Source organism: Rhineura floridana, chromosome 2, assembly GCF_030035675.1.
Source record: "Rhineura floridana isolate rRhiFlo1 chromosome 2, rRhiFlo1.hap2, whole genome shotgun sequence".
NCBI classification, from domain to species: domain Eukaryota; kingdom Metazoa; phylum Chordata; class Lepidosauria; order Squamata; family Rhineuridae; genus Rhineura; species Rhineura floridana.
In genome coordinates, this window is record NC_084481.1 from 208,092,950 (window position 1) to 208,160,570 (window position 67,621).

Sequence of the window (67,621 nt, forward strand, 5' to 3'; positions counted from 1 at the left end):
TTATATTAATCCCAGATCTTCCTGCGGGGAGAAGCTTTGCTTGCTTTTCGTTGCCTGCTTAGGCAAGTTTATCCAGTTACATAGATGTTGATGTCTTTTAATCTCTTTTTAGTCAATTGCTGTTTTAATTGTTTTTAAAATGTTTTTAATTACTTGTTTTTAACTGTTTTTGTTGATAATTTTAATGTTTCCCATCAACCGCTTAATTTTTTTTTTTTTTTTTTTTTTTACAGTCGAAGAGTTTTGTTCAATAAACAAAATAACCAGAAAGGCATGCATGACATTCAGCTCCTCCTTTGTTTTAAAAGGTTTGTTCAGACAATCAGGTAGTTAAGAGTGTTTCACATATGATGCGGAGGTAATCCCAGGTAACCGCAGCAAGGAGCTGCAGCCAATCACAGCTCCCTGACAGGTGTGCTGGTATGATTCTTGCCTTTTGTCGCATTCACACATGACAATAGGGGTGTCCAGGTGCTGTTGCTTTTGTGAAAGGGGAAGGTCGCTCAGAAGCATTTGGGGCTCCTCCCTCCCCTGTCTGATACGAATAGATAAACTGGGGGCAGCACCAAGCTTGAGGGTCTTGGATGCTGCCTTGAAGTTACCAGGAGAAACACAGTGCTTTAGTGCCACCTAACGTTGGTTTGTGATACATATCAAAATACCATTTTGTGAAAGAATTTCCTTTGCTTATTCATCTCCATACATACCAGAGTCTGGTTTAAAAGGCAGGAAACAGAAGGTAAGACTAAATGGATTGGAACAATATTTACCTACCTTTTGTGCTAGTGCAATGGGATTTCCCCCTATCCTCCCCACACACATGCCCTACAGTGCCCCCTCAAATCTGTTCTGGAGGGTTTGGGGCAAACCCAAAACAGACTTAGGTGGTGTGAGGGGAGAAGAGGGGGAAATTGTTTCGTTGTGCAAGAAGAAATCCTTGTGGTGATGGACCCTTAGTCTTAGGGCTATATTCAGTACAACCCACTGAGTCTCTGGTATCTCTACCATCTCTGTAGTGTAGGATCAACACATGTAGGCTCTGCCCAGTGAAGTTCACAGGACACCCCTCACTGCAGATGCTGAGAGAACATGTGAGGGGGAACTCCAAGGATGTGATGGTGGGGATCTTGCCTTGCTCTCCCCCTCACACCAAATTATTCAGGATTATATCTATCTCTCCTTTAAGTCCTCACCGGAGTTGGCTGTGAATACCATGTCCAAGTGCCTAGAATCCGTAAGTGGATGGATGGGAGAGAATAGGCTGAAGCTGAACCCCGACAAGACTGAGGTATTACTTGTGGGAGATAAAAGGAAGTTAGGAATTACTGACCTGATGCTTGATGGGGTAAGTTTACCCCTGAAGGACCAGGTCCGCAGTCTTGGGGTCATACTTGACTCCCAGCTGTCCATGGAGGCTCAGATTAGTGAGCCAGGGAGCTTGGTATCAATTACATCTGATACGGAGACTGCGTCCCTATCTTCCTGTTCACCTGCTCCCTCAGGTGATACATGCCCTGGTCTCCTCTCGCTTAGACTACTGCAATGCGCTCTACGTGGGGTTACCCTTGGAAACGGTCCGGAAATTACAGCTGGTACAGAACGCGGCGGCATGCTTGATTACGCATAGCCGTCGCTGGGATCATATCACCCCAGTGTTATTAGATCTTCACTGGCTACCAGTTGTCTACCGGGCCCAATTCAAGGTGTTGGTGTTGACCTTTAAAACCCTATACAGTTTCGGCCCAGTATATCTGAAGGAACGGCTCCAGAATCACCAATTGCGCCGCCTGACGAGATCAGCCTCGCAAGACCTTCTCTCGGTCCCACCGGTAAGAACAGCTAGGCTGGTACGGACCAGAGAGAGGGCATTCTCTGTTGTGGCCCCCACCCTCTGGAACTCTCTCCCTTTCGATCTCAGACATGCTCCCTCCCTGTCCAGCTATCGCCGAGCCTTGAAGACCTGGCTGTTCAGGCAGGCCTACAAGATTGGGACAGATTAATTTATGTTCTGAATTAATGAATGGTTTTTTAGCTTAAAATTTGATTATGTTGATCTATATGTATTGTTTTTATTCTTGTTGTTCGTTGCCTAGAGCGTCCCTAACCAGGACAGATAGGCAGCTGAAAAATAAAATTGATTATTATTATTATAAGATCAGGGTCAGCCCGAAACCAAATGGGGCCCCTCCATTTGTTTTAACTTTTTAGTATCTAATTTTTATAGCACTTGCAGCTCAGATAACGTATAGATTTTCTATTTTTTAAAAAAGATAACGTATATACCACTTACTTGACACTAAACCTCTAAGCCAGAGGTTCCCAAACTGTGATCCATGGGCCATCAGCGACCCCTGAGCTTCATTCAGGTGGTCCATGGCATGGCTTTGGATTTGCAGCTGAAGGTGGCAGATGGCACATCCGTCACACTGAATATCCATAATGATTCTTAATTGTCTTCTTTCATTTCTTACATTTTATTGTATTACAGTTGGAATTCTGTGGATCTGCAATTGCTATTACAGGCAGAAAATTTATTATGTGGTTAATCAAGACCCTCAGCAATTTTTAAGGGGTCCATGGGAGGGGGAGTTTCGGAATCGCTGCTCTAAGTGGTTTACACACAATAATATAAAATATTTATTAAAATAGAGATAAAAGAACATATTAAAAACAAGTTGACAATTTTTAAAAATCAAGGTATAAATGAAAGCAACCAATTTAAAACCATTATTTCTAAAAAAAAAAATGCATGTTAAAATTACATGCCTGGGGAGGCTTGCTGAAACTTAAATGATTTTAGCATGTCCACTGCCCCCAAATACAGTGAGGGCGCCTGCCTAATATTAATGTGCAGGGTGTTCCAAACAGTAGGTGTTGCCACACTGTATTAGAAGATGATCAGTTTGTATGCACATAGAGCTGATCAGAATAACTCAGAATACTTTTTTAAAATGGGAAATGACATTGCAATTTTTTCTATGAACACCCTCCTCCCCCAAATGTTAACACAACACTGTGGCCGTACAGGTCAATGCTGCCAGCTTGACAAGCAGATGAATGTATTATTATTACTACTAATACTACAAAACCAACAATATTGCCAAGCATGGTAATATAAGGGAATGAGTCCTTGCCGCAAAGAGCTCACAATTTAAAATTTGACGTGGGAAACTATAGGGGAAAGGGTGGGAAGCGGAGGGAAGAATAAACAGGGAATCAGCATGAGATTGTTCTGTTACATTTGCTGTCCACACCATTGTTGGCTAGTTCCTTGTATATTGCATTGAGATACGGAAGTATGTGGAAGGTGATTAATAATGAATGAATAAATATCCTTGTGAATCATGAATTAATTCCATCACTATTTTAAGATTAGTACCCCACTGAATATGACTTCAAAGAGCCTCCAGGGCAGCCAACTAACACAAAATCCTCCTCCTCCTCCTCCTCTGAGAGAAGCATATCTTTCCACACAGACAACTAGCAGTTGTAATCTGACACATTTTGGTAAACTATTCCAACTTTGTGAGTGGCAGAGCATAGATGTAACCAAATGATCTTTAAAAGATTGTCAAAGTAGGATAGTCGTGCTTATTCTCCTACCCTCCTGTTTTCCAAGTCAGTAATTTTCCGATGTAAATGAGATATATACAGAACTTCTTCCAACCGATCTCGTGTGACGTTTTTAAGTTGTTGAAGGCAGTGAATTCTGAAAATGGAATTTGTTTTCAAACACATCGACAAAACCATGTGGTTGCTGCCTTTTCCCACTCTGATCGTTCTCTTCCCTCTATCTCCTTGTAGTCCTCTGTACCACTCCTTAAAAAACACACACACACCCATGCCAAAGGATCTGAGGACACTCCTGAACAGTGGGAAATGAGCTATATGAGCTGCCTCCTGCTCATGCAACCATTGGATAAAACCCTGTCTGTTGAAAATGTTTCTGTTATCTTATTGCCTGCTCTAATCTTGTTTTATGTGCTTTGGGTGCAACAAAAAATGCTTAAAAAGTTTCACAAATATTTTAATGAAGGCTTCAACTGGACAAGTTTAAGAAAAACAAATCAGGAAGCATTCTCTATTTTATATAGGGCACACTCTGATTTCCCCTGCCATGTTTTAGTTTGTTCTTTCTCCAATAAGCTCGACTGCTGCCGCAGTTTGAAGCATCAAATGCTAACATAAAATTTAAAGAGTTACAAATAATAAAAGGGCTCTCTTTAGAAATTTTAATGCAGTGGCCCACAATTTAAATGAGGAACAGCAGTTGGTAAAAAGATACACAGCTGTCTCTCTCTGTCACACACACACCTTTTATTTGCACCTGTATCTAAGGGCTCACTACCATCTCTGCAGTTGCTTCTATGCCAACCCCATCATATCCAAACATTTCCACTCACTTGGTTCTTTCTGATGATGTGTTTCAAATAAAACACAAAAGATGCAGGGACATCACTTGCAAGTAAGGTAAACTCAGCACCAGGAAGAACCAGATGTTTTTACATGTACTTGGACCAATTTGAGAGAAGCAACAGGAGAGGAAGCAGCAAGCATTCCAGTACAGGCGTGTGCATAAAAACTCCCAGTGACTAAGATGGGGAGAATTAAGGGTCCCTTATGTCGCATCCCAAATGTCCTGTCAGTTATTTAGCTTGTCTACATTTTGTCGTGGTTTCATCTTGATTTTCTTCACTTGTGCTTTTGACATGACGCCCAATGCAGACTGGGAACACTCCCCTGAAACATCAGACACCAGTAGTTTCCCAGACTGGGTTGGGTATTTGGTCTTCATAAGGTTTTTAAATACTGGCTGAGAGAGCAAGCGTTTCAGATGCTTCTTCATCTCCTTTAGCATCTTCTGTTTCTCACTCTCTTCTTGCTCGTTGGGCTGACCTCCTGTAGACACACACAGAAAAAAAACACACAGCAGAAATCATCAAAAGCAGTTCCCAAAGCTCTGTACTTCAAGCCAGGGGCAGGCAGAAGGTAGATAGAAATCTACTGGCAGATGGCTGGATGATTTGCAGTAGATCAGTAAGGATGTCAATAATTAAATGATAGCAGGTAAAACAAAATTATTTGCCATGGTCAGCCTTGTACCACTTGCTTCTGTCTCAGCCTCCATGTTCCTTACTTGTGGTATGCGTATAAATTGGGCATCTCTGACCCAATCTTTGTGCATCTCTGCTGCCCAGTTTTCGTTTGGAATCCCTGATCTGTTAAGTTACTCCAATATTGATTTGTACTTGTACACACAGGTGATCCCACTGAATGGCTTGTAGGGTATAATAGGTTATTGGCTCTGTTCCTTGGGCTACCAGTTTTGCACCCAACTCTGGTTGGTGGATCTTGGAGATTCTAGTGAAAAACAAAATAGAATCCACAAGCCTGCTCATCCTGACTGAGGCAATATTTTGAATTACTAAATATAACCAAGATTGCCAATGTAAGTACCTAGGGTGCTCTTAAGGCAGAGATGGGGAATCTGTGGCCCTCCAGATGCTGTTGGACTACAACTCCCATTATTCCTGATGATTAGCCATGCTGGCTGGGGCTGATGGAAGTTGGAGTCCACTTACATTTGTTGGCCATTGGTCCTCTACCCCTGACTAAATAAATATATATGGGAAAGGGTGAGTATCTCACCAAGTATGCTATCCTAGGTTCAAATCCTTATATCTCTAGGATGGATCAGATGTTATGTCTGAGCACTTCCTTCACTCAAGCAAGCCCACAGCTCAGGAGTAAAGCACATGTTTTGCAAGCTCTATCTGCAGGATCTCTAGTTAAAAGATGTGCCTGGAAAGCCCATTGCCTAAGACCTTCAGGAGCTGCTGCCAGCCAGAGTAGAAAGTACTAGGCTAGATGGGCAGATATATGGTCTCAGTATAAGGCAAAAGAATGTGAAATTGTGACACAAAGTCACACACAAGCCATGAGCCCACGAATGCCCATTTCAACTCCTTCTATGATCTGTACAGCACATTGTGAAGCTCAAAAGTTCACGAACAGTTGCTACAGCTGAAATCCACATGCACCATACTTTGGGAAGTATTAAAAGATGAGATTGCTTGTCTGCGCTGGTGAGGTTTGTAATGTCTGAACTGGTCCTAGTTGTAACCACTCTTGCTGAGTTTGAATGAAGTTTGTGCCTTACCCCCAAACATACACACTACCTTTAAAAAATTCCAGCAGGCATTTTAAGATAGTGTTTTAACTAACTGAATTGGTTGCAAAGTTTCTCTATGTAGCTCAGACTTTATGGAAAAGGCCAATCTGTACTACCGTGGTCTCTTGCTAAATTATTATCGTTAATAATGTATTTGGTTTTAATCTTGTTTGTTTAATTGACTGCTTAATCACTTGTATTGTGGGTCTATGACCGCATAATAAAATTTGATTTGATTTGATTTGATAGTGTTTGTCTTTGTGATGATTTTATTGCTTCATTTTATGTACGGTTTGTTTTTATATACACTGTTGAGAAATGCAAATGTTTAAGAGGTATATAAATGTCTGGAACATATAGATATTCCAAAGCAGGTGAATGTTCAATAAAGATAACAGTCCATGACCAGATGCTGTCCAGTCCATGCTCTCTTGCACGAGAGCACTCTATATTCACTGCTCCACCCAGTAGATATGTCCCTCATTAACATCTTCCTGGGTGTCTCCTCCTTCCCAAGTCCAAACACACACACTCCTACTTGCCTATTAGCTCATTATCATCCAAATCAAGCTCAAGTGCTTCTGCAGCTTGCTGGAGCCAAGAGTTGTGGTGCTTTGCACGGCTGTTGAAATATTCCATCTTCTCAATCTGTCTTGCCAAGTTCACCCGCTCCTGCAATGAAGCACAATGGGATTTTTCGGCCATCAGCTTTGTGTGTTACACAGAGACAGAATGTGGGCACTCAAAGCAGCAGATACAGAAAGGCAATTATTAGGACCAAACGATGTGACAGTTGTTCACGTGGTTTGACCTTCCACAGTAACTTTTTCTTTAACAAATAGATTGCACAGGTCTGTGCGTGTGTGTCTCTCTCTGAGCCACATTAGCGCTAATTGGAAATTTTCTTCCATTGTAAACAGAAGGCACAGAGCAGGGAGTTTAAAGCCCCCCATGGTCCCAATCCAGCTCTGCCTGCCCACCAACCTATATTGTAGATGGACAGATAGCTGGATGGAGGCTGGTGCAATTTGGGGGTATATTCAGAATGCCTGCACCAGATCTTTGGTAAGCTTATGCAAAAGTAGCCTATACACACTTTAGATAAATACATACATAAGAAGGTTGGGGTTCTATACTTTTAAAAAAGGTGATTAAAGGAGACAGAGGGGGTTAAAGATGATGTGGTATGCAGAGGGGGGAGGTTTTTCTCCCACAATATCCCCATATAAGCTCAAAATGTGCTTATTATTGCTGTAATCGCTTCCATAGTCTGCTTATTTTACAGTATGTATATTGCTAGACTGCAAAAAGTTCTTTGCAAGGATTTATTTGCCCACCCTTCGTGTGTAAAGCAGTGAGTCTTTACGAGAGTTTTGTAGTGGAGTACTGAGAGATATTATGTCTGGGAAGATAGGCAAATGCTCAGAGCAAATCGTCAACACTGATAACATTTTAAGCAGCTGCCAACACCATTGATGGCATTCTGTCTGTTGGTCGGTCTGAGAGAGACAGTGCAGCCAGAACCACCAGGGAGCATATCTGGTTAAGTTGACTGGTTAAGATAACTAGCTGTTGTCAAAAGGTTTAACTGGTCACACTTGCAGTTTCTAGCAGGCGGCACAGAGAGACAGCAGCTGATACGGCCATAGGAAAACGCCCCTTCTCTGATAAGAAAGTGTATAAAAAGCCAAGCCATTTTAGGCACAGCTCTCATCTCTGTCTTTGGTGGGTTGAAGAAGGCCTGCAGGAATAACGATTCCATCTATGTCATCAGATGGGTGGGATGCATTTTGACATGTATTTCCATGTACTTTGTAACTTTGGCTCTGTAACACGACTTTGAGTGTTTAACTCTGTCCTTACATCTATTGTAACCTAATTCTCTTATTTTCTGTTTCTGCTATGATGGCTAATGCATTTTAATAGTTGTAGTGTGCAAGGTATGAATGTTGTTGGTTATGTGCCTTCAAGTCGACTACGACTTATGGCGACCCTATGAATCAGCGACCTCCAAGAGCATCTGTCGTGAACCACCCTGTTCAGATCTTGTAAGTTCAAGTCTGTGGCTTCCTTTATGGAATCAATCCGTCTCTTGTTTGGCCTTCCTCTTTTTCTACTCCCCTCTGTTTTTCCCAGCATTATTGTCTTTTCTAGTGAATCAGTCTTCTCATGATGTGTCCAAAGTATGATAACCACAGTTTCATCATTTTAGCTTCTAGTGAGTTTGGTTCAATTTGTTCTAACACCCAATTATTTGTCTTTTTCTCAGTCCATGGTATGCGCAAAGCTCTCCTCCAACACCACATTTCAAATGAGTTGATTTTTCTCTTATCTGCTTTTTTCACTGTCCAGCTTTCACATCCATACATAGAGATCGGGAATTCCATGTTCTGAATGATCCTATTTTAGTGTTCAGTAATATATGAGGTATGAATAAATAGCATATTTTAGAAGAATATTCTGCTGTCTGGCTCCCAATTTGAAAGCCTCTGGTACCTCCCAAGACCCACAAATCTTTGGGTGGGGTCTCTATTGATCCACCCACTTTTTGACAACTGCTGTTGGACTACTGTGAGCTTAGGTGAACTAGCGTTCAACATACGACTCTGAGTAGATACGGATAAAGTGGGAAATCAAGAACCCTTGATCCTGTGCATTCACAGGAAAAAGGCCTAGCCTTGCCAGTATCATTCTGTACAGAATTCAAGGTGATGGTTCACAAAGCCACTCTTGAACCTCAGTCTACAAACATTACTGTCCCACAAAAGGGTTGTGGGCTTGGGATCAGGGGGGACTTGGGTTTAAATTGCCACTCAGTTGCAAAGCTCACTGGGTGACCTTGAAGAAGTCATGGTCTAATCTCTCAGACTAATCTACCTTGCAGGACTGTTGTTAAGCCAAAACGGAGAGGCTCCAAGTACACTGAACTTAGCTCCTGCATGCTACATTGGTAGACCTAAAAAGCAGGAGGGGGGGAACAAACACTTCCGAATTAGAAAAGCTTTCCCACTGACAACAGTTAGTTATCTGCCACGTGAGACACAGTGATAAACAAGTTTGCCTTAAAGAGTTTGGGGCAGCATAACTCAGCCAAACAGAATCCTGTGGGTTTACACATTTCTACCAATATGCTTCCGGGCCAGATTCAAAGTGTTGGTATTAACCTATAAAGCCCTATACGGCGCGGGACCATGATACCTGTTGGAACGCCTCTCCCGATACGAACCGGCCCGTACACTACGTTCTACTACGAAGGCCCTCCTCTGGGTTCCGACTCACAGAGAGGCCTGGAGGGTGATGACAAGATCTAGGGCCTTCTCAGTGGTGGCCCCCGAACTGTGGAATAGTCTCCCCGAGGAGGTGCACTTGGCGCCGACATTGTTATCCTTTCGGCGCCAAGTTAAAACCTTCCTCTTTTCCGAGGCATTCTCATTTTAATTTTAATCTTAATTTAATTTTAATTTAAGCTAACTTAATTTTAAATTTGTTGTAATTGATTTTAGATTGTTTATTTTTATATGTCCTTGTTGTATCATACTGTGTATTTTATTGTATTTCTTGTGTTCAGCGCCCAGAGAGCTATTGCTAGTCGGGCGGTATAATAATAATAATAATAATAATAATATGTTTTGGTGGTTTAATTGGACTTTTGTTTAACTGCAACAAACAAACATTGGTAAACAGCTGTTTACTCTTATTTAGTCATCCTGAACATTTGGGATGGAACAAGCTATCACCCCAAAACAGATAGAAACAAACAAAATAGAGCCTACTTCAAGTTACTTAGCATTTAAAACAGGAAAAATGTGAGAGAAACAGAAGATATTTTCATTTATTAAATTAAATTCATATCCTGCCCTTCCTCCCAAAGGAGACTTGTTCCTTTGCAAAGCAATGCAAGGAAGAGGATTATGGTCCATTAAATAAAAGTTATATCAGAACCACCAGACCAATTCATAAAGTCTTTTGCCTTTCAAGATGTGTATTAAACAGTCCTGTTATATGAACATTTGAGATGAAAACAAAGATCTGACAATGTACTGAAAATAACAGCTTAAAGTGTATACAAGGAAGAAAGGCCCATGTAAGTCTGGATATGGGACATGCAGATTTAGCTATAACAACATAAGAAGAGCCTGCTGGATCAGGCCAGTGGCCCATCTAGTCCAGCATCCTGTTCTCACAGTGGCCAACCAGGTGCCTGGGGGAAGCCCGCAAGCAGGACCAGAGTGCAAGAACACTCTCCCCTCCTGAGGCTTCCGGCAACTGGTTTTCAGAAGCATGCTGCCTCTGACTAGGGTGGCAGAGCACAGCCATCATGGCTAGTAGCCATTGATAGCCCTGTCCTCCATGAATTTGTCTAATCTTCTTTTAAAGCCATCCAAGCTGGTGGCCATTACTGCATCTTGTGGGAGCAAATTCCATAGTTTAACTATGCGCTGAGTAAAGAAGTACTCCTTTTGTCTGTCCTGAATCTTCCAACATTCAGCTTCTTTGAATGTCCACGAGTTCTAGTATTATGAGAGAGGGAGAAGAACTTTTCTCTATCCACTTTCTCAATGCCATGCATAATTTTATACACTTCTACCATGTCTCCTCTGACCCGCCTTTTCCCTAAACTAAAAAGCCCCAAATGCTGCAACCTTTCCTCGTAAGGGAGTTGCTCCATCCCCTTGATCATTCTGGTTGCCCTCCTCTGAACCTTTTCCAACTCTATAATATCCTTTTTGAGATGAGGCGACCAGAACTGTACACAGTATTCCAAATGCGGCCGCACCATAGATTTATACAACGGCATTATGATATCGGCTGTTTTATTTTCAATACCTTTCCTAATTATCGCTAGCATGGAATTTGCCTTTTTCGCAGCTGCCGCACACTGGGTCGACATTTTCATCGTGCTGTCCACTACAGCCCCGAGGTCTCTCTCCTGGTCAGTCACCGCCAGTTCAGACCCCATGAGCGTATATGTGAAATTCAGATTTTTTGCTCCAATATGCAAAATTTTACACTTGTTTATATTGAATTGCATTTGCCATTTTTCCGCCCATTCACTCAGTTTGGAGAGGTCTTTTTGAAGCTCTTCACAATCCCTTTTTGTTTTAACAACCCTGAACAATTTAGTGTCGTCAGCAAACTTGGCCACTTCACTGCTCACTCCTAATTCTAGGTCATTAATGAACAAGTTGAAAAGTACAGGTCCCAATACCGATCCTTGAGGGACTCCACTTTCTACAGCCCTCCATTGGGAGAATTGTCCGTTTATTCCTACTCTCTGCTTTCTGCTTCTTAACCAATCCCTTATCCACAAGAGGACCTCTCCTCTTATTCCATGACTGCTAAGCTTCCTCAGAAGTCTTTGGTGAGGTACCTTGTCAAAAGCTTTTTGAAAGTCTAAGTACACTATGTCCACTGGATCACCTCTATCTATATGCTTGTTGACACTCTCAAAGAATTCTAATAGGTTACTGAGACAGGACTTTCCCTTGCAGAAGCCATGCTGGCTCTGCTTCAGCAAGGCTTGTTCTTCTATGTGCTTAGTTAATCTGGCTTTAATAATACTTTCTACCAGTTTCCCAGGGACAGAGGTTAAGCTAACTGGCCTGTAATTTCCGGGATCCCCTCTGGATCCCTTTTTGAAGATTGGCGTTACATTTGCCACTTTCCAGTCCTCAGGCACGGAGGAGGACCCGAGGGACAAGTTACATATTTTAGTTAGCAGATCAGCAATTTCACATTTGAGTTCTTTGAGAACTCTTAGGTGGATGCCATCCGGGCCCGGTGATTTGTCAGTTTTTATATTGTCCATTAAGTCTAGAACTTCCTCTCTCGTTACCACTATTTGTCTCAGTTCCTCAGAATCCCTTCCTGCAAATAGAGTTCAGGTTCAGGGATCTGCCCTATATCTTCCACTGTGAAGACAGATGCAAAGAATTTATTTAGCTTCTCTACAATCTCCTTATCGTTCTTTAGTACGCCTTTGACTCCCTTATCATCCAAGGGTCCAATCGCCTCCCTAGATGGTCTCCTGCTCTGAACATATTTATAGAATTTTTTGTTGTTGGTTTTTATGTTCTTAGCAATGTGCTCCTCAAATTCTTTTTTAGCATCCCTTATTGTCTTCTTCCATTTCTTTTGCCAGAGTTTGTGTTCTTTTTTATTTTCTTCATTTGGACAAGACTTCCATTTTCTGAAGGAAGACTTTTTGCCTCTAAGAGCTTTCTTTTTCTTTCTTTTTTTATCATTAATTTTTATTCAAATTTTCAAAGACAAAAAACAAAACAAAACAAAAACAATTAAACAATAAAATAAAATGTTGACTTCCGATTTGTCGCAGATCAGTTATAGGTCTACAATATATAACAATCCTGTCTCTAAAATTATATTATAAAATCACTTTCCTCCAGTAGTTATCTTAATTAATCATCAAATCTCATAAACATTACTTTATTCTTTCCACAAAAAGTCAAAGAGAGGTTTCAATTCCTTGAGAGATATATCTTTCAATTTTTCTCCAAATAAACATGTCGCTTAATCCATCTGATTCAAATCTGTTAGGTCCAATAATTTCAATAGCCATTCTTCCATTATCTATATTAATTCCATCTTCCATCTTCAATAATCCTGTTAAATCCAATAATGTCAGTAGCCATTCTTCCATTATCAGCATCCCATAATAATCTTGTTGTCATAGCCATAGTCCAAATAAACATATCAATTAATCCATCTCGTCAAATCTGTTAGGTCCAATAATTTCCATAACCATTCTTCCATTATCAATATTAATTCCATCTTCCATCTTCAACAGTCCTGTTAAATCCAGTGGTTTCAGTATCCGTTCATCCATTATCAGTATCCCATGATGATCTTGCTGTCATAGCCATAGTCATATAACAAGAGTCTGATGGGAATTTCCCCCATCACAAATATGTCCTTGCCATCAATTCTGAATATGTTGCTGAAATATTGTTGTAAAGTCACATCTCTGCTCTTCTTTTTTTACAAAATGCACTGGCTCATCTCTTAAGAGTTTTTCCATTGTCACATATTTTCTTGACTTTGCTCGTTAACCATGCTGGCATCTTCTTGGCCCTGGCGGTACCTTTTCTGATCTGCGGTATGCACTCCAGTTGAGCTTCTAATATAGTGTTTTTAAACAACTTCCAAGCATTTTCGAGTGATGTGACCCTCTGGACTTTGTTTTTCAGCTTTCTTTTTACCAATCCCCTCATTTTTGTGAAGTTTCCTCTTTTGAAGTCAAATGTGACCGTGTTGGATTTTCTTGGCAATTGGCCAGTTACATGTATGTTTAATTTAATAGCACTATGGTCACTGCTCCCAATCGGTTCAACAACACTTACATCTCGCACCAGGTCCTGGTCCCCATTGAAGATTAAGTCCAGGGTTGCCGTCCCTCTGGTCGGTTCCATGACCAACTGGTCTAGGGAATAGTCATTTAGAATATCTAGAAACTTTGCTTCTTTGTCATGACTGGAACACATATGCGGCCAGTCTATGTCGGGGTAGTTGAAGTCACCCATTGCTACCACATTTCCTAGTTTGGATGCTTCCTCAATTTCATATCTCATCTCAAGGTCTCCCTGAGCATTTTGATCAGGGGGATGATAGATTGTTCCCAGTATTAAATTCCTCCTGGGGCATGGTATCACTACCCACAACGATTCTGTGGAGGAGTCTGCCTCTTTTGGGGTTTCCAGCTTGCTGGATTCAATGCCTTCTTTCACGTATAGAGCGACTCCGCCTCCAATACATCCTTCCCTATATAGTTTATATCCAGGGATAACTGTATTCCACTGGTTTCCTCCATTCCACCAGGTCTCCATTATGCTCACTATATCACTGCTCTCCTCTAAGACCAAGCACTCCAGTTCTCCCATCATGGTTCGGAGGCTCCTAGGATTGGCGTACAGGCACTTGTAAGCAGTGTCTCTCTTCAAGTGTCTTTGGCACTTGTGGTTTGGCCTGTGGTAATTTTGCCCTTCTGAATTTATATCCTGTGCCCCTGGTCTCACAATGCCTACTTCTAGGCCTACCCCTTTTACAATTTCATCATTTCTTTGGTCTTTATCCCAGGGGGGAGGTTTATTCCGAACAGGACCTTCCTCAGCTCCTGTCGGGTTTCCCCCCTCAGTCAGTTTAAAAGCTGCTGTGCCACCTTTTTAATTTTAAGTGCCAGCAGTCTGGTTCCATTCTGGTTCAAGTGGAGCCCCTCCCTTTTGTACAGGCCTGGCTTGTCCCAAAACGTTCCCCAGTGCCTAACAAATCCAAACCCTTCCACCCGACACCATCGTCTCATCCACGCAAGCTATGCCTATATTCTATATTTAATAAGAGATTACATTATTAAAGCAGCAGAAATGATGGGTGATGATCAATTGGAAGTTCTTAAAGCAGAAAAAAAAGGAAAAATTAATCCTGAAAATCATTCGTTATCTGCAATTTGCTATTTAAAACTAAGCTCATTAAAAACAGGCTTAATTTTAATATCTCCACGTAACTCCTGCTCTCTTCTTCCCTCTTTTCCCTACTGCTAACTACATAATGTCTTCTTTTCTGGTCTTGTGGCCCTGGTTGCCGAGGTTTAAAGGAGAGATGAGCACTGAAAAAGCTGGATGTTGGCTCTGCTAGAGTGCAGTAGCAGTTATCCAAGTTTATACAACCTAGCTGTCAGCAACTCACCATAGGCGACTAGGACTTTAATGCAGGATAGCGAGCAGGATGTTTGAGGAAGGATGGATTGCTCTGTTCATTCCTCTGCAAGTCTGCTTGGTTTCTGTGCTAGCTGCATAGGAGGGAAAACCCCTTCTTGCATGACCAGTATAGAAGCCAAGTGGGATGGTGGAACAGGGATAGATCACTCAGGTCTCTCCTCTGTTAGTCCACTTGCTAGAAGTTTTTTTTAAAACAACAACAACACTAGACGCCAGTCATCCATGTTCTTATGCTAGTCACAGAGAAGGCAGTTTCCCATCCTCTGGAGACAGCATGGAAATGCAAACTAATAGTCTCTTAGCAGGCAAGTAAATTTTTTTGCAGAGTACTAATGTTTATGGCCATATTTATAAGGTTGACTTGATGGAGCTCACGTTTGATAAAAGGAAAGGCCAGACCAAAAAGCATTTGTTAGATGCCACATTGCACTGACCACGTGTGATTTTTCCATACTTTCATTAGTCATAGAAATGGGAAACTAGAAGGACAAAAGACGTCACTTCAGGACGTTCAGATTGAGATCAAATTTACTACATTTATCTGCAGTTCATCTAATGTCACCAGTTCTGGCTGAATGAGAATCATCCCTTCCTATCAAAACCATGAAATTAACTGAAAAACTGCAAAGTAGAAAACTGTATAAAATGATGACAAAATTGTTTCTTTGGTTTTCCCAAGTTCTTTGGAGGAATGGCATGCTTAAAAAAGTGAAATGGCATGCTTAAAAAAGTGAAAAAAACAATTCTTTGTTTCATTTTATACTCTGACTGAACTTTTAAACAAAAAATCCTAGCAAGCTTGGCTCAGGTATAGCCATCACAGAACCACTACAGCAGACAGATCTCTCTCTCCCCCTCACAGACACACATGACCAAATTCCAAAATTGGGAGTTAAAAGCATTGGCTCTAAAGTCTTGAACAACTATGAAAAACATAGAAGTTTAAAAATAAGATGAACACCTCAAACATTTTGTTTTCAAAAGTAAAAGCTATTTCACCTTGATTGCCGTCATACATTTTGTTTCAACAGGAAAAAAAGGAAGCTCTTCATTCTTCTCCAGTGTCTTATAAATCCTTTTGAAATTCATCATGTCGTTTGGGCCAATCAGAAGCAAGCTCAGGCCCTCATTCGAAGCTCTGGCGGTCCTGCCACTTCTGTGCACATAGATCTCAGAAGTGCGGGGAACCTGCAACAGTGCAAGAGATTAAACCCTTCTATGGGATCAGGTCAGAATTACAGAAAGACAGAATAGCAATGTATAACCCTGCCCGGTAAGCCATTTCACACCAATTATTACACTGGGTTGTATTCAACTAAGACTACTCAGAGTAGACCCAGACATGAATAGACCTACGTCAGTCATGTCTATTAACATCAACAGGTCTACTCTGAGTAGGACTAGCACTGAATACCACCCATTGTTTCAGTGTGCCAGGGTGCATTTCCTCATGGAGATCCTGAATTCAGGAGAAATCCCTTTAATCAGGGCTAAGTGTGCATTCTCCAATCCTGTGTAAGCACAGAAAAGTCACAGAATTTGAAACAGAGGGCTGGGGTTTGCACCTAACGGTAAGCCATAGTTAGAACAATGTTACAAAGAAAGGCTTTGTTTCTGTAAGGGCGAGGCTGGACTAAGGGAGAGTAAAGCAGAAAGGTATAACACTGGAAAGGAGGTCCAATGTGCATGTTCCTATATTCTCTTAATTCAGAATGTCTGTCATAGCTATGCCTACTAGTCATAAGAACCTATGTGGGTGTATTTTAAAAACATTCCATCTATGGGTAACAAAAATGAAACGTTCAAGATGTATACAGTGCAACAAATAGATGCACGGCTTGGTCTTAAGAATGAAAAAAAAATTCTTAAAAGAAGAGTTTTAAGAATGAAAAACAGCAGTGTAAATAATGCCCCATTTAGCTTAAAAAAACCCCCCAAGGATTAGGGCTGGGATGGAAAACCTTTGGGCAGTCATGGTCCTTCAGAGGGTCCCATACGGTCCCTGAAGCCATGTTCCCCAAACTGTTCCACTGAAACAGTTATCAACTGACATCAGCTGATAGTTGAGACCTTCTTGGAAATTCCACCTTGTACTGATCCCTTTAACCTCTGAAAAGGATCAGTGCGGAGTGGTCTTTCAAACACCAAAATGAAACACCCAACCCAGGTATGGTTGCTTTTGCTGGACGTGCAATGACAGCAGAGAGTTCTGGTTTTTTCCTTTATCGCTGTGTGACACAGCTGCCCCTGCCAGCTCTCACAGGGGCTACTTTGTCACACAACAATGAAAAAACATGTGCTTGCTTTGCAGCGTTTTTTGAAGCTGTCCCCACCCTCCAAAAATCCCTGGAGCTTGAAAGAATCAGCACAAGGCAGGCTTTGCAAGTGCAAGGGATTTTGACAGGTGGGTGGGGCAGCCCAGCTATCAATCATACAATGTAATGTGATTGACAGGTGGATTGGCCAGCCCACCTGTCAAAGCTGGTCTGCAGGGTGAGGGCAAATAAAGATCTGGCCCTCGGAGCCAAAAAGGTTCCCCACCCCTGGGTTGGTGAGTGATCTGTACCTTGTTTAGGAAACTTATGAAGAAGTCAATGGGAAATTTGATTTAATTCAACCTTAAATCAATGATTGAAATCATCTTGATTTAAATCAATCCACCTCGCCCCCCTTTCTCTTTCTGCATTACGGCTCATGATAGCTTTTGGCCTTCAGTTTAACAGAAAATCGACACTGCTTTTCCAACCATTAGTGAGTAACATAATTTGCAAGCAGAGAACAGAAGAACATTTTATTTTGGTACCTGGTAATGTATGACGTGCTGCACATGAGGAATGTCGAGACCACGAGCGGCAACATCAGTTGTCAAGAGGGCGCAGCTGTAACGGCACAAGTGGGGATAACGGCTGCTTTATCAAGCAAAGCAGAGAAAGCTCCCTGAAACGCCTTAACACTGGGTTCAATGTTACCAGAAGGACAGACAGCAAAATAGGGCTTGTGAATGTGTCAAGTCTAATGAAGATGAAGAAAAAGGGGAAAAGGAAGATAACCACCTATGACACTGATGGACTTTGCCTCTAAACAAAGGATGGGGAAACTTGCAATCCTCCGGGTGCTTCAGGTCTGTTTCCAAACAGAATTTGTAATGCCGGTTCTAGCCTACTGCTCCTACAAAATTTGGGACCAGGTTATGTGTATTTTTGCACATGAGCATGCCTGTGTTTTAAGTCTATGGGAGGGGCCCTTCTTTCTATGCCATCAACATCTGAAGGGCATTTGATGGTTCAAGAAAAAAGGCCTTCTTGGTGGCTGCTTCCAAGGCTCTGAAACTCCTTGCCAAAGGGAAGTCTCTGATGATCTTCTGCAGCTGGGCAAACATGTTTTTATTAAGACATTTGGCCCACAAGCTGACTTGTTACAGCCACTGTAAATATGTTTGCAATTGGTGTCAGGTGTCTTTTACCTACCTTGTTTTCACTTTGTATTTTTTGATGCTTTATTGCATTTTTAGTGTGCGTGCATATCTGATTGCTGATAGCTGCCTTCAGCACCATTTGGTTGAAAGGCAGGATAAAAATGTGACAAAACAAAACATTCAACCCAGGGCAGTTGTTTCAACTGACACAATACTCATCCACACCATACATTTAATGCACATTCAAAGCATATGCCTTTGTTCCAAAGAATTCTGAGAACTGAAGGTTGCTAAGGATGCTGGGAAATGTTGCTCTGGGAGGGGAACACGACAGATCCCTGGATTCTTTGGGGCAGGTCATGTGCTCTAAATGTATGCTGAATATGCTTTAGATATATAGTGTAGATCTGCCCACAGTTTACATCCCCCTTCACGCAAACTAGCTGTGCTATGCATTAAGGAGTCAAGAAAAAGGCCTCTGGCTCCATTCTATCATCCCTGAGAGAGGTGGATACCTGGCTCTCCGATTGCCAAGCTGGAGGCTAGAGAAATGCACAGAATGCACTTTGTGTGCAGGAACAGAACATCACACAGCCAACTTTAAAGGGCGAGGTTGTGGCACAGGCCCACTAGCTCTCACCCCCTTCTCCAATCAGCCCTCCAGAAAAACTAGCTGTTGATCAAAGCTATACATAGTATATTACTACACATTATATGCTATGCATGGCCTTGCTTCATTTACACTGCTTCCCAAAAACAAACTGGAAATAATTTCAAGTTCCCATTCTTGCCTATAAAGTCCTCAAGATGTTTGAAGGACCGCCTCCTGCCCATATGATTTATTTACTATACGTACATCCCTCTCCCCAAAAAGGATGTCCAGGGCAGCTAACAACATACAATCAAACAAAACAGTATCCAGTATACAATAATTAAATAACAGTCATAAAACTCCAGTGCCTAACAATACCTCTCTCTTTCCAATGGCCTGAACAACGGGAAAAGACTTCAAATTCTTCCCAGACACATGATCAGGAGAGGAGAGACTGATCTTCTCTGGGAGGTGGTGCTAAAAGTGGGTGGCCTCCATGCTGGTACTGCAAGAAGGCCCCCCGCCCCATTGTATATTGTGAGCTGGGATGTATGGAGAAAGGAGCTCCTTAAAGTATTTGGGTCCCAAGTCATTTAAGGCCTCATACACTAGGACCAACACCTTGAATTAGGCACGGTAGCTCACTGGCAGCCAGTGCAGTGCTCTCAAAATTGGAGATGCTGCATTTTGCACCAGCTGCAGCTTATAGACCATTTTAAGGGCAGCCCCATGTGGAGTGCACTGCAGTAATCTATACTGGTAGTTATCAGAGCATGGATAACTAAGGCCAGATGATATTATCCTTCCCCACCATCCAAAACTGTTTTCAACATCAGAAGCCTTGCCCTGTGTCCTGCCTCCACTGGAGGTGTGGCTGGTTGGCATTCAAGACAGGGCCTTTTCTACTGCAGCACCTAGGCTATGGAACTCCTTCCCAAGAGAGTTTCCATTGGCTCCTTCCCTTTTAAACTGTAGGTGAGTTCTTAATACTTTTTTCTTAAAGTTTCATCTAGTTTAAGTCTGCGAGAAGGTTTGTGTGTGTGTGTGTGTGTGTTTGTTTGTTTGTGTGTCTCCTTACTGATGGTGCTGCGGTGTGTTACTCTGTTCTGCTTTTTATTGTGTTTTTTCATCATTTCATGCAAGGTGCTTTGAAGGCTTTTATGTTATTTAGACCTGAAAAGCAACATGATCTTATCAATAAAATCAATCAATCAATCTATCAAACAAAACACACTGACCTGTTGCGTTCAGCAAACCTCTCCAGGTTTTTTAACCTTTGTTTCTGGTGCATGTTCGCATGAAGAGGCAAGAGATTGCAGTCTAATATAGTCAGGAGGGCGGTGAGTCGCTTGATGCAATCAATACTGTTTGCAAAAACCATGGTTCTGCCTGGGTACTGAAGGAGAAAGTAGTAGAGGTAATAATCTTTCTCCTCTGTATCACAGTGGATCCGGGTCTCCGTGAGAGTCTCCACAGTGGCCTCTTTTCTCGTCAAGTCTATCACCTTGGGCTTGCCCTTGATGCCCATTTTTTGCATCAGCATTTCCAGCTTGGTCTTCTTGTCTATTCTGATAGCTTTTTTCTTCTGGAAAACTCTAGCCGGAGCCTGATGGATCAGAGTCAGGGTGGCAGAGAAGACAAATGTCTGGCGTTTTGGGTTGTATTGCGAATCACTAAGCATTTCCAGCAACTGGGAGAGCTCTAAGAAATGACCCCTCTCCACCATCCGGTCTGCTTCGTCGATCACCAGGCACCTGTCAAGACAGATGTGGTTTAAAGATCCATCCCTCTTTCCAGGTAACTCTGGGAATTGTAGCTCTGTGAGGGGAAGAAGGGACTCCCAACAGCTCTCAGCACCCTTAACAAACCACAGCTCCCAGGATTCTTTGAGGGAAGCCATAGCTGTTTAAAGTGGTATGATACTGCTTTAAATGTATAGTGCAAATGGGGTCTCAGTATCTTTGTATTAAAGTACAGATACCCAAATAGAAAATTAACGTGCAAGACCCTCCGTGGTGCAGAGTGGTAAGCGGTGGTAACGCAGCCGAAAGCTCTGCTCACGGCCGGAGTTCGATTCCAATGGAAGGAGGAAGTTGAATCTCCGGTAAAAGGGGTCAAGGTCCACTCAGCGTTCCATCCATTCGTGGTCGGTAAAATGAGTACCCGGCATATGCTGAGGGTAAAGAAAGGCCAGGGAAGGAACTGGCAATCCCACCCCATATATACGGTCTGCCTAGTAAACGTCGCAAGACGTCACCCTAAGAGTCGGAAACGACTCGCACTACAAGTGCAGGGACACCATTACCTTTAATCAACTCTGATGAAATTTGCACTGGTAAATTTATAGACTGCTGCTACAACATGTGATGGCCACTAGCTTAGATGGCTTTAAAAGGGATTAGAAAAAATCCACAGAGGAAAGCTCTTTTATCAGTGGCTACTTTTATCAGTGGTCCCAGGTTATGGTCTGTAGGCACATGAAGCCAGCACCTTGCTGAAGCTAAGCAGGGTCAGGTCTGGTCAGTGCCTGGATGGGAGAGTGCCTGGGAACCATATGTAAGCTGCCTTGGGTTTCTATCAAGAAAATAAACGTGGGGTATAAATGTAATAATAAATAAATAAATAATTGTAGGCATGCTCATTATATATGCAGCCTACAGGGATCATAGGCACCATGTCTCTGAATATCAGCTGCTGGAAATCAACAGTGGGAGTATGCTATTTTATTGTGGGATTCTCAAAGGCATCTGGTTGGACACTGTGGGAAACGGGATGCTGGACTAGACAGACCATTGGTCTGATCCAGCAGGACTCTTATGTTTTTCTGCCAATGGCACACCTGTTTCCCTCAGAAATGGCACAGGCTCTTCAGTCTTAATGAGGTATTTTGTACCTGTTTGAGAGGGCTGGAGGGGAAGGGAAGCAGCAGAACGGCTCTGGCGGAGGTGCCCCCTGGGCCTGAGGTAACAAAACCCCAATGGGTGTGGACACAGCGAGGCCTTATAGCAGCCTTTCCCAACCAGTGTGCCTCCAGATGTTGTTGGACCACAACTCCCATCAGCCTCAGCCAGCATTGCCAATGGTCAGGAAAGATGGGAGTTGTGGTCCAACAACATCTGGAGGCACACTGGAGGCTGCCTTATAGCATCAGACTGGCATGTTCAGCATGGCAGTGACAAATACAGTTGGAGCACCTTATAAAGAAGCCTGTGGCACTAAATGGCATACAGAGGAGGAGGATGTTGCAGTTGAAAAGCTGGGCCATCTAATTCAAGAGGAAGAGAATCCACACTGAACGGAGGATGAGCAGGGCACAGCTGAGTGAGGGCTGCTGTACTTAAAATATGTTGATTCAGTTGACAAGATAGCTGTAAACGACAACTGAGACGGTGCCCTTTACTTAAACTTACTTACATTCCTGTTCCAGAGAGCATTTGGAAAGCGGTGCTTTGTTTACTCATCAAGCCAACTGGAAAGAATTGTGGCTGTGAATTTATAGATCTCTGCAGAAAATCCTTCCCAAGGCTTGGAACAGTGCAAGTGTGTACGTATGACCAGCACAATAACAAAATGTTTTTAATTAATATTTTTAAAGTCTTTTGTTTTTAAGACGTTTTAAAGTGCTTTTAGTGCTTTTGTTTGCTGCCCTGGGGTCCTTCTGCGAGGAAGAGTGGAATATTAATTAATGTATTAATTAATTGAATATCTGTACTCCCAATTGGCCCCCAGGGTAGTTTCAGGCAAACTGCTGAGCAGGGTTAATCCACCATTTTTTTTTTTGCATGGTGACTGTTAATGTGAATGCTCTACCAAGGCAAGGGCAAGTTGTACGTTTGCAAGTCACCTTTTCATGGAAATTTGCTTTGAAACATGGTATGAGCTGGATGGAGAGATCTGCTAAGTCAGACACATTATGAAAATGATTTCCATCCTCCACCCACCCCAACATCCCTGTAGCAGCTTCAGTACCTCTGCTGTTCATCTGAATGAGTCACACAGCATGTAATCACAAGTACAGCAGAGCTAAGTGGTACAACTAAGTGGCATCCTCACCTGTGAGGATTCTAACTGTCAAAGTCAGCTGTCTGAGGGAAGAACTCTGTGGCAGGAGCTGCCCCTGTCTTCCTGGTCTAGATGTTGTCAACAGCTCTGCTCCTGAATCTGATTGGGGGAGTGGGGGGATGGGGAGGGAAAAGAAGAGTGCTTCTGGGGAGAAAGACTGCTCTTTATCAAGGGCAAGACAGCCAGAATCACCAGTAACATTGGATATAACTTTAAAAAATTGTGCTTGAACTTGCTTTACCCTTCTCCCTCCTATTCCTTCTTCCTTGTGTGCCATGTCTTCTTAGATTGTGAGCCTCATGGGCTTTCCTCCTTTGGGACAGAGGGCAGGATATATTTATTATTATTATTATTACTATTATTATTATTATAATTTCTACTACTACTACTTCTGCTTCTACTATTGCTATTAATAGTATCATGTCCTTCCTCCCAGAAGGAGCCCACTGCAGCAAACAAGGGACAAAGCACTGAAAACATCTTGAAAAAAACCCAGCTTTCTGAAAGAAGGTCTTCAGCAGGTGCCGAAAGACGACAGAGATGGCTCCTGTCAATGTTTAAGGGAAGGAGAATTCCAAAGGGTAGGTAGGTGCCACAACACTAAAGGCCAGCTTCCAGTGTTGTGCCGAACAGACTTCCTGATAAAATGGCATCTGCAGGAGGCTCTCACCTGCAGAGTACAATGATCAGCTGGGTTATATAAGAGGTAGTCGGTATTTCAGGTATCCTGGTCCCAAGCTGCATAGGGCTTTGTACACCAAAACCAGAATCTTGAACTTGGCCCGGCAGCTAATGGGCAGCCAGTGCAATTCTTTCAGCAGTGGGGTAACATGTTGGCAATATGCACCAGCTAAAACTTCTGGACCACCTCAAGTGCAGCTCCACATAAAAGGACATTACAGGGATCCAGCCTGGAGGTTACCAGCGCATGGACAACAGTAGTCAGCTATCTCGGTCCAGAAACAGCTGCAGCTATGTTGTCAGCCGATAATGGCAGGGACTGTCTTAAAACTGTTTTGTATAAGCTACTCTCACAAACTTTTGGGCTAAACAAATAATAAACAAACTTTAAACAGCAGAGCTCAACCCCAAGATGGTTTCTATTTGACCCTATTTTCTCCAAATTCTGCTGTCCTAGGGGAAAAAAAAAAGGTTTCTCACTTTGGTCTTAGGGTTTTGTCCAGAGAGCAGCTTGCCACACTAATGGTTCCTTATTTCAGTGGTCAACCAGGAAAAAAACACACACAAAGGTATATTGTATACATATGTACTATGTTGATTCTGCCAGTACCCAGGTTGGCTGCTTGAACCAGTGGGAAACAGCATGTAGTGACCTGGACTCTGGGGGGACTTGCGAGTCTCAATAATGTTGCATCAGCACATCTGAAACTTTCAAGATGAGAAGGCTTGGCAAGACAGAAGAGCCAAAGTGGACAAAGTTGTTGCATGAGATCCTGTCTGCTTGTTCTGGCCTCCCCTTTAAGCACTATGGGTAGGACAACCGATCCATAAGGTCTATGGGTAAGAAAACATGACTGCTGTCCAGAAGAGATGGGCTACCTTTTATTTTTTTTAAAAAAAATAGAAATGTAAGAAAAATAAGCAATTTAATTCTCCAAACCCTCAAAAATGCAGCACATGCATTTCCAAGCATGCTTTCACAATCAAGAGGTATAAGAAGTGAAAGTTCTCAGAAATTTTAGTTTTGTAGCAGACAGCTGGACCCAATAGGCTCAGAATCACATGACACCAACAACCCTGATCAAGTACAACAATGACATTTTATACAATCATGTGTAAGTGTCCCCAGTTCTCAAAGCAGGAAGTGTGAACCTCAAGGAAAAGCCCACTGCAGGGATAGTCAACCTGGTGCCCCTCCAGGTTTTGTTTAACTGCAACTACCATCAGCCCCAGCAAGAACAATGAAAGGCCAGGGATGATGGGAGTTGTAGACCAACAACATCTAGAGCAGTGGTTCCCAACCTTTATGAGCACGGGACCCACTTTATAAGCTGAAAAAAAATTGTGACCCCCCTCCCCCCAGGGAGGCAGGCTGGCTGCCAGGAAGGAAGGGGAAAAGCAGCCTTTCTTTGCAGCCTTGCTTCTTTTTGCTTCACAAGAAGCTCTCTCCTCTCATTCTAAGTAAGGGTGTTGCCAGTAGCGGCAGTGCAAGGAGATGGGAATCAGTGATAGTAATCCCCTCTTCTTCCTGGTAGCTCCACCCTCAGCCTCCTTTGGCATCTGCCATGTATTTTATAGGCAGATGCCTGCCCTTAGTGCACCTGAAAGACGCTCTGGAGCTTCAGAAAAGGCCTCCCCTCTTGTTTGGAGCAAGGGGGAGGTGTCATCTGCAGTGGCAGTGGAAAGCAGACAGTGTAGAAGGAGTGAAGACTTTTTTAAAAATAATAATAATTCATTTCTTTACTGTTCACAGCCCCCTCTGGATTACTTCCCGGCCCCCAGGTTGGGAACCACTGATCTAGAGGTCAGCACCTTGACTAGTCCTGTACTATTGCTTAAGCAGCAAGTTCTTCTTTTGCAGAAGACTGACATATTTGAAAAGGGTCTTAAATACCTGAGTTGCCGTAGGCTTGAGAGATGTGGCTGTTTCTCCTGTATTAACTCCCACAGTCGTCCCGGGGTTGCAATTACAATCTCTGGCTTCCTTTTTAGGACTCGCTGCTGCTTCTGAGGAGCCATCCCTCCGACCAGAATGGCTGTTAGAATGCCTAGAGCATATAAGACTGATTGGATATTAAGGTCCCTGGAGCATTGCTTTAGCTACTTTATATTTCAGTGCATAATGACACGCTTCACCATGTTTGTGAGAAATCACTGGAGCACCTCCTTATTGAATGTTCCTGTAAATTCCATCATCCAAGCATGTTATCACTTTGTTCATATTTATCTCTGTGTACGGAGAAGGACCATAGCTCAGGGGCAGAGCACATACTCCGCATGCAGAAGGTCCCTGGATTTCCAGTTTAAAAAGATCAGACAGGAGATGATGTAAAAAGACCCTCTACTTAAGTATCTGGAGAGCCACTTTCAGCTGGAGACCAGTCTTACCCAGCCTGGTGGCTTTCTCTGAAATGCTACTGGTTCCACACACAGGACCAGCCAGACAGGCCCAGCTTCGCAGTCTCAATGCGTGGATGAGACGATGGTGTCGGGTGGAAGGGTTTGGATTTGTTAGGCACTGGGGAACATTTTGGGACAAGCCGGGCCTGTACAAAAGGGACGGGCTCCACTTGAACCAGAATGGAACCAGACTGCTGGCACTTAAAATTAAAAAGGTGGCAGAGCAGCTTTTAAACTGACTGAGGGGGGAAACCCGACAGGAGCTGAGAAAGGTCCGGTTCGGAATAAACCTCCCCCCTGGGATAAAAACCAAAGAAATGATGAAATTTTAAAAGGGGTAGGCCTAGAAGTAGGCATTGTGAGAGCAGGGGCACAGGATATAAATTCAGAAGAGCAAAATTACCACAGGCCAAACCACAAGTGCCAAAGACACTTGAAGAGAGACACTGCTTACAAGTGCCTCTACGCCAATCCTAGGAGCCTCCGAACCAAGATGGGAGAACTGGAGTGCTTGGTCTTAGAGGAGAGCATTGATATAGTGAGCATAACGGAGACCTGGTGGAATGCAGAAAACCAGTGGGATATGGTTATCCCTGGATATAAACTATATCGGAAGGACAGGGAAGGACGTATTGGTGGCGGAGTCGCTCTATACGTGAAAGAAGGCATTGAATCCAGCAAGCTCGAAACCCCAAAAGAGGCAGACTCCTCCACAGAATCGTTGTGGGTGGTGATACCGTGCCCCAGGAGGGACTTAATACTGGGAACGATCTATCGTCCCCCTGATCAAAATGCTCAGGGAGACCTTGAGATGAGATATCCTTTTTGACCCTTCCTTGTCTCTTGAGGCTCAAGTGGCCTCGGTGGCACGGAATGCGTTTTACCATCTTCGCTTAGTAGCCCAACTACGCCCCTATCTGGACAGTGACGATCTCGCCTCAGTTGTTCACGCTCTGGTAACCTCTAGACTGGACTACTGTAATGCGCTCTACGTAGGGCTCCCCTTGAAGACCGTTCGGAAACTTCAGCTAGTGCAAAATGCGGCAGCCAGGTTGTTAACGAGGACCCGCTGGTCTGCGCATATAACACCTGTCCTGGCCCGCCTGCACTGGCTGCCTATTTGTTTCCGAGCCAGATTCAAGGTGCTGGTTTTGACCTATAAAGCCTTACACGGTGTGGGACCACAATACCTTGTGGAATGCCTCTCCCGCTATGAACCTACCCGTTCACTTCGTTCAATATCCAAGGCCCTCTTCCGGGTACCAACTCATCAGGATGCCCGGAGGATTGTTATTAGATCTAGGGCCTTTTCTGTGGTGGCCCCCAAACTGTGGAACAGCCTACCTGTGGAGATACGCCTGGCGCCGACTTCCGGGAAGGGTGACTTAGCCTGTGCCTGCTTTTGAGACGGGCTCCTGCCTCAAAAGAAGCTTATTCAGATATATCAGTCAGTTTTTTCTTTTTTTTTTGACTGATTAAACTTCTCCCGGGTAGGGAGAAACGAAGAGATTAACCTCAAAGCCTATTTTTGTTGGGACGACCAGATCTCATTAATTTATGGGACGAGGTCCAGCCGACGAAGGTGGGACGGATTTTCAACAGCAAGCTCTATCTGTTAAAGCGAACGTTCATCTTATCTTCTAAGAGAGAACGCACTAACAGGCAAGCACCCTTCTTTCTATATTTTTCTTTTACTTGACTTAAATTGTTGCTGTTTAAAAGAGATTTGCCAGATTGATCGGTTTTTGACATCTCACTGGGGAGCCGTAACTTCTCTCTGCTACGCACTAATTAATAGCTTATCTCTGTTTTTGTTGCAAAAAGCTGTCCTGGATTTGCATTCTAAAGATATACACAGAAGAGGGATTTCTATTCCAGATTTTTATTTTGAAAAATATTATACTGTTTTGAGACTACTCTCTTTTTGGTCTATTTTATTTTGACGAATCTGTTTCTTGACGATTGCCATTAATTGTTTCGATCCTGGGAACTGCATTTTGTTTACTTAACTATTGGAGAGATAAGGCTGTCTGCTCTGTTTATACTGTGATGTCACCAAGTTTGGAGTATTAACCCAATTGTTGCTGAAATAAGAAGTGGTTTTCCTATATTTTTCTTTTAAAATGGCAATTAAGAAAGTGGCTGAGAATCTGGAAATAACTATGTTTCAGAAAATAATGGATGAGATTGAGATAATGAAAATTGAATTGAGTAAAATGAAGCAGGAGATTAAAGATATAAGGGTCCCTGTGAGAGAGGTGACCCTGGAAGGGGTCCCTGTGAGAGGGGAGACCCCGGAGATTGGAACAGGGGTCCCTGTGAGAGAGGAGACCCTGGAGACTGGAATAGGGGTCCCTGTGAGAGAGGAGATCCCGGAGATTGGAACAAACGTGGAACAGGAACAAGATTTGGAGTCTATGGACTTTAGAAATAAAATCTATTGTTTGGAACTCAATGTTATCTCTGAAGAAATTAATGAAGATTCTAGAGATAAAGTTATCAATGGCATGGACTATCTTCTGGACTGGAATGATGTGATGGAGCCCAATATAGAGAAAATCTATGGAATTAACTGCAGCCATGTGACAATGGAAAAACTTTTAAGAGATGACCCAGTGTATTTTGAAAAAAAGAACAGAGATATGATTTTACAGCAGTATTTCAGCAACCTATTCAGAATGGATGGCAAGAAAATATTTGGGATAGAGGTAATTCCCATCAGACTCTTACTATATGACTATGGCTTTGACAGCAAGATTATTATGGAATACTGATAATGGAAGATTGGATATTGAAATTACTGGACTTAACAAGACTACTGAAGATGGAAGATGGAAAATGGAATTACTAGAGATAATAGAACAATGGCTATTGAAATTACTGAACCTAACAGATTCTGATGTGATGGATTAATTGAAATGTTTATTTTGACTATGGTTATGACAATAAGATTATCATAATTAGTAATGAGATGGATTAATCGATATGCTTATCTGGAAAAAAAAATTGATAGATATATTTCTTAAAGAATTGAAACCTCTCTTTGACTTTTTGTGGAAAGAATAAAGTAATGTTTATGAGATTTGATGATTAAGTAAGATAACTACTGGAGGAAAGTGATTTTATAATATGACTTAAGAGACAGGATTGTTATATATTATAGACTTATAACTGATTTGATCTTTGACAAATGGGAAGTCAATATTTTACTCTTTATTTTTTATTTTTGTTTTTTTTTTCTTTTTTTCTTTTTGTTTAACTATTTTTGATTTTGTTTTTTGTCTTTGAATGTTTTATGATTTTGTCTTGTATGTTTTATGAAAATCTGAATAAAAATTATTGAAAAAAAAAAAAAAAGAGATACGCCTGGCGCCTTCGGTACTTTCTTTTAGGCGCCAGGTTAAGACCTGGCTATACTCCCAGGCATTTTAATGTTCAATGTGTTTCATTTAATTTTTTTTTCCGTTTAACTTGTTGCTGATTTTATTGTAATTTTATTGTAATATTGTATTTTAATCTTGTTTTGTTCTCCGCCCAGAGAGCTATTCGCTATGGGCGGTTTAAAAATGAAATAAATAAATAAATAAATAAATAAATAAATAAATAAATAAATAAATAAATAAATAAATATGAAATTGAGGAAGCATCCAAACTAGGAAATGTGGTAGTAATGGGTGACTTCAACTACCCGGACATAGACTGGCTGCCTATGTGTTCCAGTCATGACAAAGAAGCAAAGTTTCTAGATATTCTAAATGACTATTCCCTAGACCAGTTGGTCATGGAACCGACCAGAGGGACGGCAACCCTGGACTTAATCCTCAGTGGGGACCGGGACCTGGTGCAAGATGTAAGTGTTGTTGAACCGATTGGGAGCAGTGACCACAGTGCTATTAAATTAAACATACATGTAACTGGCCAATTGCCAAGAAAATCCAACACGGTCACATTTGACTTCAAAAGAGGAAACTTCACAAAAATGAGGGGATTGGTAAAAAGAAAGCTGAAAAACAAAGTCCAGAGGGTCACATCACTCGAAAATGCTTGGAAGTTGTTTAAAAACACTATATTAGAAGCTCAACTGGAGTGCATACCGCAGATCAGAAAAGGTACCGCCAGGGCCAAGAAGATGCCAGCATGGTTAACGAGCAAAGTCAAGGAAGCTCTTAGAGGCAAAAAGTCTTCCTTCAGAAAATGGAAGTCTTGTCTGAATGAAGAAAATAAAAAAGAACACAAACTCTGGCAAAAGAAATGCAAGAAGACAATAAGGGATGCTAAAAAAGAATTTGAGGAGCACATTGCTAAGAACATAAAAACCAACAACAAAAAATTCTATAAATACATTCAAAGCAGGAGACCAGCTAGGGAGGCGATTGGACCCTTGGATGATAAGGGAGTCAAAGGTGTACTAAAGAACGATAAGGAGATTGCAGAGAAGCTAAATGAATTCTTTGCATCTGTCTTCACAGTGGAAGATATCGGGCAGATCCCTGAACCTGAACTAACATTTGCAGGAAGGGATTCTGAGGAACTGAGACAAATAGTGGTAACGAGAGAGGAAGTTCTAGGCTTAATGGACAATATAAAAACTGACAAATCACCGGGCCCGGATGGCATCCACCTGAGAGTTCTCAAAGAACTCAAATGTGAAATTGCTGATCTGCTAACTAAAATATGTAACTTCTGTCCCTGGGAAACTGGTAGAAAGTATTATTAAAGCTAGATTAACTAAGCACATAGAAGAACAAGCCCTGCTGAAGCAGAGCCAGCATGGCTTCTGCAAGGGAAAGTCCTGTCTCAGTAACCTATTAGAATTCTTTGAGAGTGTCAACAAGCATATAGATAGAGGTGATCCAGTGGACATAGTGTACTTAGACTTTCAAAAAGCGTTTGACAAGGTACCTCACCAAAGGCTTCTGAGGAAGCTTAGCAGTCATGGAATAAGAGGAGAGGTCCTCTTGTGGATAAGGAATTGGTTAAGAAGCAGAAAGCAGAGAGTAGGAATAAGCGGACAGTTCTCCCAGTGGAGGGCTGTAGAAAGTGGAGTCCCTCAAGGATCGGTATTGGGACCTGTACTTTTCAACTTGTTCATTAATGACCTAGAATTAGGAGTGAGCAGTGAAGTGGCCAAGTTTGCTGACAACACTAAATTGTTCAGGGTTGTTAAAACAAAAAGGGATTGCGAAGAGCTCCAAAAAGACCTCTCCAAACTGAGTGAATGGGCGGAAAAATGGCAAATGCAATTCAATATAAACAAGTGTAAAATTATGCATATTGGAGCAAAAAATCTGAATTTCACATATACGCTCATGGGGTCTGAACTGGCGGTGACCGACCAGGAGAGAGACCTCGGGGTTGTAGTGGACAGCATGATGAAAATGTTGACCCAGTGTGCGGCAGCTGTGAAAAAGGCAAATTCCATGCTAGCAATAATTAGGAAAGGTATTGAAAATAAAACAGCTGATATCATAATGCCGTTGTATAAATCTATGGTGCGGCTGCATTTGGAATACTGTGTACAGTTCTGGTCGCCTCATCTCAAAAAGGATATTCTAGAGTTGGAAAAGGTTCAGAAGAGGGCAACCAGAATGATCAAGGGGATGGAGCGACTCCCTTACGAGGAAAGGTTGCAGCATTTGGGGCTTTTTAGTTTAGAGAAAAGGCGGGTCAGAGGAGACATGATAGAAGTGTATAAAATTATGCATGGCATTGAGAAAGTGGATAGAGAAAAGTTCTTCTCCCTCTCTCATAATACTAGAACTCGTGGACATTCAAAGAAGCTGAATGTTGGAAGATTCAGGACAGACAAAAGGAAGTACTTCTTTACTCAGCGCAGAGTTAAACTATGGCATTTGCTCCCACAAGATGCAGTAATGGCCACCAGCTTGGATGGCTTTAAAAGAAGATTAGACAAATTCATGGAGGACAGGGCTATCAATGGCTACTAGCCATGATGGCTGTGCTCTGCCACCCTAGTCAGAGGCAGCATGCTTCTGAAAACCAGTTGCTGGAAGCCTCAGGAGGGGAGAGTGTTCTTGCACTCGGGTCCTGCTTGCGGGCTTCCCCCAGGCCCCTGGTTGGCCACTGTGAGAACAGGATGCTGGACTAGATGGGCCACTGGCCTGATCCAGCAGGCTCTTCTTATGTTCTTATGTTCTTATTGATTACAACTCTAATCAGCCACAGCCAACCTGGCCAACTCCAGGAATGACAATATGTTATAGATGCATCAAGGGAAGGAGCCACAGTTCAGTGGTAAAACACCTGCTTTGCATGCAAAAGGTCTCTGGCTCAATCCCTGACAATTACAGTTTAAAAAATTAACAGGTAATGGGAAAGACCCTCCGCCTGAGATCCTGGAGAGATGCTGCCGGTCAGAGTATGCAATACTGGACTAGTTGCACAAAAATCTAGCAGAAGGCAGAATCTAATGTTCCAAACATAATCTATTAATCAATTCTAAGATACCTTTTTGGGGAATAATTTGTACTACAAGCACAAGTCTACACAGAAGCATCTCCTAAATATTTTTTAAAAAACAACCAACAAATTACATGACAAATGGAAGACAGTACCAGTAACAGAAAAAAATGCAAAGGGCAAAGCCAAGAAATAATAACCGAGCCATAATAAATATTTTCCGACATGTTTTGACCATCTTCCATCAGAGGAAGTCATCCAGCAATTAGCTGAACACAAAACTGCATCTCTTTCTAATATAACATATGCAGATGACCTGCATCTCCAAACAAAATAGAATTCATCCCGTATTAAAGACAGTACCGTATGTGTATCTTTATTAATAATAATAATAATAAACCATACCCATGCAATTCTGTGCCAAGGAAGGTGGAGTTCTCAACCTGTGTAAGTTATGCAAATAATAGTCACTCTTATTTTGAATAATTTATCTTGGCTTTGCTAGTCGGAGGAAGGAAAGCAATCAAACAGGGCACTGAAGTTCCATCACCAAGGAATGGAACTCCCATTCTGCTACCCTTCCAGCTTTTCAAACGTCAGCAGGCCACACCCAGACACTTTTAAGTACATCTTCACAGCAATGAGGGCTATATATTTCATTTCAAAAAGGAAATAAAAGCAATCTGAGGATTTTCTATGGAAGCTGAATATGCACCCCAGTATCATATTCTGTGCTTTTTCTGCAGAGAAGACTAAAACTGCAGGAAACTTTTATCTGAAGAAACGTTTCCATATTAGGACAGGGAAACTGAAGCAACGCACTTAAAAAGGAGCCAGAAACGAAGTAAGCAATGGAAGCCTGCCCTTTCTATATATGTGAGCCAGGGCATCAACTGAAAATTAAATTGTTTTTATATATGCAATTGTTCCATATATGCTTTTATTATATTGCGAAATTGCTTCGAGATGCTTCCTACGAAGAGATTCACAAATAAAATAAGTAACAACACGAGGAACAGACGTACCTGTGAACTTGTTCACTGCATCAATATGATGCTTCACTTGGACAGCCAGTTCCCTTGTAGGAGTTAAGACCAACCCAAGAAGAGGACTGCTTTCATGCGCAACATCATCATGTTTTGGGGGACCCACATCACATTCTGCATCCTCCAACACCTTCAGGTTGCCTGTTGCCAGAGATTTGTCATCAGCAGCAGCACCATGAGCTTCATCCCTTTCCAGGTTTAGGCCTTCCGTTTCCTCACTAGCTTCCTTCTTTGTCTTCTCATCCTCACTATCCCCTCCTTCTTCAAGCAGGCCATCACTTCCACTTGCTAAACCTTTCGATTTGCGCCACTGCAGAATGGAATGGATCATGGGAATGGCAAAAGCAAGAGTCTTACCGCTTCCTAAAACACACACAAACGAAAGGCAAGTTAGAAACATAGGAAGCTACCTTAGGCCAGATTAGACTGTTCCCCCCCCCCATCTACCCTGGTATCGCCTATTCTACTCTGACTGGCAGCTGGTCTCCAGGATCTCAGGCAAGAGGGTCTTTTCATCATCTGCCTGCTCCTTTCCGGTGGTGATTGACCCTGGGATGTTTTGGATGGAAAACAGGCGCTTACCACTGAGCTAGGGTGCCCTCCCCTAATTAAAGCCAAGCAACATATAAAATTGTCTTATAATGAGTCACATCTGTATTGGGATCAGTGCTTTTTAACACAGCTGGGTATGAACTGCTTGGTACTCCTGGTCAGTCGGAGGGCAGATTAGGGAATAGGGATTCAACCAGTGCTGGATGGGGTTGCACTCCCCCTGAAGTCTCAGGTTCGCAGTTTAGGTGTACTATTGGACTCAGCTTTGAATTTTGAGGCCCAGATTACTGCTGTGTGCAGGAGCGCATTTGCCCAATTAAAACTGGTGCGCCAGCTGCTCCCGTTCCTGGAGCTGCCTGATCTGACTAGGGTGATGCATGCCTTGGTTACATCCCGCTTAGACTACTGTAATGCGCTCTACGTGGGGCTGCCTTTGAAGACTGTTCGGAAACTTCAATTGGCACAAAGAGCTGCAGCCAGAGTGCTAACCGGGGCTGGTTACAGGGATCATACAACCCCCCTGTTACAACAGCTCCACTGGCTGCCAATCTGTTTCCGGTCACAATTCAAAGTGCTGGTTTTGACCTACAAAGCCCTATATGGCTCAGGTCCAGGCTATTTGGCAGATCGTATCTCCCTACATGAACCTGCCTGGGATTTGAGATCTTCAGGTGAGGCCCTTCTTGTGCTCCCCACACCTTTGCAAGTACATATGATGGGGACACGAGATAGGGCCTTTTTGGTGGCCGCCCCTAGGCTATGGAACTCCCTTCTGAGTGAGGTGCGGTTAGCTCCCTCCTTGCCATCTTTCCGGCGACAAGTAAAGACTGTTTTATTTCAACGGGCATTTGGGATAGAGAACGACTAGGATTAAGTGTCCTAGGATTGGTGACTACATTATATGGTCTTATTATTTTAAATTGTCTGCTGTTTCTAATGTACGTTTTATGGTTTTAATTTTTCTCAAAGTTTAATTCTATTTTTAATTGTATACTTTGTATGTTTTAATGGTGTGTTGTTTTTAGTTGTAAGCTGCTCTGAGTCCTATTGGAAAAAGGGCGGGGTAGAAATAAAGTTTATTATTATTTATTATTTTGGTGGCCAAGTCCATGGATGACATGACATTTATTAGGGGGCTGGAGCAATTATTCTAAGAGGAAATACATCATTTGAGACTTTTTAGTTCAGAGAAAAGGTGAATAAGGGAAGATGTGACAGAAATATATAAAAGTATGCATGGTGTGGAGAAAGCGGAGATTTCCCCCCCCCCACATACTACTGAGAGCCATCAAATAAAACTGAATGGCGACAGATGAAAGAAAGTACTCATTTGCACATCATTAAACTATGTGATTCACTACTCCCAAGATGTGGCAATGGCCACCAACAGAGCTGCCTTTAAAAGCGATTAAGACAAATTCATCACCAGGCTACCAGTGACGATAGCTATTTGTTACCTCAAGAATCAGAGGCAGTGCACCTCAGAAAAGCACTAGGAGGGATACCGCCCTCAGTGACTGCTGCAGGCCTCCTGTTGGTGAGTGTGAGACACAGGATGCTGGACTATCCTTGCCTTTCATACTGACTGACAGCAGTTCTCCAGGGTTTCAGGCACAGGTCTTTCCCCATCAACTACTTTCTGATCTGGAATTGATAAGGACTGAACCCGGGTCCTTCTACATTAGGGTTGCCATATTCCAGTTCCACAAATCCGGGCAGGTTAATTTGCATATTATGCAAATTATTTGCATATTATTTACATATTATCCATATTATTTGCATATTAAAATTTGGATTGTCCAGTTGTTTTGTTTTTGTGCCTAGGAATTACCACCAAAAACTGGGGAAAGACGTGAGAAATCTTTTTTTTAAAAAGCAACATTTTCAGCCTTAAATGCCTAGACTCTAGTTTCCAACACTAGGGTGTATTTATTGATTGACTGAGAGAATTTATATCCTGCCCTTTTGCTGTTAAAAACAGAGCTCAGCACAGCTTACAAATATAATAAAAACAATAAAAATACACAATCAATATAAAAACATAATAAAAACACAAAATAGCAACAAACAAAGTAAGTCAGGGCAGCAGTACAGTTAACCATATACGATATATTTCAAAGATGTGGTGGGTGGAGAAAAACAAGCCAAAATGTTAGGAAAAGGAGTCTTTCACACCACATACTCAGTTCTAAATACTGTTGCAGCAAGTTTTACAAGTTCCTCCAGTATTCCACTGGTGCAGGCACTCAGAAATTCAAAGTATCTGTATGTTTCTTAGGTTTTATAAAAGCAGAGCTTCGCTTAACTCAAAATTTCTTCTCCCTTTGATCAACCACATCTACACAGGTTCCACCTCCATACTCAAAATGAAACTGGGCCTGGAAGTGTGCAACAACTCCACACATACCTTGCTAATTAGATTACCAATGCCAGGATGTCTGTCTTATCAACTACTCTCCTGCTCCCCCCCCCCAGGCATCATGAAAGACCCAGTCCTGGGCTCAGAAAGAAAATAAATAATAATAATAAATTTAATTTATGTGTCGCCTATCTGGCCATTGGCCACTCTAGGCGACGTACATGTAAATAATTAGAACACAATACAATAAATACAATAATACAATGTAAAAACAATACAACAGCAAAAACAATACTAGTACAGGGTTAGAGGCATTTCAGTCATAACAGTTAACCCTCCCTGGAAATCCCAAAGGCCTGTTGAAAGAGCCAGGTCTTTAAGGCTTTACGGAATACATTTAGGGAAGAGGCGTGCCGTAGATCTTGTGGGAGGGAGTTCCATAAGGTGGGGGCCGCCACTGAAAATGCCCTCTCTCTAGTTCCCGCCAATCTAGCTGTTTTTGTCGGCGGGATTGAGAGAAGGCCCTGTGTGGCTGATCGTGTCGGGCGGCATAATTGGTGGTGTTGAAGGCGCTCCTTTAGATAAACTGGGCCGAGACCGTATAGGGATTTAAAGGTTAATACCAACACCTTGAATTGGGCCCGGAAAGCAACTGGAAGCCAGTGTAGATCGAACAACACTGGTGTGATGTGATCCCGGCGGCGACTATTCATAAGTAGTCAAGCCGCCGCGTTTTGTATAAGTTGTAATTTCCGGACCGTTTTCAAGGGTAACCCCACGTAGAGCGCATTACAGTAATCCAATCGAGAGGTGACCAGGGCGTGTACCACTAGTGGGAGCTGGTGAACAGGAAGGTAGGGTTGCAGTCTTTGTATGAGGTGTAGTTGATACCAGGCTGCCCGGCTCACTGCCGAAATCTGAGCCTCCATGGACAGCCTGGAATCAAGTACAACCCCAAGGCTGCGGACCTGGTCCTTCAGGGGCAGACTCACCCCATTGAACTTCAGATCAACATCTCCCAACCTTCTCTTGTCCCCCACGTGTAGCACCTCGGTCTTATCGGGGTTCAACTTCAGCTTGTTCCTTCCCATCCATCCACTCACGGATTCCAGGCACTTGGACAAGGTCTCCACAGCCAACTCTGGTGAAGATTTAAACGAGAGATAGAGCTGAGTGTCATCCACATATTGGTGACACTGCAGCCCAAATCTCCTAATGATTGCCCCCAGCGGCTTCATATAGATATTAAATAGCATGGGAGAGAGGATAGAGCCCTGTGGCACACAACAATTGAGAGGCCAAGGTCTGAAACCTCCTCCCCCAATGCTACCTGTTGGTATCTATCGGAGAGAAAGGAACGGAACCACCGTAATACAGTGCCTCCAATTCCCAATCCCTCCAGGCGATGTAAAAGGATACTGTGGTCGACAGTATCAAAAGCCGCTGAGAGATCGAGGAGGACAAGAAAGGTGAATTCTCCCCTATCTAATGCCCTCCTCAGATCATCTACCAGAGCGACCAAGGCTGTTTCAGTTCCGTGACCAGTCCTGAAACCCGATTGGTATGGATCCAAGTAATCCGTTTCATCCAAGTGTGTTGTCAACTGGTTGGCCACCACTCGCTCAATGACCTTGCCCAAGAATGGTAGGTTCGAAATTGGGTGAAAGTTATTAAAAACTTGGGGATCCAAGGAGGGCTTCTTTAAGATGGGCTTTACAATTGCCTCCTTGAAAGCTAATGGCATCACACCCTCTTGCAAGGATGCGTTAACCACCGCTGTAATCCCCAGGCCCAGTTTCTCTCTGCAGCTCACAAGGAGCCACGATGGGCAAGGGTCAGTTAGGCAAGTGGTAGGCTTCACAGTCGAAAGCACCTTGTCCACATCCTCAGAAGGGAGAAGCTGAAACCGATCCCAACTTACCGGCATGCAACTGGTCAACTCTGGTTCACTTACTGTATCCACGGCGCACGGGATCGAGCTCCGTAAGTGTTCGATTTTATCGGCGAAGTGCTTTGCCAATATGTCACAAGAGGCCTTTGACTGTTCCAAGGGTTCCTGAGCAACTGGACCGACCAGGCTTCGGACCACCTGGAATAGCCTCCTGGGACAGCACTCCGCAGACGCAATAGAGGCAGCAAAGAAAGCCTTCTTTCCTGCCTTTATTGCCACTTGGTAGGCAGCTACTGCTGCTCTAACCTGTGTCCGGACATCTTCGGAGCGGGATTTCCGCCACCGGCGTTCTAGTCGTCTCACCTCCTGTCTCAGAGTACGCAACCATGGTGTATACCACGGTGCTAACTGAGTTCTATTCAGGGGGAGAGGACGTTTCGGAGCCACCCGGTCTAATGCCCTGGTGATCTCATCATTCCACTCCTTCACCAGGGTTTCGACCGGGCGACCTTCAGCAGGTTCCAATTCCCCTAGCGCAGTTAGGAATCCACCCGGATCCATCAGGTGCCTGGGGCGGACCATTCTAATGGGTCCGTCGCCCCTGGTCCTCTTCAAAGTATTGATAAGCCTCTTGTTTTAATTGAAATAATAATTATAAATTCTTGTTCTTATCATTAATGGGAGTTAATTATCTTGCATATGCTGCTGTTGCTTCTATAGCTGTAACGGAGTGAGGTTAAAGATAAGTGAAATGCAAATAGGAAAAAAAAACACAGAAGGCAGTAACACTTTCCTAAATGTAATACCATACCAACCACAACAAGATTCCTATGAGTAAGGCAAAAAACTAAGCATCTCACAACCAGTCAGGATTCCTAACCAAAAACCAAAAATAGGATAAATGAAGAAATATTTATATAAGCATGACTATCAAATATATTTATTATTTACACAAACTGTAAAGATATTTATAGTGCAATCCTAGGTTTATTTATTCAGAAGCAAGTCCCAGTGTATTCAGTGGGGCTTACTCAAGCAGGGACAGAAATGCAACCTCAAGTGATAAGCAACTTCATTCACACAACCCAAAATTCCGAATCATGCCACTTTACGCTGTTTTGCAACTGTTTATACTTGTTTTTATGGTTATTGGATTTTAAATGGCTTTATTTCTTGTTGTGAGCTGCCTTGGTTTCCAACCCTACATCACAGGGGTGTTGGAAAGACTCCATACACGCACACACTGCAGATGTATAAATACATACAGCCCATATAATAGTTTATTGTCAAACCAGTTGGTCATTGCAGAAAAATGTATTAGTTTTTTTAAAAAAATCAGTATTACTTTCCTACAGAATAAAAACTGTAATGCCTAAGTAAGCCCTGCCTACTTGCTTTAAAATAGGACTGGAGAAGGGGGCAGAAAGAGTTAGAACACAAACACAATTCTTTTTTACATTCACTCCAAAGTCCCATTGATTTTGAGCACATTCATAACCATGTCTACTCAAAAGTAAGTCCTATGGAATTCAATGGGATTTACTCTGGCCATATGGGATTAGCATGCTTTTACCCCCACAAAAGCAAGTATTGGGAAGGTTTTGAAAACACTGCCCAGGATCTGACTCCTGCACACAAGAGGAAAAGAAACTGAAATGTATATACTTACCCAATTTATGAGATTTCAGATAAACAGGGGGGGAAACCACCATTTTGTTTTCTAGACACTGCCTCAGGTGAATGAAACTGAAACACAATCCCTGATTGGCTGCAATGCTGAACGGGCAGGGTTAAAGCTACAAAGTGCTATAGTACTACTGTTTAAAGAAAGATTTAACAGTCGGGGGGGGCGGCTGACGTTTTTATGTATATCTGGAGAACTGGACCACCTAGAAACTTAATTTTTTTTTAAATTAAAGCTGAGAATCCGGGCCACCTAAGGGGCTAGCTGGGTGGCATGCATAGAATCCGGGTAAAACCCGGCTAACCGGGCAATATGGCAACCCTATTCTACATGCAAAGCAGGTGCTCTTCCACTGAGCAACAGCCCCTCCCTACATATATTTTTACAGCAGAATTTCAGGAAAATAAGAGTAATAGGCGGTTTCAAAAGCAAAGCATTACACTATTTCATGTTATTTTGAAAATGGAAATGGACTGCCTTCAAGTTGATCCTGACTTATGGCTACCCTATGAATAGGGATTTCATGGTAAGCAGTGTTCAGAGGGGGTTTACCATTGCCTCCCTCTCGGGCTAGTCCTCCCCAGCTGGCTAGGCCCTGCTCAGCTTGCCACAGCTGCACAAGCCAGCCCCTTCCTGTCCGCAACTGCCAGCTGGGGGCAACTGGGCTCCTTGGGACTATGCAGCTTGCCCACGGCTGCACAAGTGGCAGGGCACGTAACCCCTGAGCCACTCACTATGGGGGTGATCATTAGGAGAGTCAGCCACTGAGAAGACTCTTCTCAGTAGCTAACACTCTCCCCTTTTATGCTGATTGGCTCCTTGGGACGTCTGTTATTGGGGAGAAGGACTGAGGAGTGTGGAGATGCTGACTGGAGAGCAGCCAGGCGAGGGAGTGTGGCTGGGCATGGCCTGACTATAATGAAGGGACCTTGCACTTGTGAATTTGCCACTACACTACTGGTTGGATTACAACTCTCATCAGCCCCAGGCAACATGGCTAACGGTCAGGAATGAGTTGCAGTCCAACAGCATCTGAAGGGCCACAGGTTCCCATCTCCTGCCCAAGGGCAACCTTTGCACACCAACACCAAGCAAGCAACGAGCCACTACCAATTTTTTCCCTAGAGCAGCCATTTTGGTCTTCTGTAACAAAAGCTTCTATTGTTGTTGGGTTGTTGTTTTTTAATACCTGTCCAAAACTATTTCAGAGATTCTTATTTTGTTATTGTCGAGAGAAAAAACTATTGACCTGCCAAATGTGCATTCGGTGGTATTTTTTCTTGTTAAAAAGCTATCAAGGTTTCTTTCTTGGTCATTGCTGAAAGATGATACAGTTTTGAAAAGAATTCTGTCCTAATTGACAGCTCATTGACAGTATATTCTCCATATACAGAAACTGAAAATCAGGTCAAGGGCAAACTGCATTCTATTCAGCTCATCTCTTGTGGTGCAATTTTCTCTTCACATCATTGACATCTAAGCCACACATTTTAACCCGTTGGCTGATGGTTTTCTGAAGGAAATGTGGAGTTCCCAAACCCAAAGTTTCCTTCATAAGGGGTGAAGGGGCTTTTTCAAGGGAAAACTGGCAAGCTCGACCACCATGTTTAATTCTTCCCCCACCCACCAATTCTCCCTTACAGATATTCACTCCAGGTCTTATGTAAAGATTTTCCTTCCAGCCTGGCCTCTGAAACTGGAAATAAGTCCTGCTGAGGGGAAACAGCCAGGGAAGGAGTATTTACATGGGAGATATGGCAGGCATGGAGAGGCTAAAGCGCCCATTTCTCCCAGTCCAGTGGAGGCTGGTCCATTAGGGTGAATTGAGCACTGCCCCTAGTCAGCCCACACCTGCCTATCTTCTTACAACCTCAGTGTTGCCCCTTTTAGAACTCAACAGGGAGGAAGATGAGAATTAGTTGGCTCTGCCTGTCATTGGCTCTGGCTCCACCTACGGTTGGGCTCCCTGCCTTCTGCCCTATCAGTCCCAATGGACACCATCCGCCACTGTCCCAATCCTTCTCCTCAGTAAGTGTTGAGATAGTGTGAATTCAAGGGAGACAAATGTGGAGTTGGGACCATCCAAATTCAATAAACCAGGGGTGGCTAACCTACAGCCTTCCAGATGTTGCTGAACAACAACTTCCATCAATCTCAGCCAGCGTGGTCAATGGTCAAAGATGATGGGAGTTGTAGTTCAGGTACGTCAGCAGTGGCTCTGTGGCTTCTGCTCTCCAAAAAAGGAGTAACCAACCCCGCCTCTGGTGAAATGAAGCCAAACTGACAAAGAGAAATGCCTAGAGCTTGAGCAGAGGCCTAATCTTTCATTTTGATGGATAGGTCTAGGTTTTAATTACAGTGATTTCCTCAGGGCATTCCAATCACAGTAATTTGGGGAAGAGATTAACACACACACCCCACATAGATCTAGGTCTTCCCCTATGCAAGTCAACGGAGACATCTCTCTCTTCCAGGGAAAAAGAAGCTGTATCCCTAAAAGCAAAGGGGGTAGATGTCCCCCCAACAACCCTTGGGGTAACATGGTCTTTATTGGGCATGTTTGACGTTTTCCCCATTCCAGTCTTACCTGAAGATCTATGCTTTTTCCCCTACCACCATCCTATGATATCTATTGTATCCACTATAGAGCAGTGAAAAGTACAGTAGGGCCCCGCTTACACAGCGGGTTAGGGACCAGGCCCCCATCGTAAAGCAGAAATTGCCGTAAAGCGGAACCCCATTGAGTATAATGGGCGCATCAGGCAAAAATGCTGTGAAAATGCCGCAAAAGCACAAAAATTGGCTTTAAAATGGGGAATGAAAGCCGCCGCATTAGTGGAACGCTGGTAAGCGGGGCCCTGTTGTATGCCCTTGTGGGAGAACCGCTGCAGCTTTCATTCCGAAATTTGGCATGCTTCATCCCTTCAGGAAGGGTGAACAGAATTGCATTCAGTTCTGGCAGAATATATATTAAAAGGTTATAGGCTTTTCCTTTGTTGAAAATTCATTGAAATTTAAAGGTGTCCTGCTTGAGAACCCCTGGGTGCATCTGTCTACAGTTTGGCCAGCTTAATCCACTCTGGAGGGGCATCTGCGCCTATAAATGTCATTGCCTTTGGCCAAGGGGAAAATGATTCAGCCATTTTTTTAGATTCCTCATTATTGTGAATGACAAAGCATAGAACTTTGTTTTACATGGAGTGGCTTGAAACCTGGAGCACAGATCAAAATGGAGAGTACAGAGTAACTCAGAAACAGATCAGAATTTTTAAGAACACACAACTATGAAATAAATCTTAGGGCTCATGCCCTAAATACTAACATTTAGTATTTGAGAGTTGGCAAGTGATGAGATTCCATATTTGATGCCTGCCAAAATCAGACGAGAGATGCCAAGAAATCTAATACACTGACATTTGAAATGAAATTTTCAGTGCAAACATTCTACTTTAAAACTTTCATTTTGATTGTAAAATTGTAATGGCAAAATTCAAAGTGCTGGTGAATTTCAGATTATTCACTGATCCTCTATTTCTGCCTGTCTTCTAAATTATTTTGCTGTTAACAGGAAGAATTACTGTAGTTTCATTAATACATCAAGAGCCAGCAAAACAGCAATGCAGCACAAGCATCACTGTCATATGCTTACTGTTGGTACAACTATACTAACGTACCAAGGGCAGGAATGTATGTTCTCTCTATTAAAAAAAATTAATAAAAAACACATTCTGTGCTTAAGTAACCCAGATCTTGCTCCAAGACCTGGCCGGTTACTAAGATCTAAAAGTGAGGTGCTCCTGGTCATACCACAATGTGCTGAAGTTCATCTGGCAGTGACCTGGAGGGGGATATTTCGTGTTGTGATGCCCTTCCTATGGAACCGCCTCCCTTCTGAAGCACGACAGGTGATGACAGAGAAGTGTTTCCAGCAACAGGTATTTCTTCACTCAGGCCTTGGACATCCATGAATACTAACTCCTGCCCTTGAACTGGTTGTGTGCACTCTTGTATCATCATTTATTTATTTTAGTTTTTTTAATGTATTGATTTTAATTTTACTTCACAAGGTTATAAATTGCTTTAATGTTATTTGAATAAAAGGGGGGCATAGAAGAGTTTAGAAGAAATAAAATCTGCAATTAAATAAATCAGGTCATTGTCATAAACTACATTAATTGTTCTCTCCCTCCCCACCTCACCCCAACTCATTCTGCTTCTGCTGGTTATAAGAGAGGGAGTAAGTATTATGTAGATCACTGAAGCCCCCGCTGCTGAAATCCTGCTTAGCCCTCTTCAATTTCACCAAAATATTTTCAGCTTTTTCTATACCTGCAACCCTTTAAAAAAAAGGGGAGGGGGGGCGAAGCTGAAGTTCCGAGGATATAGTACTTTGTGCTCGATTACCAAATCCTGTGCTTCTGTGGTGCGCTTATGCATGTACAGAATTCACCCACCTTGGACAGTGGAAAACTGATGCAAGCAAAGCAACACTTGCAGCAATGAGTTAAGAACATAAGAACATAAGAAGAGCCTGCTGGATCAGGCCAGTGGCCCATCTAGTCCAGCATCCTGTTCTCACAGTGGCCAACCAGGTGCCTGGGGGAAGCCCGCAAGCAGGACCTGAGTGCAAGAACACTCTCCCCTCCTGAGGCTTCCAGCAACTGGTTTTCAGAAGCATGCTGCCTCTGACTAGGGTGGCAGAGCACAGCCATCATGGCTAGTAGCCATTGATAGCCCTGTCCTCCATGAATTTGTCTAATCTTCTTTTAAAGCCATCCAAGCTGGTGGCCATTACTGCATATTGTGGGAGCAAATGCCATAGTTTAACTCTGCGCTGAGTAAAGAAGTACTTCCTTTTGTCTGTCCTGAATCTTCCAACATTCAGCTTCTTTGAATGTCCACGAGTTCTAGTATTATGAGAGAGGGAGAAGAACTTTTCTCTATCCACTTTCTCAATGCCATGCATAATTTTATACACTTCTATCATGTCTCCTCTGACCCGCCTTTTCTCTAAACTAAAAAGCCCCAAATGCTGCAACCTTTCCTCGTAAGGGAGTCGCTCCATCCCCTTGATCATTCTGGTTGCCCTCTTCTGAACCTTTTCCAACTCTATAGTTATAGTTATACCTGTTTCTGCAGCACCAAGGACATCCATGCCATCTCGAATAGCAGAAGGCAGAGCCAGGGCCTGAATAGGAGTTGGTGCACTGAACCCCAAGTTCCTCAGTGCCTGAAGAACAGGCTTAGGAATGAAGAGGCCTTTCCATGCAGACATGTCTATTTTCTGATCTGAATTGGCAGATTCAATTGCCGTCCAATTTTTAGCCTTTGTAGAAGATTTAGCTGGTTTCGTGACATCTTGGGGAGGACATGGTGTTTTCTTCTTCAATTCTCTCTTCCTCTTTTTCTTCACCTGTTTTCTTTTCAGGCCTGTAGTGTCCCCTGCCACACTTTCACCTTGCTCATTACTAGCGATGGCCTCTTTGGACTTGGACTCCTGCTTAATTACCACTTCTTCCATTTTAGGTTCATCATTGCTCCTCACTTCATGTTTCAGATTTTTCTCCTTCTTCCTCTTCTTTTTGGGAACTGTGCTACTCTCTTCCTCAAGGTCTTCCTCTTCTCTAGGCCTGCTATTGCATTTTTTCCTCTTGACATTTTCTTCTCCAGTTTTTGAGGAAGACACCAATTTATAATCCGTGAGCTCCTCAAAGCATACTAAGCCTTCGAGTTGCTCGTCGGCAAAGAGATTCGGGTCAATCTCAACAGGCTTCCATGTCCCTGTTACTTTGATGCCTTTTTGTTTAAATTTGGATGGCGTCTTAAACTTGTTTCCTCGTTTGAGCTTCATGATTGGCCTTTGAAAAAGAACAAAGGAAAATATTTCAAAAATAGCTATCAATTTTATTATATAAAGAATACACAGCATAAATTAGTACAAAAGGGATAAAAGAAAAATGCAGCACAAGTATCACTACACCATTATAAAATTTAACACAATAAATAAATTAAAATAAAAAGGTTGTTCATAACATTATGAGAAAGTTTATAACATTAGGAGAAATTTGTAACTCCAAAAATTAATAAACAAAGACCAGCTCTCAGTAATTCTGTTTGTGTGCTGTTAGTTTCTAGTAAAATAAATCGATTTGGACATTAATCTCCCATATTTTCTTAAGTCCCAAACAGAATTTGTGTATTTCAAGTATTTAGCTATACATATTTCTGCCGTATATTATTGTAAATCTACTTATTCTATCTTGTCTTTATCCTTTAATTTGATGGAAGGGTATATATTTATTTATTTATTTAATTTAATTTATATACCGCCCTAAGCCAAAAAGGCTCTCTGGGCGGTGTACATAGAGGATAAACAAGAAAATATATGAATAGAACATAATCTTGACCAGACAGTTGTGGCTGATCAGGTCATTTCAATTCAACATGTAATTCACTGAAGCTCTTATTAATGATGAGTATCTCTCCTTTACCCATTCAGTGTCCTAGTTTATCTAAGGCTCTTCCCTCAGTTTCCTTCAGACCATTCTTACCCTCCTCTGCTAGTCCCTCCCTGCTTGCCATTCCATGTTGCCTTCTCCTAAGACCCTGCTTCTTTTACTTATCTTTCCTTAGACTAGCCTTTTCCAACCTTGTGCCCTCCTGATGTTTTGGATTACAACTTCAACCATTCCTGACCATTGGCCATGACGGCTGGGGCTGATATGTGTTGAGGTCTAGAACATCTGGAGCACACCAGGTTGGGGAAGGTTGCCCTAGATTCTCCTGCTTACATCTTTCCTGATCTGAACAGTTTATCAAAGAGCAGCCTGGGATACTTCTGTAGGCCTGGCTCCTCTGTGGTGTAAGGTCAGCTGAGCCAATCACTAGGGGATTCATCACTACAGCTACAAAATTCCTAAGTACATACCATACAGCTTATTTGATCAGGAGTCAGATGATTAAGCAGTGCTTCAGTATTTTTTGTAAAGAGAATTTTCTGAAGTTGCTTAAGGTACAGGACCACATATCAATCACAGAACATATGCTTTACAAACAGAAAAGTCTGTTCATGTTCAATCCCCAGCATCTCCAGGTTTTTTTAAAAAAAATATCAGGTAGTGACAATGTGAAAGACCTCTGCCTGTGATACTGGAGAGCCACTGCCAGTCAGAGCAGGCAATACTGGGTTAGTTGGACAGCCAGTCTGACATAGTAGAAGCCAGCTTTGTGTTCCAAAGGTTCCAGTTCAGCTGGAATCAATAATGATAGTCAAATAATTTATGGTAAGATTTAGAAGATGCACATACGCATCTTGATTCACAGCCTCATGCATACCAGCATGCACATGCAACTCTTAAAGCACACAAACTGGTTCAATAATTTCAATGGAGGGATTGGCCAATACATGCAAAGCAAGGTGCACACCAATCTGCTAGGTACATCAAACTAAATGGAAATGTTCTTGTGGAGAACTCCATGTGTTCACTGGAGCTCCTGCGCTCATGCCCAGATCAGAGATAGAACAGCGTCATGAAAATATACACAGGCGGCAGCTTTGGTTAAGGTCCAGCTAAACACCACATTAGTATTGTAATTAGAATCTTGCTGATTAACCAATTAACGCTTTCGGCTTTAATTGTAACAGCAGGGATAAACTTTAAGAAATTCAAGGATAGCCATATTCAATTTGCCAGTTTATCAGGGAAAAATAATATAAACCTAAGACCATCTTTGGTTTGTAAAGGACAAGGGAGGGGAACCTGTAGCCCTCCAGCTGTGGTTCAGCTATCATTCTCAACATCTCTGATCACTGGCCATGGTGGCTGGAGGTGCAGGACTTCAAAAATATCTGGAGGACCACAGATTCCCCACTCCTGACAAAGATCATGGCCAAAAGCTGGACGATCTCATCCCCAGAATTCATCCACATCTACGGAAATGAGCCTTTGGGTTTGTTCCCCATTTCGCAAGGACCTTGGGAGACCAGACAGGGCATTTTCAGAAGCCCCTTTCACCTACACTCCAAGCACATCATTAGAAAATGGAGTACAAAGCTATTATATAGTAAAATAAGAAAGTGCCTTATACCACCTAAAGCAATGGGTCCATCCATCTCAGTGTTGTCTGCACTGGCTGGCAGTAACTTTCCAGGGTCTCAGGCAGGGTCTTTTCCAGGGGTTGAACTTGGGACCTTGAGCATGTGAAGCATGTGCCCTCCCACTGAGCTCCAGTCTTTTCCTATAATGCAAAGGTAATGAACCTTTCTTCTACTCCCTGAGGTTAATCTGCTGGGGCCTTCATGCAGGCAGTCACAAGTAGGAGGGCTCATCCTTCTCCCTCTGTCCCCCCTTCCTGTATTTCCCCTTTTTGCCACTCACATAAATTAAGTAAAGGACCACATGATGCCTTAGGCCACAGGTTGCCCTGTTAGCCATTAGTCATGACAGCCAAATGGAACCTCTATACACACATACTGGCAACAGATAAGAAGAAAGGGCTGCTGTTTTTAAGTTCTGCTTACAAGCTTCATAGAAGGATCCAAATGGCTACTATTAAAACAGGATGTGGGCTCGGCTCAGTCTTTGGCCTGATCCAAAAAGGCACTTCTCTTGTAAGAAACAAATTGTCACCATCTTCCTCACCCTTTTCACCTGGATATAAAGAACTGATTCAAATGCATTTGTTAATGTGCATCTGCTGATGAATGGCATTTGATATCACAGTAGTCTAGGAACCCAGACAGAAGTGCCAGCCAGTGTCTTCTTATTTAAGAATAAAAAGAACAATACACAATGGAAAGCAGCAGATAGCACCTAGATTATGAACTATATTCTTCTTTAAAACTTAAGATTTCAACACCTATGCTTAAATGGAAGTTCTGTCTACAGAACTCTCTACAGCACTAGAATTCTAAAGCACAAATCTCTTTGGAAAATGAACAAAAATAGAGTATATTTAGCAGATTACATGGCAATTTAAGCTGTGTTTTTTTAAAAAAAGATTTTGCAGCTCAATTACATACAGGGCCACCTAAACAGCAAAACAGCCTTCTCCAACTTAATGTCTTTCAGATGTCTTAGACTAAAGCTCCATCAGCCTCAGCTAGCAAGGCAAATGGAGCTGGAATCCAGCACAATCTAGACCAGCGGTTCTTGAACCTTCTTGGGGGGGTCATGGACCCCTTTGAGAATCTGAAGATAGCTGTGGACTGTGATGTTCCTATATTAATGTATATATGGTAAGTGTTGTTGTTTTAGAAGATACATGGTACGTGGAGTGAAAGAGGGGGAGTGAATGGGGAGTAGAATGCGAGATGATTGGCTGAGTGTTTAAAATGGCTGAATGTATAAAAGGAAGAGTGAGAGTGGAATCTGGGAGGGAGAAGAGAAAGAGTGGATTGCTTGGTGGGGTTTGAGAGAGTTGTTTGCCAGGAGAGAGTGGAGAAGGAGGGAGGTGGAGTTCGGATTAGTATTGAGTAAAACCATATGCTTATGTGCCTTAAGAAGAAATCTTGTTAATCTTGTTATCTTTGTTATCTTTAATAAATACTTAATTTGGTTTACCAAAGGCCTGATCCTTGGCTGGGGTTTCACAGACCAGAAGGGAGGGTAAGGTAATGACCAAGGCTGAAGGGGAACTGTAACAAATGGTGGCAGCGGTGAAGAGAATAACAATACCAGTATTCAGAGTCTCTGGGAATACTAGTATTGGGACGTTACTGGTGGTTGCCTAGCAGGGGGATCTGTTGAGATCTGTGCTAGAGCGGGGAGAGAAACCATAAGAGAGTGCGGTCCGGACTGGTGGAGTCCCTGGTGGTGCCTAGAGACAGGCAGTAACCACGAGCAGGTAGGAACCTGACAGGGAGAGCTAGGGAAGGACGCATCACATGTGGTGGCAGTAGTGGTGGGATACGAACAACAGAGAATCCAGATACGAATACTAGAGAATCCAGAACAGTGGTGTGGCAAACAGAAATAACAAAACAAGATTTCTTGTGAGAGTGACTGGCAAAGAGTGTGTGGCAAAGAGTGAGTGAACTCAAACACCATGGCTGAATACATAAAAATGAAAAGAGAGGAGCTGGTGGAGAAGTGCATAACATTCAATTTACCTCACGAGGGTAAAGGGGTAGATGAATTGAGGGTAGCACTTATAGGATTTGCTACTGCCCAGCAAAAACAACCTGTCAGGGAAGAGACCCCAGAAGATATTTAAGCAATCCCGCTTATATAGAGTACTTGAGAGAGAAGTTAAGATGGGAGGCTGAGGAAAAAGACAAGCAGAGGGAGTTGGAAGCTGAGAGATTGAAGATGGAAGCTGAGAGATTGAGGATGGAAGGTGCAGAGAAGGAAAAACAGGGAGTTGGAAATTGAGAGAATGAGATTGGGGTTTGAGGAGAGGGAGAAGCAACGAGCATTGGATGCTGAATTACAAGTAGAAAAGTTAAAATTTGATAGAGAGAAATTTCACTCTGAGGAGACAAGGAAAGACAGAGATGGAGCAAAAATAAAAATTACTCCAAAGGACTTTGCTGTCTATGAGCCTGGTCAAGATCCTCAAATTTACCTCAGCACCTTTGAAAAAGCAGCTCAGTTGTGGGGGCTACCTGAAGATAAATACATGCAGTATTTATCAAACCTGATTAAAGGGGAATTGGCTGAGGTATACCAATATTTCCCCTCAGACAGGCCCGTCACCTATGCTGAATTCAAAGAAGCAGTGTTTAAAAGATTCAGACTGGGGCCTGATTATTTTAGAAAGCTTTTCAGAAACTGCCAGATACAGACAGGGAGGTCTTTTGTGGAACTGGGAGCAAAGTTGATGGATATATTTGGAAAGTGGATGAGTAGTGCCAAAGCTCAGTCAGTGGAAGAGGTGAAAAGCCTCATGATACTGGATCAATTATACCATCAGTTACCACCAGAAATAAGGCTCCTGGTCAAAGACCGTTCCCCTACATCTGTGCAGGAGGCCGCAGAGATGGCGGATCACTTCGCCTCCAATAGAACTGGCTGGGTGGGGAAAACATCAAGAGAGTTTAAACCCAGACCATATAGTGCTGGCAGAAGGGATGTGGTACCACAGCGAGTGAGTCCTCCATTAAAATCTGAAGGGCACAGGACACCCCAGAGTGGATCTGTGTACCCTAAAAGTGAGGAGAAATTATGCTACAAATGTGGTAGACCGGGGCACCTACGTTTTCAATGTGAGGTTGCCAACCCCATTAGTAATCCTGCTCAGACAAGGGCAGTGAAAACGGAGCCCAAGGCTTTTGAAGCAGCGAAAAAGGTTCAGTTTTGCCAGATAAACTGGACAGAAGTAACAGACCTTGATTCAAGTCTGAGAGAGGAAGTGAGTGTACAAGGGGCAACTTATTGGGCATTGCTTGACACTGGTGCCGCTCAGACGTTACTGAGGCCAGATTTAATAAAATCTGAAGAAATATTACCTCAGGAAACAGTGACTATCCAAGGAGTGAGGGGTCAACCAGAGAGTTTGCCTGTGGCCCTAGTGAAAATGGAATGGAGAGGCCGAAACGGCCAATATAAAGTTGGTATTAATGCCCAGCAACAAGAAACAGTAATACTGGGAAGAGATGTTATGGGCGCCCAAGGAAAGATCTATGTAGTGACCAGACAGCAACTTGGCAGAGAAAAAGAAGCCATATTAAGGGGGGCTGAAACAAACAGGGTGGAATCTGTTAACCAGCCTCAGGTCACCATAGCAACCACTAGCAGGCCTGCTGAAGGAGACAAACTGTATCAAGTGGTCTCTGGGGAAGAAGCAGATCAATTCAGGGAAGAGCTGCATAAAGATATAAGTTTGAAGCAGATAAAGGAACAAGCCCTGACCCAACAGGTTCCTTTCACTGACAAACTGAGGAATCAAGTTGTGTGTGAGAATGGGATTTTATATAGACTGTGGATGCCTGCTGAGAGAAAGGATGAATGTGAACCAGTGAAGCAATTGATAGTACCTAGCAAATACAGAACCAGATTGCTAGAGGTAGCCCACGATGTCCCATGTGCAGGACATCTGGGAATAAAAAAGACCAAGAGGAGATTGGCTGCACATTATTATTGGCCAAATATCTCCAAGGATGTAAAACAACATTGTCTATCTTGTGGAATATGCCAAAAGGTGGGAAAGAGTGGAGTAAAGACCAAGGCACCCTTAAAGCCCCTTCCTATAATTGGACAACCCTTTTATAGAGTGGGAATAGATTTGGTGGGCCCTTTTTCCAAACCCACAAGGCATGGCAAGAAATATCTAGTGGTGGTGGTGGATTTTGCCACCAGGTACCCAGACGCAGAAGCACTGAGATCTGTAGAAGCCCCTGTAGTGGCAGAGGCTTTATTAAAAATCTTTATGAGGCTGGGTTTCCCTCATGAAGTGCTGACAGATCAAGGCAGTGTATTCATGGGAGAAGTGATGCAATGTATGTGGAAATGTTGTGGTCTAAAACATCTAAAGACCACTACTTACCATCCCGCCACTAATGGGCTAACTGAGAGATTCAATGGAGTTTTGAAGGGCATGATAAGAAGCTATGTTCAAGATCACCCACAAGACTGGGATGAACGTTTGGGATGCTTCTTATTTGCATACAGAGAAGTCCCTCAGGGGTCAACAGGCTTCTCACCCTTTGAACTCATGTTCACTAGAAAAGTGAGGGGACCTTTGGAACTGCTAAAAAATTCATGGGAAGGAACTCTGGGAGAGTACAAAACTTCTGTAGTAGATTTTGTATTGGAATTCCGCAATAAATTAACATCAATGATGGAAGTAGTGAAAGAGAATTTGAGTCATGCACAGGAGAAGCAAAGTTACTGGTATGACAGAACAGCCAGGGAACGTGTGTATGATGTGGGAGATATGGTTATGGCGTTCATACCCAGGAAACATGACAAATTACAGGCTAACTGGGAAGGACCATATATCATCAGAGAAAGGCTTGACACAGTGACATATGTAATCACCACAGACCAATTAAACAAAAGCAAAGTGGTTCATGTAAATATGTTAAAGCCTTACCATACCAGGGATGCAAAGGTGTTGCAAGTTACCTTATTCCCTGAGGGAAGTGGCCCTGAACTTCCAGATTTGGTACAGGAAAGCAAAGACAAAGGAGGGGTAGATCAAGTGGAATGGTCAGAGGAGGTGAAGGAGGAAGTAAAAGAGGAGATTCTGAGAGTTTTGAAAACCTATAGGAATCTCTTTAGCAACAAACCTGGCCGAACCAGTATAGTTATACATTCCATTGATACTGGAGATCATGCCCCAATCAGATCTGTTCCGTACCGTGTGAATGGGAAAGTTTTGAATGAGATCAAAAAGGAGGTGGAAGAGATGCTGGAATTAGGAGTGATCAGGGAATCCATCAGTCCCTGGGCCTCAAGTATTGTCCTGGTTCCGAAAAAAGATGGAACGACAAGGTTTTGCATTGATTATCGGCTAATCAATAAAATTACTGTCCCAGATGCGTATCCTATGCCTAGGGTAGACGCAATGTTAGAGTTATTGGGAGCAGCAACCATTATCTCTACACTAGATCTCTGTAAAGGATTTTGGCAAATGGAACTAGACGAGCAATCCAGAGCCAAAACTGCCTTCAGTACACCAGATGGGTTATATGAGTTTGTGACCTTACCCATGGGACTAAGGAACTCACCAAGTTCATTTCAGAGGCTAATCAATACTGTGTTGCGAGGCATGTCAGATTTTGCAGTGGCCTATATCGATGACGTGGCCATTTTTAGCAAGTCGGTGCCTGAGCATGTCCAACACCTGACAACAGTATTGGAGGCCTTAAGAAAAGCAGGCCTCACAATAAAAGCTAAGAAATGCCAGTTTGGACTAAAGGAAGTAATCTATTTAGGACATAAGGTGGGGAGTGGGAAAATCACCCCCTTATGGAGCAAGGTGGAGGCAATACAAGCGTGGCCGATCCCCTTAACCAAAAAACAAGTAAGGGCATTTCTGGGTGTGGCTGGATTTTATAGGAAGTTTGTGAGAAATTTTGGGGAAATAGCAACCCCCTTGCATGAATTAACAAAGAAGAAGTGTTCTGAGCGTGTGGTATGGACGGATGAATGTCAGAAGGCTTTTGATCTACTGAAGCAAGCCTTGTGCCAAGGACCCATATTAATAGCACCAGACTATGAGAAACCATTCATCGTGGCTACAGATGCGTCGGACCTGGCGCTGGGAGTCGTCTTGCTACAGGAGAGAGAAGGCACCAGACATCCAGTGGCGTACTTGAGTCGCAAGCTGACGCCGAGGGAGAAAAACTATTCGTCGGTCCAGAAGGAGTGCCTAGCGGTCGTGTGGGGACTGAATAAGTTGCGCCCATACATGTGGGGACGAAGATTCACAGTGACTACGGATCATCGGGCCTTGTTATGGTTGCAGACTATGAAAAACCATAACACTATGCTGCAGAGGTGGTCCTGGGCCCTACAGGACTATCAAGTGGACTTCCAGTTCATCAAAGGCAAGGACAATGTACTGGCCGATGGACTTTCCAGGCAAGTGGCTGGGACTGCAGTGACGTGACCAGACGGAGGAACAAAGAAAGACATTTTCCCCATAGAGACTTTTATTTGTTAACGCGACGTATAAATACTGGAACAGGAATAATACTCTGCTGTTGTTTAAGGGGGGGAAAATGTGATGTTCCTATATTAATGTATATATGGTAAGTGTTGTTGTTTTAGAAGATACATGGTAAGTGGAGTGAAAGAGGGGGAGTGAATGGGCAGTAGAATGCGAGATGATTGGCTGAGTGTTTAAAATGGCTGAATGTATAAAAGGAAGAGTGAGAGTGGAATCTGGGGGGGAGAAGAGAAAGAGTGGATTGCTTGGTGGGGTTTGAGAGAGTTGTTTGTCAGGAGAGCGTGAAGAAGGAGGGAGGTGGAGTTTGGATTAGTATTGAGTAAAACCATATGCTTATGTGCCTTAAGAAGAAATCTTGTTAATCTTGTTAGCTTTGTTATCTTTAATAAATACTTAATTTGGTTTACCAAAGGCCTGATCCTTGGCTAGGGTTTCACAGACCAGAAGGGAGGGTAAGGTAATGACCAAGGCTGAAGGGGAACTGTAACAAATGGTGGCAGCGGTGAAGAGAATAACAACACCAGTATTCAGAGTCTCTGGGAATACTAGTATTGGGACGTTACTGGTGGTTGCCTAGCAGGGGGATCTGTTGAGATCTGTGCTAGAGCGGGGAGAGAAACCATAAGAGAGTGCGGTCCGGACTGGTGGAGTCCCTGGTGGTGCCTAGAGACAGGCAGTAACCACAAGCAGGTAGGAACCTGACAGGGAGAGCCAGGGAAGGACGCATCACATGGACCCCCCAAAATAATTTTTGATTGCATTGGAAATTGATTTTTTTTGTGTGCCCAGTTCACGGACCCCCTGAAGTGCATACACAGACTCCCTAGGGATCCATGGACCACAGACCCCGATCTAGACTATATAACCTGGCAGCAGATTGAGGAAGGCTGACAAAAGACAATAAAAATTACATGCTGGACTGGCTTAATGGTAAGATAATGGAACTGAAATAAAAGGAGTAGAGTACATGACCTCATGTGCAACAAAGAGCAGAGTGGGCAGATGCAGTTGTAACCTCATGGGGCTTACCTATCCCAAAGGAAAATGTACTGGGGGCACAGAAGACAGCTAGTGGAACAGCAGCTACAGGAATAGCTCCCTCTAACTCAGGGGTAGCTGACATGGTGCCCTCCAGCTGTAGTGGACCACAACTCCCATCACCCCAAGTCATTGGCCAGGCTGGCTGAGGCTGATGGGAACTGTAATCCAACATTTGGAAAGGCCCACATTGGCCACCCCAGGTGTTACTGATGGAAACCTCCCAATGAAAGTACTGAGCAGCCTGCTGAGTCCATTTATATGAGAAGTAAAAACAGCTATGTGGACTTTTACTGCTAATATCTCTCGGAGGGGGTAGTTTAAATAATCACTCATGTCAGCAACTCCTACTGCAACATGTCTCAATATGCCCTTCACATGCTTGTGTTCTCTTCCTGGTTTTTTGAACATTTGGTTCCACATATTTTGTTCTGAACAACAAACCTCTCAGATTTGGTATTAATTGTATTCTTTTTTTTACTTTCAGGCAGCAACAACGGACAACTTAAGTTGCCCTTACCTTTTACTCTTTCGTCCTTAACTCTTTACCCTGGCCTTTGACAACTGAGATGTGTATTTTTAGGACCTACCCTATTCTGTGGTTTTGGATTGTTTTTAATGCTGTTTTTTAAAAATTGTTGTAATCTGCCCTGGGACCTCTGGGTAAAGGGTGGGTAATAAAGGATGATGATGATAATGATAATAATAATTTATAAATGGCAGTTGCTCCATTAGAACCATTAGACTCAAAAGCTAGTAGAAAACATTGAGAAATGATAAAATTAAATGAGGGTATAAAAGGAATACCGATATAAAAGGAATAAAAGAAATAAAAGAAAAGGAAAGAAGCGTACCCTTGTATTTTTTAGTTGTATATTCCCTTGTAAAGGATCTTAAATATGGTTGGGCATTTGACCAGTCCCATAACGGTCATGTCTTTGAAAGCATTAATGTTGTATGAGAAGAACCAACAGGTCTGACACTTAAACTAAGTAGATGGTCTGACGCTTAAACTAACTAGATGGCCGTAACTGTAAATTAAAAAATGTGATATATCATTTTATATTTGTATTCTATCCCTCCTCCAAGGAACCCAGGGTATTCTCCATCCTAGCACTCCTTGCCTCAATCCTATCCACACAACAGCCCTGTGAAGCAGATTATGCGGAGCGTGTGTGACTGACCCATCACTACATTATGAGCTTCATGGCCGAGTGAGGGTCTGAACCTGGATCTCCCTGTTCCTTGTTTTACAGACTCTACCCTCAAGGCATTGGCTTTTGTCACTGATTATAGTTTTTTTAAAAAATGCACAGTTTATAAAGTTTTCCATTTTTTTTCTGTAACAATACAAGTAACAAACATGAAAAATAAAAGGGGGGGGAAGCAGCAAAACATATCAACTCATAATACCATTAAGGAAATCAGACTTTTTTTAAAAAAAGAGAGAGATAAAAGAATAAAAACCAATCAATCAGGGAGAGAAGGGGCCAAATAGGAAACGGGAACGGATGGGAGCTTGTTTTTGTTCTGGGATGGCTGCAGTTACATCTGGTAGCCAATAGGAGATATTTCCCCATGTTACTAGGTTCCCTGCCCCCACTCCAAACTACCACAGGGTTAAGATACAAGTTGCCCTCACTCTTCCCATTGCTAATAAATAATAATACCTGAAAGATCGTCTTATACCCAGTCAGTCACTGTGCTCTGCAGAAGAGGGCCTTCTGCATATACCATCTTATCAGGTATGTTCCACACAACATAGGAAGCGGACCTTTAGAGTTGTGGCACCAATACTTTGGAAGTCCCTTCCCTTCCTTAAATATTAGGTAGGCATCATCAGTGTTATCTTTTCGGCACTTATTGAAGACCTTCCTCTTTCAACCAGCCTTTTAAGTAGAAACCTTATCCCAGTCTTCGAATTGCTTTTAAATATGTTTTTAAGATGTTTTAGTGTTTTGTTTGCTACCCTGGGCTCTTTCTGGGAGGAAGGGAGGGATATAAATTTAATAATAAATACCAAAATGAAATTAAAAAGGTGATCTTTCACATACACAGTAGAAAATATCCAGCATCAGCGATACTCAGAAGAGACCTATTGAAATAAATGAACTTAAATAACCAGTTTATTTGTTTCAACAGGTTTACTCTGAGTATGACTTATATATCATGCAGCGGCTTTCTTTGATTATTTGACAATATTTAATTGTCCAACATGTTGATCCTAATCCTAAATTATAGGTTTATGGGGATTCAGTGTCCAATTTAACACACAGAACTGCTAAAGCGGGGCTCCGCAATGGTGGGGTGTGGGTTCACATAAAATATGTCGGTTGCATATGCTAAAGCCAAGCTACCCAGAGCAGAAAAAAAGAGAGCAACCTCATCCCAAACAATGCACAGATGAATAGAAGGCAAGGAAGTATTAAAAACTGAAATGAACTCTAAAATATTCAGGGTTTTTTTCCAGAGAGAAAAATAATGGGAGACTTTTGGATCACTGCCAGCCAACAACCTTCCAATATGCTAATCCAGCCAGCCATGTAAAGCCAGAGTTCCACAAGTGTAGGACACAGCAGTAATGGCATGCCATGATATTTAGGTCGTGTGCTTAGGTTGAATAGATTGAACATGCATGCAGTCAACTGCCTGTTTACCAGCTGGTCGCACAGCCCCATCTGTTTATTCAGAAGTTTAACTGACTCTCTACAGATTTGCTTCCAAGTACTGGGGGGATCAAAGTCTAAATCCCACTGAACTGTTGTTATAATTAATTTTTTTACCCGCTCATCACCAGTAGATCCCAGGGCAGGTCACAACAATATAAAACACATTATTAAAAAAAGTTTAAAATAAATTACACACACAACTACAGAGAGTCCTAAAAATATACATCTCAATTATCAAAAGCCAGAGTGAAGATGTGAGTCTTCACAGGTGTGAAAAAGACGTTCACAGGGATGACCTCATGGCTATCACCATTTCTCAGCCAAACCCACCTTACAGGGCTCTTGCGAAGATAACCGGGGGGCGGGGGAACATATATGCTGCTCTAACCTCCAGAGAGGAAGAGCGAGACATTAAAGTAGTGATCATAAGCATTTCTAGGGATGCAGCCTTAGAACAATAAATAGGAGCCCAAAAGCTCGATTAAGGGCGAGAAAGAACAGGCTTCTACTGATTTCCCCATCCTCCCTCCTATTCCAGTTTGGAGCTCTCTCCTTCCAGTTCCTGATCTCTACAGTTACACGAAAAGCCACCCCAGCTTCCCGTCTCCAAGGCTACTCCAGCCCACTTGTGAGTTTAATCGCCGACCAAACTACGCACCGAGACGTCCCTGCGAAGGTTCCTCCAGACTCTACTGCGATGCTTCCGGGAAATCCTACCACGTGGGAGACTCACGGGGGCGGCCATGATGCAGTGACGTCAATCTTCAGCGCCCGGATGTACCAAAAGTTTATTAGCGTTCTGCAGGCTACCGCTAGTAAAGGTTGTAGTTATTGAGTTGCGTGGTCTTTTCGCTCCTCAGTCCTTATAGTTAGCTACGACTAGCGACGGGTACGACACACAGGGGAGAGGAAAGCTGAGGCCGGTGAATTCTATTTAGCTCTCTCCCTCACCCCTTCTTTCGTTTCCATTCAAAAGATCTGTTTTTCTCTCTCTCCTGCAAATGTATGTTATCCGATAGCCAATTTAGATGGGCGTTATTGCTCTGGGATGAGGTGGGTGGAGCATTGACGAGGTTGTTATTTTATCTGGAAAGGCTTTCCACCCCTTCTCTTCTCTTCCTGCCGCCGCCTAATTATTGCAATTTTATATCCATTATTTAAAAAAAAACCTCAGAAAAATGTTTGGCAGTTAGAGGGAATAACGCCTTCCAACATCTCAAGAGATGTTAATGGGAAGAATATTGGATTTTTTCCCTTTGTTCGTTTTAACTCGTGTACTCATGCCCAGGATCACAGCCTGAGTCGCATGGCCCTGTACCTTTCTCCTGTTAAATGTTGCTGAAGTCTCTTTAGGGAGGAACAGAGCTCAACAGCAGAACACATGTTTTGTCTACAGAATGTCCTGGGCTCAATCCTGCATTTCCAGTTAGAAAGGATCAGATTGTAGGGAGCCAGTGTGGTGTAGTGGTTAGACTAGTGTTGGACTATGACCTGGGAGACCAGGGTTTGAATCCCCACACAGCCATGAAGCTCACTGCCTGACCTTGGGCCAGTCTCAGCCTCGGAGGAAGGCAATGGTAAACCACCTCTGATACCGCTTACCATGAAAACCCTATTCATAGGGTCGCCATAAGTCAGAATTGACTTGAAGGCAGTTCATCATCATCATCATCATAGGTGCTGAAAATGTTTGTCAGGGATGCTAGTGAATAGCTGCTAGTCAGAGTAGACAATACTGGGCTTAATGAACAAATAGTCTGACTTGGTATGATATTTCATCCTAGGTTTGCATGCTGTATACTGAATTCATGTAGGGCACTGGTGGGGCTTTGCAAAGTAGGGAGGCCACCACTGTACCGGCAGCCCTGTTGCTCATGACTGGTGGAAGGAGGGACAGGATGATTGGGCCCAATTTAGGCACATTTACTGTGCAAGCTGCAGGCTGGCACAGCAATTGGACCTGGATTAGGCCTGATGCCATTGTGTGACAGCACTGAGACCAACTTGGGATCCTGTTGATCACTGGCTGCATCAGCCCCACTGATGGAACACCCCTTTCATGGCTTTTTTGTTGGTTCCTGCCAGCATATTTGGTAACCTGCAGGTAGTTGACTAAGGCTGCAATCAAATACCCACCTACCTTGGAGTAAGTGCCACTGAACCCAATAGAGCTTACTTCTGAGTAGATGTGTATTGGATTGCAGCCATAGCTGGGAAAGCTGGGTGGAGGAACACCTCTGCCTAATCTAAAGGAGTTTGGATTACTTTATCCCTCTGCTACAGCTTGACCTGCATTGCCTTCTGAAACAAATGTGTGTTAGTAACTGGCAATAGACACAAAAACATTAATCACTAAAAACACAAACAAATGAAGCCTAAAATGTTTATATACTTGAAATGGACAGAAATGTATTCAAATAATGAAATCACAAAAAGGTTTGGGATTCGATAATAAAACAAATAATGAGCCGATATAAAGCAATCTAGCTAAAGAGCAAGATTTCAATACAGTAATTTTATTATTTTATTGAACATTATGCTATCAAATGCTTGTGGCAGTCATAATAGAGGCACTGTGATACCCTAAGGCAGGGGTGTGAAACTGCAGGCCTGGGGGCCAAACGTGGCCCTCAAGGCCTATCCATGTGACCCTTGAGACACTGCTCAGCCTACACTCCTTCTTCCCAGACATCGGTTCTCACTGGCCCTGTTTTACGGCCTCCTTGAATGTTTTTGCCTAGATGGAATGTGTCTGTGAACCCTTGTAATTTCTCTTGCTTGCCTAATGGAGGACAGAGGAGTGTGTATAGAAAGGAGCTCACTGTACAAAGATAAAATTTACATTTATTGCTCTGTCCACTTTTGCAACTGACTCTGCCCCCCACTGGCATGTGCCCCCTGGAATGTTACCCAGAAGGGAATGTGAACCTTGAGCTGAAAAAAGTCCCCTACCCTAGCACAAGGTTTTAAAATCATAGACTGAAGATTCAGTTTGCCACCTGGGTCTTCTTCAGTGGCTTAGAAATTGTTGTAAAGGTGGAGATCTAACCATTGAGAGGCCACTCTTGACTGGCAGCTGTAGGCTCGGAGAAATTTGAAAGAGGACCATTTTAAATTCTGATGGAATTTTTGGAAACTATATCCTTACACTGAATTAGATCCGTGGGCTATCTAGGTCAGTGTTGTCTGTTACACTGACTGGCAGCAGCTGTTCAGGATTTTAGAGTATTTCCCAGTCCCAGGGATTGAACCCAGACCTTTTTTATGCAATGCATGTGGTCTACCATTGAGATACAGCCCTTTCCCATTTAGATGAGTGGAGGAGAGTGGGAGAAAGCTGATAGTGATTGGGGCAACTGAAACCAGTTTACCTGTTATAGCTTCGCCAGAAGGTGAGCTGTAGTTGAGTATGCATAGTGCTCTGACAATGATAATTCTTCCAGATCCCATGTTTCCTTTGGAGAATGTCATGACAAATTAAATTCATTTCAGCTTGTGATGTATGAATGTCTTTGTTTTGTCATGAGAAATTTATCCAGAATTAAGGTGCTGAGGGAGACAATGGAGGAAAGAGCTGCTGTGCCGTGAATACAGAGAGCCTTGTATTCTGCCAGAATACTACCAAAAAGTGGTATATGAATTTAAATAATTATGTCACCCCGTTAAAGAAATCTTATTCGATTTATACTAAATTAAATTACATTTAAGTTTATCAAATGAAATGTGCATACATTTGAATATGACAAATAATAGTTCTAGAAAGAAAAAAATATGCTTTGTTTTTAAACGATGCACTCATGTATCACTGCACACATTCTCCTAGAAGAGGCATGCCCTGTTCTCTATACACAGGAGGGAATGCCTCTTCTAAATGGTGCTTGCCATCTTCAGCTTTTGGTCCTCCCAAAATGAGCCCAGGGTGGCAAACAAGTGATAAAACAATAAAAACAACTTAAAAACAATTCCACTACAGATGCAGACTTGGGTAAAGGTCTAGCAGTGATTTAATTGATAATTGATTCAATATAATAATTATAATATAGAAGACATTTCGATAGGGGGTTCAGAAAAAAACCCGAATGGGTTTAAAGCACGCATGAGAGGGTTGAGGGACATCATGGACTAGCCCCACTCCCTGCGAATGCACCTACTGGCTACACACCCCATCCTGGCAAACATGAGTTGGGCGATGATGTGAGGGAGCCCTACGTGTGTATCAATGTGTGCACATTGGGTTTCTGTATGTGAGAAGGGACCCATATTGACACAGGATCCCCTACCTTTGTGCAGAAGTGCTGTAAGTGCTTACATCAGTATGCACACAAGTCCCCCTTCTCATGGTTGCTGAACTTGTGGCTGGTGTGTGTGTGTGTGGCCAACTAGCCCACACAGTCTCCTCACACATTGTGTGATGCACCTTTTCTTACCCCTGCAGTCAGAGCCCTGCTGGATCGGGCCAGTGGCCCATATAGTCCAGCATCCCGTTCTCACAGTGGCTAACCAGATACCTATGGAAAGCTCACAAGCAGGTCCTGAGCATAACAGCACTCTCTCCACTCATGATCCCCCAGCTGCTGGTGTTCAGAGGCATATCACTGCCAATACAGGAGGTAGTACAAAGCTATCATGGCTAGTAGCCATTGATAACCTTATCCTTCCATGTGAAGGTGCATATACTGGAATTCTCTTTTCCACCCAACTGTTATTGGAGGCTCCCCATCTTCCATTGTGCACTGCCCAGTCACCTTAAAATAATCCTGGTGTTGGTAGCATCACACTGTTAGAATTAAGGAACAGGGACTGCAGAGCTCCTTTGGAGAGCAGTGCACTTAACATCATTTCTTTTTTAAGTGCCTGCTGTTCTGACCCAGCAAGACTGTTAATGTTCTTAATACAATAGCTGTATGAATTTAAATGTCACTTCATGCTTCACTTAAATAAGAACTCATGTTATTTCCCCTTACTTTTCCTATTGTTCTGCTCCTTCTGCCCTTCCTCCACCTGTTTTTCATTAAAACAAGGGGCATGTGCAGAGAAACATGATGGTGGTGTGTTTGTAGTTCCAAGTAGCTATAGGTGGAAAGTGCACTGCCAGAAAACACAGCATGCTATTTTCTCCTGTGAGATTGAGAGCATTTTTAGGTTGATCTTGGCAAAGAACAAAAAGGTATGGTTTAAATTATACACTAGAAATAATGGAGGATTTTTCAGTAAGCATGAAGACAGACAGATGGCCGGAACAGCTTCTCTTATGCTGTGACACATAGGCAGAGACAGCAACCAGGAGGTTTCTGGAAGAGAGAGGATGGGGCCAGACAGTGAAATACAATTATTGCAATAATTAGTGTGATTTCATCTCGATAGACTATTTGCAGTTCCTTCTTAATCTTCTTAAACAGACCAAAGTGCATGGGAATTATTTCTTGCTGCATTTGTATTTAGCAAAGTAAGCCCAAAAAGCAGCACCCCAAAAGCCATTTTCTGTCATAGGAAATCACTTGACTTCAAAAGAGGAAATTTCACAAAAATGAGGGGATTGGTAAAAAGAAAGCTGAAAAACAAAGTCCAGAGGGTAACATCACTCGAAAATGCTTGGAAGTTGTTTAAAAACACTATATTAGAAGCTCAACTGGAGTGCATACCGCAGATCAGAAAAGGTACTTGCAGGGCCAAGAAGATGCCAGCATGGTTAACGAGCAAAGTCAAGGACGCTCTTAGAGGCAAAAAGTCTTCCTTCAGAAAATGGAAGTCTTGTCCGAATGAAGAAAATAAAAAAGGCAAAAGAAATGGAAGAAGACAATAAGGGATGCTAAAAAAGAATTTGAGGAGCACATAGCTAAGAACATAAAAACCAACAACAATTCTATAAATACATTCAAAGCAGGAGGCCATCTAGGGAGGTGATTGGAGCCTTGGATGATAAGGGAGTCAAAGGTGTACTAAAGAACGATAAGGAGATTGCAGAGAAGCTAAATGAATTCTTTGCATCTGTCGTCACAGTGGAAGATATCGGGCAGATCCCTGAACCTGAACTAACATTTGCAGGAAGGGATTCTGAGGAACTGAGACAAATAGTGGTAACGAGAGAGGAAGTTCTAGGCTTAATGGACAATATAAAAACTGACAAATCACCGGGCCCGGATGGCATCCACCTGAGAGTTCTCAAAGAACTCAAATGTGAAATTGCTGATCTGCTAACTAAAATATGTAACTTGTCCCTCGGGTCCTCCTCCGTGCCTGAGGACTGGAAAGTGGCAAATGTAACGCCAGTCTTCAAAAAGGGATCCAGAGGGGATCCCGGAAATTACAGGCCAGTTAGCTTAACTTCTGTCCCTGGAAAACTGGTAGAAAGTATTAAAGCTAGATTAACTAAGCACATAGAAGAACAAGCCTTGCTGAAGCAGAGCCAGCATGGCTTCTGCAAGGGAAAGTCCTGTCTCAGTAACCTACTAGAATTCTTTGAGAGTGTCAAGAAGCATATAGATAGAGGTGATCCAGTGGACATAGTGTACTTAGACTTTCAAAAAGCGTTTGACAAGGTACCTCACCAAAGACTTCTGAGGAAGCTTAGCAGTCATGGAATAAGAGGAGAGGTACTCTTGTGGATAAGGAATTGGTTAAGAAGCAGAAAGCAGAGAGTAGGAGTAAACGGACAGTTCTCCCAATGGAGGGCTGTAGAAAGTGGAGTCCCTCAAGGATCGGTATTGGGACCTGTACTTTTCAACTTGTTCATTAATGACCTAGAATTAGGAGTGAGCAGTGAAGTGGCCAAGTTTGCTGACGACACTAAATTGTTCAGGGTTGTTAAAACAAAAAGGGATTGCGAAGAGCTCCAAAAAGACCTCTCCAAACTGAGTGAATGTGCGGAAAAATGGCAAATGCAATTCAATATAAACAAGTGTAAAATTATGCATATTGGAGCAAAAAATCTGAATTTCACATATACGCTCATGGGGTCTGAACTGGCGGTGACCGACCAGGAGAGAGACCTCGGGGTTGTAGTGGACAGCACGATGAAAATGTCGACCCAGTGTGCGGCAGCTGTGAAAAAGGCAAATTCCATGCTAGGGATAATTAGGAAAGGTATTGAAAATAAAACAGCCGATATCATAATGCCGTTGTATAAATCTATGGTGCGGCCGCATTTGGAATACTGTGTACAGTTCTGGTCGCCTCATCTCAAAAAGGATATTATAGAGTTGGAAAAGGTTCAGAAGAGGGCAACCAGAATGATCAAGGGGATGGAGCCGACTCCCTTACGAGGAAAGGTTGCAGCATTTGGGGCTTTTTAGTTTAGAGAAAAGGCGGGTCAGAGGAGACATGATAGAAGTGTATAAAATTATGCATGGCATTGAGAAAGTGGATAGAGAAAAGTTCTTCTCCCTCTCTCATAATACTAGAACTCATGGACATTCAAAGAAGCTGAATGTTGGAAGATTCAGGACAGACAAAAGGAAGTACTTCTTTACTCAGCACATAGTTAAACTATGGAATTTGCTCCCACAAGATGAAGTAATGGCCACCAGCTTGGATGGCTTTAAAAGAAGATTAGACAAATTCATGGAGGACAGGGCTATCAATGGCTACTAGCCGTGATGGCTGTGCTGTGCCACCCTAGTCAGAGGCAGCATGCTTCTGAAAACCAGTTGCCGGAAGCCTCAGGAGGGGAGAGTGTTCTTGCACTCGGGTCCTGCTTGCAGGCTTCCCCCAGGCCCCTGGTTGGCCACTGTGAGAACGGGATGCTGGACTAGATGGGCCACTGGCCTGATCCAGCAGGCTCTTCTTATGTTCTTATATGTTTTTATTATTATACATTAGTTGAGAGAAACAGGGATATAGGGATTGATCCACTACACCAACTCTTTGAAGAAGGTTGCCAGAGGCTTGTTCAGCAGGACTTAGCAGATGATTCTTTTCAGGGCAGGATATAGGCATTAGAAACTGCTAATAGTTACAGACTAAGCTGCTGTTACAGTAGGGTGGCCATGAGCCCTACTTTACAGTCCTCTGGTTGACTGGCTGTCTAGTCCAAGTCCAGATAAAAGATAAAGAGCCATAAGAAGAAGGTGCAGGGGCTCTGATGTTGCCCATCCACAATTAGCATTTGGACAGGAGACTGAGCAAGCACACAGCTCACCTGGTCACAGTCTTCTCAGCTATGGTGACACATATTTCTGCTTAAATTGTAGTAATTTCTAAATATGCATCTATACATATAAATTAGAATATTCAAGATTTGTGTTAATTTTTTTGCCTTTTTCAGTGATGCATTTCCTTTTTTTTTTTGGCTATGCACAAGTGGCCACCCTGTATTACAGGCACAGCTGCCCTTTTACAAATTGGGAACCTCATTGGAATCAGGAAACCAAAGAGCTGATGGCTCCAATTTATTATTTATTTGTTTTATAAATTGGCACTTTGCCTGGGAGCTGCTCAAAGTGGCTGAAGAACAGTTAAAATCAATATACTAAAACCATGAATAAAAAAAACGGGTTGCAGCCATAATAAGCTGCTGGATGAAACATTTATGTAGCACCAATCCATAACAAGCTGCCAATTACTGCCAAATGCATGGAAGAATAAATGCACCATTTAAACTTTTAAAGGGTGGAATTGGCAAGGAACATAGCCATCCTTTGAAATTCACACTCACCCCAATTTTGCTATGCAGTTCTCCAACCAGTATTCACAAAAATGCATATATTAGGGGAAAGTGTGCATAACGATGGATACATTAGTGAAAATAGCATACAAAAAGGCATTATATTAGGAAAAATTGGTTGCAAAATGTGTTCTTTAATCAAAACTTTATACAAAAATGTGTTTATTGGAGGAAATTCATACCAAAATGCTGAAGAATCTTCATGAGGTTTTTTTAATTCCATATTGCTGCAGAACTGAATTTAAGATTGGAAAAATGGGAAGGTGAGAGGACCAAAATGGACAGATCTTTCCATCTCTACCTGCAAAATAGTGACAGTCCAGAAGTGCCCTAGGACAAGAGCAGTGCAGTTCCTTTCTTCTTGAAGTGTCATGCTGTGGTATTGACAGAATTACATATCATACCATACAGAATGGTAGGCTGTAAAGGCATTTGAACAAGGTTCTTTATTATTGAGGTTTTTAGCATTTCCCCACAGCTGTACAAATACTATGTTACAGAAAGAGAATCCAGGTACTTAAGAAATTAAACAAATCTTGTCAAGCCTCTTCAAGTTATCTGGAAAACAGTTTCTACTTACAGTTTCACAATACTGTTATTGTCATCTGAGGAGCACCCTCCTATGGAAAT

The 67,621-nt window shown here is 42.7% G+C and overlaps 1 protein-coding gene across 4 annotated transcripts; it reads right to left on the reverse strand.

Moving 5' to 3' along the window:
• Positions 1-2,624: 2,624 nt before the first annotated feature.
• On the reverse strand, positions 2,625-59,092 carry DDX24 (DEAD-box helicase 24). 4 transcript variants are annotated; one of them, XM_061612037.1, is made up of 10 exons: positions 58,988-59,019; positions 48,098-48,244; positions 45,134-45,864; positions 33,500-33,883; positions 25,549-25,702; positions 20,150-20,665; positions 17,708-17,783; positions 15,904-16,092; positions 6,715-6,844; positions 2,625-4,899 (listed from the first exon to the last, which is right to left on the reverse strand). In XM_061612037.1, exons 3-10 carry the CDS (start codon positions 45,855-45,857, stop codon positions 4,643-4,645), a joined length of 2,430 nt encoding a protein of 809 aa, XP_061468021.1. In that variant the 5' UTR covers positions 45,858-45,864; positions 48,098-48,244; positions 58,988-59,019; the 3' UTR covers positions 2,625-4,642. The 4 variants fall into 4 exon arrangements, with proteins under 4 accessions (XP_061468021.1, XP_061468020.1, XP_061468023.1 ...); XM_061612036.1 differs by lacking the exon at positions 48,098-48,244 and having other exon boundaries at positions 58,988-59,092; XM_061612039.1 differs by lacking the exons at positions 48,098-48,244; positions 58,988-59,019 and adding an exon at positions 58,660-58,909.
• Positions 59,093-67,621: the final 8,529 nt, after the last annotated feature.

What these genes read in the sequence shown, in the direction of transcription:
- DDX24 (XM_061612036.1), bottom strand. Translation starts at nt 45,857, where the DNA reads ATGAAGCTCAAACGAGGAAACAAGTTTAAGACGCCATCCAAATTTAAA. An exon ending in AGGTTTGCTGAACGCAACAG is followed by an intron (nt 17,784 to 20,149) that starts GTCAGTGTGTTT and finishes GTGCCGTTACAG; the next exon opens with CTGCGCCCTCTTGACAACTG. An exon ending in AATGTATGACGGCAATCAAG is followed by an intron (nt 6,845 to 15,903) that starts GTGAAATAGCTT and finishes GCTTCATTGCAG; the next exon opens with GAGCGGGTGAACTTGGCAAG.